The sequence below is a fragment of the Aegilops tauschii genome, chromosome 1, assembly GCF_002575655.3.
Source record: "Aegilops tauschii subsp. strangulata cultivar AL8/78 chromosome 1, Aet v6.0, whole genome shotgun sequence".
Classification (NCBI taxonomy): Eukaryota; Viridiplantae; Streptophyta; class Magnoliopsida; order Poales; family Poaceae; genus Aegilops; species Aegilops tauschii.
In genome coordinates, this window is record NC_053035.3 from 464,194,101 (window position 1) to 464,266,189 (window position 72,089).

The window sequence follows — 72,089 nt, forward strand, 5'->3', positions numbered from 1 at the left end:
GGTTTTCCCTTTATCTTTGAAGGGAAAAGCATTGGCATGGTATAGGCTATGTGATGATATTGGATCATGGAATTGGAATCGCTTGAAATTGGAATTTCACCAAAAAAATTATCATGTGCATCTAGTTCATCGTGATCGGAATTATATATATAATTTTTGGCCTTGTGAAGGAGAAAGTATTGCTCTAGCTTGGGGGAGGCTTAAGTCACTGTTATATTCATGCCCCAATCATGAGCTCTCAAGACTAATTATTATCCAGAACTTTTATGCTCGGCTTTCTCGTAATGATCAAACCATGCTTGATACTTCATGTGCTGGTTCTTTTATGAAGAAGACTATTGCATTCTGGTGGGATCTTTTGGAAAGAATTAAACGCAACTCTGAAGATTGGGAACTCGAGGAAGGTAAAGAGTCAGGTATTGAACTTAAGTATGATTGTGTTAAATCTTTTATGGATACCGATGCTTTTCAGAAGTTTAGCACTAAATATGGACTTGACTCTGAGATAGTAGCCTCCTTTTGTGAATCATTTTCTACTCATGTTGATCTCCCTAAAGATAAGTGGTTTAAATATCACCCAACTATTAAAGAAGAAATTAAAAAACCAGTACCAGTTAAGGAAGAAACCATACTTTATAATGTTGATCCAGTTGTTCCTTCTGCTTATATTGAGAAACCACCTTTCCCTATTAGGATAAAGGAACATGCTAAAGTTTCAACTGTGGTTAACAAAAGCTTTTTTAGAAGACCTAAACCTGATGAACAAATTAAAGTAGAACCTAGCATTGCTATGGTTAAAGATCTCTTAGAGGAAGATATGGATGGGCATGTTATTTACTTCTGTAATGAAGCTGCTAGAATTGTAAACCAGATAGAAAAGATAATCATAGACCTATTGTTGGCATGCCAGTTATCTCAGTTAAAATAGGAGATCATTGTTATCATGGTTTATGTGACATGGGTGCTAGTGTGAGTGCTATTCCTTACACTTTATATCAAGAAATTATGAAAGACATAGCACCTGCTGAGATAGAAGAAATAGATGTTACTATTAAACTTGCTAATAGAGACACCATATCACCAATTGGGATTGTTAGAGATGTTGAAGTCTTGTGTGGGAAAGTCAAATACCCTACTGATTTTCTTGTTCTTGGTTCCCCACAAGATGACTTCTGTCCCATTATTTTTGGTAGACCTTTCTTGAACACAGTGAATGCTAAGATAGATTGTAAGAAACAAACTGTCGGTGTTAGCTTTGGTGGTGAGCCTCATGAGTTTAATTTTTCCAAGTTTAGTAGAAATCTTCATGAAAAGGAATTGCCTAGTAAGGATGAATTAATTGGTCTTGCTTCTATTGTTGTGCCACCTACTGATCCTTTAGAACAGTATCTGCTAGACCATGAAAATGATTTACATATGCATGAAAGAAATGAAATAGATAAGATTTTCTTTGAACAACATCCTCTACTTAAACACAATTTGCCTATTGAAACTCTAGGAGGTACTCCTCCACCTAAAGGTGATCTTGTGTTTGAATTAAAACAATTGCCAGAAACTTTGAAATGTGCTTATCTTGATGAAAAGAAGATATATCCTGTTATTATTAGTGCTAACCTTTAAGAACATGAAGAAGAAAGATTATTGAAAGTTCTAAGGAAGCACCGGGCTGCTATTGGATATACTCTTGATGATCTAAAGGGCATTAGTCCCACTCTATGTCAGCACAAGATTAATATGGAACCTGATGCTAAACCCGTTGTTGATCACCAAAGTCGGTTAAATCCGAAGATGAAAGAGGTGGTAAGTACGGAAATATTAAAACTTCTGGAAGCAGGTATAATTTATCCTATAGCTAATAGTAGATGGGTAAGTCCTGTTCATTGTGTCCCTAAGAAAGGAGGTATTACTGTTGTTCCTAATGATAAGAAAGAGCTTATTCCGCAAAGAATTGTTATAGGCTATAGAATGGTAATTGATTTTAGAAAATTAAATAAAGCAACTAGAAAAGATCATTACCCTTTGCCTTTTATTGATCAAATGCTTGAAAGATTATCTAAGCACACACACTTTTGCTTCCTTGATGGATACTCTGGCTTTTCACAAATACCTGTTTCTCAACCTGATCAAGAAAAGACCACTTTTACTTGTCCTTTTGGAACCTATGCTTATAGATGTATGCCTTTTGGTTTATGTAATGCACCTGCTACCATTCAAAGATGTATGACTGCTATATTCTCTGACTTTTGTGAAAAGATTGTTGAGGTTTGATGTCTACTACGCAACTTTATTCTTGTAGACTCGTGTTGGGCCTCCAAGCGCAGAGTTTTGTAGGACACTAGCAATCTTCCCTCAAGTGGATGACCTAAGGTTTATCAATCCGTGGGAGGTGTAGGATGAAGATGGTCTCTCTCGAACAACCCTGCAACCAAATACAAGAAATCTCTTGTGTCCCCAACACACCCAATACAATGGCAAATTGTATAGGTGCACTAGTTCGGCGAAGAGATGGTGATAAAAGTGTAATATTGATGGTAGAAATATATTTTTATAATCTTAATAAATAAAAATAGCAAGGTAGCAAATAGTAAACAGGCACAAACGGTATTGCAATGCTTAAAAATGAGGCCCAGGGTCCGTACTTTCACTAGTGCAACCTCCCAACAATGCTAACATAGTTGGATCATATGATTATCCCTCAAAGTGCAATAAAGAATCACTCCCGAGTTCCTATTAGCAGAGAACAAAGGATAGGAATTGTTTGTAGGGCACGAAACCACCTCAAAGCCATTCTTTCCGTTCGATCTATTCAAGAGTTCGTACTAAAATAACATAAAGCTATTTTTTCATTCGATCTATCCTAGAGTTCGTACTAGAATAACACCAAAGCAAATTCATATTCATAATACTCAATCCACACAAAGAACTATAAATAGACCCCAAAGTTTCCGTCGAAGAAAAGATAATAAAAACGTGCATCAACCTCTATGCATAGATTACCCCAATATCACCGCGGGAATCCGCGAGTTGAATGCCATAACACATATCAAGTGAATCAATAGGATACCTCATTGTCACCTCAAGTATTCATATTACAAGACATATATCATGTGTTCCCATATCTGAATATTCAATCCGACAAGACAAAACTTTGAAGGGTAAAGATTCAATTCATCATAACAAGAGTATAGAGGGGAGAAACATCATATGATCCGACTATATTAACAAAGCCCATGATATAGATCATGAGAGAGAGAGATCAAACACATAGCTACTGGTACAAACCCTCAGCCCCGAGGGTGGACTACTCCCTCCTCATCGTGGTGGCCGCCGGGATGATGAAGATGGCCACCGGAGATGATTCCCCCCTCCGGCAGGGTGCCGGAACGGGCTCCCGATTTGTTTTCGGTGGCTACAGAGGCTTGCGGCGGCGGAACTTCCGATCTAGGTCTGCCCCGAAGGGTTTTGGAATATTTGGGAATTTATAGTGCAAATAGGGGGTGCGGGAGGCCATCGAGGTGGGCACAACCCACCTGGGCGCTCCAGGGGGCCCTGGCGCGCCCTGGTGAGTTGTGCCCCCCTCGGGGCACCTCCCAGGTGCAGCTCAGGCCCATTGGGTTCCTTCTGATCCAGAAAAATCTCCGTAAAGTTTTGTTGCGTTTGGACTCCGTTTGATATTGATTCCTGCGATGTAAAAAAAGCAAAAAACAGCAACTGGCACTAGGCACTGGGTCAATAGGTTAGTCCCAAAAATATATAAAGTTGCTATAAAATGATTGTAAAACACCCAAGAATGATAAAATAACAGCATGAATACTTCATAAATTATAGATATGTTGGAGACGTATCAGCATCCCCAAGCTTAATTCCTACTCGTCCTCGGATAGGTAAATGATAAAAGAAATAATTTATGAAGTGTGAATGCTAGCAAAGTGCATAAGTTTGATCAATGATAATTTCAATCACTTTTTCTAGCATCATAACAACAATTCTTTCTTATAAAACTTCTCATGTTATAATAGCAACCAGTTCACATGTTAAGGTTCAAACCATGAACTCTCTTGAAACTCAACAACCTATGTTCTCAGTCACCAAGCAATTGCAATTCAACTTATTCAACAGAGTTTAAGTAAGAGCTCCACATACTCAACCATCATATAGTCTTCTATGATTGCTAACACTCACTACATACACATGAGCAAAACGTTTCAACCGGACACATAGAAAGATAGGGGCTTATTGTTTTGTCTCCCAACGTATTCACCTCAAGGGTGATGTCAACGATAATAACTCATGCTACCCATATTCAACTGGACATATGTGCCTAGATCTTTCCTCACCACATGATGCTTGCCAAAAGAGAAAAATAAAAAGGAATAGAGAGAAAAACTTTGACTCTTTGCATAAAAGTAAATACTGAAAAGTAAAAGATAGGCCCTTCACAGAGGGAAGCAGAGGTTACCATGCGCTTATTTGTTTGTATGCTCAACCCCTTAGTGCAAAAGAACGTCAAGTTATGTTGCCCCTTATGATAGCAACCTTTATTATGCAGTCCGTCGCTTTTATTGCTTTTCCATCATAAGTTCGTACAACGCTCAATTTTCTCTTACACTAAATGATCTAACACTTTTAGAAGCAATTTTTATTGCCTTATTGCACCGATGACAACTTACTTGAAGGATCTTGCTCAATCCTTAGGTAGGTATGGTGGACACTTGAAAATAATATTTGGGTTTAATGGTTTTTGGATGCACAAGTAGTATCTCTACTTGGTGCGGAATTTTTGGCTAGCAAAGATGGGGGGCAAGCACCACATGTTGAAGGATCTATGACAATATGACTTCTATGGGAATATGAGCAAACATAAATCATTACGTTGTCTTCCTTGTCCAATGTCCACAATTTTGGCATATAATATTTTGATGGGGGCTCACAATCACAAAAGATTTTCATGATAGTGTATTTGCATGTGAAAGTTCTCTTCCTTATACTAATTATTTGTGAATTGCTTGTATGACCAATATTGTGATTGTCAAGCCTCAAAAGATTTCGCTTTCTAAACCCAATGTGAAGCTACCACTAGGCATGATATGATTTCAACTTCATGACATTCAATTTATTCAACAATTTACTCATAGGATATAAGTGAAGCACAAGAGTGAATGACAAACTACTCCAAAAAGATATAAGTGAAGATCATGTGAGTAGTTAAGTAAATAGGTAGCTATTTGAGGACTCTCTGTTATTCAAAAATATCTAAGTACTTTATTAAAAAAAGCAAAAACAAAATAAAATGACATTCCAAGAATAGCACACATCATGTGAAGAGGCAAAAACTTAGGTTCAACCGATACTAACCGATAATCGTTGAAGAAGAAAGGTGGGATGGCTACCGGGGCATCCTCAAGTTTAGATTCTTGAGACTTCTTGCGATATTAGCTTGGGATGCCTTGGGCATCCCCAAGCTTGAGCTTTTGTGTCTCCTTAATTCCTCTCATATCACGATTTTCCTAAATCTCGAAAACTTCATCCACACAATACTCAACAAGAACTCGTGAGATAAGTTAGTATAAATCAATGCAAAAAACCTTATCCTTCTCTACTGTATCAAATCACTAAAATTATTATTCAACATTGCATACTAAATGCCTCTGCATATTTAATACTTCTATCCTCGAATAGAATCATTAAACAAGCAAACATATGCAAACATAACAGCAATTTGCCAAAACAGTACAGTCTGTAAAGAATGCAAGATTCATCATACTTCCCTAACTCCAAAAATTATGAAAATTTCCCACACTTTAGAAAATTTATCAGAGCTTATTATGCAAAAAGTTTCAACATTTTATCATATTCTGAATTTTCTAGGGAATTTTTCCAACAGCGACAAGCTTTCTGTTTTGAAACAGCAACATGTAGACTTGCAAAATAAGCATGGCAAAGGCTATACTTGACATTTTATTGAAAAGAAAGATGAAAAACATTATTCTAAATAACAGCAAGCAAATCCTAACAAACGAAAATGACACTCCAAGCAAAACAGATATCATGTGACGAATGAAAACATAGCTCCATGTGAGGTTACCGATAATGTTGGAGACGAAAGAGGGGATGCCTTCCGGGGCATCCCCAAGCTTAGTTGCTTGGATGTTCCTTGAATATTACCTTGGGGTGCCTTGGGCATCCCCAAGATTAGGTTCTTGTCACTACTTATTCTCCTCATATCGATATCTCACCCAAAACTTGAAAACTTCAATCACACAAAACTTAACGGAACTTCGTGAGATGCGTTAGTATGATAAAGAGCAAACCATTTCACTTTGGTACTGTCAAAGACAAGATTCATAATTTTTTCCATAAAATTCCTAATGTATCATATCATTTCCACAATTTATATTGAGCAATATAAGCCATAGAAACTAGAAAACAAGCAAACTATGCATTGAAAACAGAATCTGTCAAAAACAGAATAGTCTGTAGTAATCTGTACTCCAACCATACTTCTGCTACTCCAAAAATTCTGACAAATTAGGAAAACGTAGGGAATTTGTATATCTATCACCTGTAAGAAATTCATATCAAAATAGCGTTCCAGTGAATTTTCCAATTTCCTTGACTGAGCGCAAAAGTTTCTAATTTTGCACAGATTCAAGTCAACTATCACCCACACTATCCCAAAGGCTTTACTTGGCACTTTATTGGAAAAAAAGCAATAAACTATGATTAATACAGTAGCTTAATCATGTGAACACACAAAAACATTAAGTAAAAGTGTTGGGTTGTCTCCAACAAGCGCTTTTCTTTAATGCCTTTTAGCTAGGCATGATGATTTCAATGATGCTCGCATAAAAGATATGAATTGAAACATAACAAGAGCATCATGAAACACAAGGCAAGCACATTTAAGCCTAACCCACTTCCTATGCATAGGGATTTTGTGAGCAAATAACTTTTGGGAGCAAGAAACAACTAGCATAGGAAGGCAAAACAAACATAACTTCAAGATTTTCAACACATAGAGAGCAAACTTGATATTATTGCAATTCCTACAAGCATATGTTCCTCCCTCATAATAATTTTCAGTGGCATCATGAATGAATTCAACAATATAACTATCAAATAAAGCATTCTTTTCATGATACATAAGCATAGAAATTTTGTTACTCTCAACATAAGCAAATTTATTCTCATCAATAGTAGCGGGAGCAAACTCAACAAAATAACCATCATGGGAGTGAAAATTAAAATCATGATGACAAGTTTCATGGTTATCATTATTCTTTATAGCATACATGTCATCACCATAATCATCATAGATAGGAACTTTGTTGTCATAATCAATTGAAACCTCTTCCAACATAGTGGAATCATCATTAAATAAAGTCACGACCTCTCCAAATCCAATTTCATCAATATAATCATCATAAATAGGAGGCATGATTTCATCATAATAATTTTTATCATCAAAACTTGGGGGACTAAAAATATCATCTTCATCAAACATAGCATCCCCAAGCTTATGGCTTTGCATATCATTAGCATCATGGATATTCAAAGAATTCATACTAACAACATTCCAATCATGCTCATCATTCAAATATTTTGTGCCAAACATTTTATTGACTTCTTCTTCTAACAAGCGAGCACAATTTTCCGATCCATCATTTTCAAGAAAGATATTATAAAGATGATCAATAATATGATGCAACCTCAATTCCATTTTTTTGTAGTTTTCTTTTATAAACCAAACTAGTGATAAAATAAGAAACTAACAGATTCAGTTGTAAGATCTAAAGATATACCTTCATGCACTCACCTCCCCGACAACGGTGCCAGAAAAGAGCTTGGTGTGTACTACGCAACTTTATTCTTGTAGACTCGTGTTGGGCCTCCAAGCGCAGAGTTTTGTAGGATAGTAGCAATTTTCCCTCAACTGGATGACCTAAGGTTTATCAATCCGTGGAAGGTGTAGGATGAAGATGGTCTCTCTCGAACAACCCTGCAACTAAATACAAGAAATCTCTTGTGTCCCCAACACACCCAATACAATGGCAAATTGTATAGGTGCACTAGTTCGGCGGAGAGATGGTGCTAAAAGTGTAATATTGATGGTAGAAATATATTTTTATAATCTGAATAAATAAAAACAGCAAGGTAGCAAATAGTAAACGGACACAAAAACGGTATTGCAGTGCTTAAAAATGAGGCCCAGGGTCCGTACTTTCACTAGTGCAACCTCTCAACAATGCTAACATAGTTGGATCATATGATTATCCCTCAAAGTGCAATTAAGAATCACTCCCGAGTACCTATTAGCAGAGAACGAAAGATAGGAATTGTTTGTAGGGCACGAAACCACCTCAAAGCTATTCTTTCCGTTCGATCTATTTAAGAGTTCGTACTAAAATAACACAAAGCTATTTTTTCTGTTCGATCTATCCTAGAGTTCCTACTAGAATAACACCAAAGCTAATTCATATTCATAATACTCAATCCACACAAAGAACTATAAAGAGACCCCAAAGTTTCCGTCGGAGAAAAGATAATAAAAACGTGCATCAACCCCTATGCATAGATTACCCCAATATCACCGCGGGAATCCGCGAGTTGAATGCCATAACACATAAATCAATAGGATACCTCATTGTCACCTCAAGTATTCATATTGCAAGACATATATCATGTGTTCCCATATCTGAATATTCAATCCGACAAGACAAAACTTTGAAGGGTAAAGATTCAATTCATCATAACAAGAGTATAGAGGGGAGAAACATCATATGATCCAACTATATTAACAAAGCCCATGATATAGATCACGAGAGAGAGAGATCAAACACATAGCTACTGGTACAAACCCTCAGCCCCGAGGGTGGGCTACTCCCTCCTCATCGTGGTGGCCGCCGGGATGATGAAGATGGCCACCGGAGATGATTCCCCCCTCTGACAGGGTGCCGGAACGGGCTCCCGGTTGGTTTTCGGTGGCTACAGAGTCTTGCGGCGGCGGAACTTCCGATCTAGGTCTGCCCCGAAGGGTTTCGGAATATTTGGGAATTTATAGTGCTAAGAGGGGGTCCGGGAGGCCACCGAGGGCCCCTTGCGCGCCCAGGTGGGTTGTGCCCCCCTCGGGGCACCCCCCAGGTGCAGCTCCGGCCCATTGGGTTCCTTTTGATCCAGAAAAAATCTCTGTAAAGTTTCATTGCGTTTGGACTCCGTTTGATATTGATTTCCCACGATGTAAAAAAACAAGCAAAAAACAGCAACTGGCACTGGGCACTGGGTCAATAGGTTAGTCCCAAAAACTGATATAAAGTTGCTATAAAATGATTGTAAAACACCCAAGAATGATAAAATAACAGCATGAATACTTCATAAATTATAGATACATTGGAGACGTATCAAGGTTTTCATGGACGAATTTTCTGTTTATGGGAAGTCTTTTGATGATTGTTCAAGCAATCTTGATCGAGTTTTGCAGAGATGTGAACAAACAAATCTTGTCTTGAATTGGGAGAAGTGCCACTTTATGGTTAATGAAGGCATTGTCTTGGGTCATAAGATTTCTGAGAAGGGTATTGAAGTGGACCAAGCTAAGGTTGATGCCATTGAGAAAATGACATGTCCTAAGGACATCAAAGGTATTCATAGTTTCCTAGGTCATGCTGGTTTCTATAGGAGATTTATCCAAGACTTCTCTAAAATTTCTAGGCCTCTCAGTAATCTTTTGCAAAATGATATTCCTTTTGTGTTTGATGATGATTGTCTTGAAGCCTTTGAAAAACTCAAGAAAGCCTTAATCTCTGCACCTATTGTTCAACCACCTGATTGGAAATTGCCTTTTGAAATTATGTGTGATGCTAGTGATTATGCTGTTGGTGCTGTTCTAGGACAAAGAGTTGATAAGAAACTGAATGTTATACATTATGCTAGTAAAACTCTAGACAGTGCTCAAAGAAATTATGCTACTACTGAAAAAGAATTCTTAGCAGTGGTGTTTGCTTGTGATAAATTTAGATCTTACATTGTTGGTTCTAAAGTAATTGTTCACACAGACCATGCTGCTATTAAATACCTTATGGAAAAGAAAGATGCTAAACCTAGACTTATTCGTTGGGTTCTCTTGTTACAAGAATTTGATTTACATATCATTGGTAGAAAAGGAGCTGAGAACCCCGTAGCTGATAACTTGTCTAGGCTTGAAAATGTGCTTGATGACCCACTACCTATTGATGATAGTTTTCCTGATGAGCAGTTAGCTGCAATAAATGTTGCTAGTAGTACTCCTTGGTATGCTGACTATGCTAATTGTATTGTTGCTAAATATTTACCACCTAGCTTTACATACCAACAAAGAAAAAATTCTTCTATGATTTAAGACATTACTTTTGGGATGACCCACATCTTTATAAAGAAGGAGTAGATGGTATTATTAGACGTTGTATACCTGAGCATGAACAGGGACAAATCCTACGGAAATGTCACTCCGAGGCTTATGGAGGGCATCATGCTGGAGATAGAACTGCTCACAAGGTACTGCAGTCTGGATTTTATTGGCCTACACTCTTCAAGGATGCCCGTAAGTACGTCTCATCTTGTGATGAATGCCAAAGAAGAGGTAATATCGGTAAGCGTCAGGAAATGCCTATGAATTATTCACGTGTTGTTGAACCATTTGATGTTTGGGGATTTGATTACATGGGACCTTTTCCTTCCTCTAATGGGTATACACATATTTTAGTTGTTGTTGATTATGTTACTAAATGGGTAGAAGCTATTCCAACCAGTAGTGCTGATCACAACACCTCTATTAAAATGCTTAAGGAAGTTATTTTCCCAAGGTTTGGAGTCCCTAGATATTTAATGACTGATGGTGGTTCACACTTTATTCATGGTGTTTTTATTAAAATGCTTGCCAAGTATGATGTTAACCATAGAATTGCATCACCCTATCATCCTCAGTCTAGTGGTCAAGTTGAACTTAGCAATAGAGAAATATAATAAATTTTGCAAAAGACTGTCAATAGGTCCAGAAAGAATTGGTCTAAGAAATTAGATGATGCACTTTGGGCTTATAGAACAGCATAAAAATCCTATGGGTATGTCTCCTTATAAAATGGTTTATGGAAAAGATTGTCATTTGCCTCTTGAGTTAGAACATAAAGATTATTGAGCAGTCAAAGAACTCAATTATGATTTCAAACTTGCTGGTGAAAAGAGGTTATTTGATATTAGCTCATTAGATGAATGGAGAACCCATGCTTATGAAAATGAAAAATTATTCAAAGAAAAAGTTAAGAGATGGCATGACAAAAGAATCCAAAAGCGTGAGTTTAGTTTTTTTGTACAACTCTCGTTTCAGATTCTTTACAGGAAAGCTCCTCTCGAAATGGGAAGGCCCATATGTCATCGAGGAGGTTTACCGGTCTGGAGCCATCAAATAAATAATTCCGAAGGTACTAACCCCGAGGGTTGTCAATGGGCAACGAATAAAGCATTATATCTCAGGTATGCCCATTAATGTTGAAAGTAATATTATCCAAACTTTGCCACCGGAAGAACACATAAAACAGTCCTTCCGGAACACTCCAGAATCGTGAAAATAAGGTGGTACGTGATACGGTAAGTAAACGGACTCCGAAAAATCCGCAAAAAAAAATTTTTGTCAGTTTTCGAATATTTTAAAATTTTGGAACTAAAGAAACTACCAGGAAGCGTCCCCTGGTGGGCACAAGACACCAGGGCGCGCCCAGGTGGGTTGTGCCCACCTGGGACACCTCCCGCACTCCGTTTTTCTCCCGTATACTTGTCCTCCAAGATAAAAAAAATCTATATATACTTCTCGAACCTGTTAATCACCGTATCGCGGAGAAATCCTCTGTTCCCTTTTCTTGCTGTTTTCGGTCAGATTTATCAAGCCAGGCATCATTTCTTCCTCCTCCTCCAACAACATGGAAGAAGATGCTTGGCTGATGAAGATCGAGACAAAGAGGGAGGAGCCAACGGACGCCGTCAAGGGAGACAAGAATAAGGAAGCTACCGTAGATCCATCCCCGGTGGCAGCACAAGCACTGCTGGCCGAGGAGGACGAAGAAGATATCCTTAAGCCCTACCTTACTCACCTTACTCCTGTTGAGATTGAAGCTTTTCGCGTCATTGAAATAGTTCGCATAAAAAATAAGTATCTCACTCGCGAAAATATTTTGCATCAAGAGCATATCACCTATCTCCGGAGCGTCATCCGTCGGTTGGAGAATCTATTGATCCTTAAGGATAGGATTGCTACATCACCACCACCATCTTCTTCACCACCAAAGGAGAATTGAGTATCGGGTATGGGCACTCCCCTTGGCTTACCAAGCTTGGGGGAGGTGCCCCGGTATCGTATCATCCCACTATCCTTTTGCTTTTATTTATCTTTTTGCTTTAGATGGAATAAAAGTTCAGTTCGATCCTTTCTTTTCGAGAGTTTGCTTAGTGATCTATCATTGTAATCGTGTGCAAGTTATATAATAAAGTTTAGTTTGAGTTTTTGCTTTCTTTACTTTCATGTTGCAACTAAAGAAAAGAAATAAGAAAGAAAAAGATAAAGGAAATAAATTTAGAAGATTATATACTAATCCTATGGTAGGTGATGGCACCACATAAGGAAAAGTATAAGTAGAAAATTTTATTAGAGATTGACAAACATAGCATTAGTCAATGATGCAACTCATGAAAAAATTAATAAGGGAAGAGAAGATTCACATATAAATATACTATCCTAGAAATCTTTTGTGATTGTGAGCCCTCATCAAAATATTATATGCCAAAATTGTTGACGTTGGACAAGGAAGACAACTTAATGATTTATGTTTGTTTATATTCACATAGAAGTCATATTGTCATAGATCCTTCAACATGTGGTGCTTACCCCTATCTTTGCTAGCCAAAAATTCCGCACTAAGTAGAGATACTACTTGTGCATCCAAAACCCCTTAAACCCAAATCTTTCTCAAGTGTCCACCATACCTACCTAGGGATTGAGCAAGATCCTCAAGTAAGTTTTCATCGGTGCAAAAAGGCAATAAAAATAGCTTCTAAATATGTGAGATCATTTAGTGTAAGAGAAAATTCAACATTGTACGAACTTGGATGACAAAGAATAAAAGCGACAGACTGCATAATAAAGGTTCTCATCTTAAGGGGCAATACAATGTGACATTCTCTTGCACTAAGGGATTGAACATGCAAACTAATAAGCGCATGGCAACCTCTGCTTCCCTCTGCGAAGGGCCTATCTTTTACTTTCATGTATTTACTTTTATGCAAAGAGTCAAAGTTTACCCTCTATTCCCTTTTATTTTATCTTTTGTCAAGCATCATGTGGTGAGGAAAGATCTAGGCACATATGACCAATTGAATATAGATAGCATGAGTTATTATTGTTGACATCACCCTTGAGGTGAGTATGTTGGGAGGCAAAACTATAAGCCCCTATCTTTCTATGTGTCCGGTTGAAACATTTTGATCATGAGTACAAGGTGAGTGTTAGCAATCATAGAAGACTATATGATGGTTGAGTATGTGGACTTGCCTAAAGGCCCCGACATGCGACTCTTCCTGAAAAGATGATGAATTGTAGTTGCAAAGTTGACTGAGAACATAGTTTGTTGGTTTCTAATAGATTTTTTGCTTTATACTTCGATTATGTGATGAACTGTTACTTACTCATGGGAAGTATATGATAAAAGTTCTATGATAAAAGTCCTATGTTTAATTTTGTTGTTGTTATAATAACCAACATGATGCTTCTATGTCCATATTTTGTTTTTATCGACACCTCTCTCTCAAAGCATGTGGACATGTTTTTCGATTTCGGTTTTCGCTTGAGGACAAGCGAGGTCTAAGCTTGGGGGAGTTGATACGTCCATTTTGCATCATGTTTTCTTACTGTTATTTATGATGTTTTTATCCATAATAATGCTTTTTGGAGTAATTCTAATGCCTTTTCTCTCATAATTTGCAAGGTACACACCAAAAGGGAGAATTCTGCCAGCTGGAAATCTGGACCTAAAAAAACTACGTCAGGCCACCTATTCTGCACAACTCCAAACAAGCTGAAACTTCACGAAGATTTTTTATGGAATATTTAAGAATTATTGGAGCCAACAAGTACCAGAGGGGGGCCACCAGGTGGGCACAACCCACCCGGGCGCGCTAGGCAGCCCAGGCGCGCCCTGGTGGGTTTTAGCCTCCTCGGCCCACCTCTAGTGCCCATCTTCTGGTATATAAGTCATTTTGACCTAGAAAAAATAAGGAGAAGACTTCCGGGACGGAACGCCGCCGTCTCGAGGTGGAACTTAGGCAGGAGCACTTTTGCCCTCCGGCGGAGCGATTCCGCCGGGGGAACTTCCCTCCCGGAGGGGGAAATCATCATCATCGTCATCACCAACAACTCTCCCATCTTGGGGAGGGCAATCTCCATCAACATCTTCCACAGCACCATCTCATCTCAAACCCTAGTTCATCTCGTGTATTAAATCTTGTTACCAGAACTATAGATTGGTGCTTCTGGGTGACTAGTAGTGTTGATTACATCTTGTAGTTGATTACTAGATGGTTTATTTGGTGGAAGATTATATGTTCAGATCCATTATGCTATTTAATACTCCTATGATCATGAGCATGTTTACCATTTGTGAGTAGTTACTTTTGTTCTTGAGGTCACGGGAGAAATCATGTTGCAAGTAATCACGTGAATTTGATATGTGTTCGATATTTTGATAGTATGTATGTTGTGATTCCCTTAGTGGTGTCATGTGAACGTCGACTACATGACACTTCACCATATTTTGGGCCTAAGGGAATGCATTGTGGAGTAGCAATTAGATGGTGGGTTGCGAGAGTGACAGAAACTTAAACCCCAGTTTATGCGTTGTTCCGTAAGGGACCGATTGGATCCTAGAGTTTAATGCTATGGTTAGAATTTATTCTTAATACTTTTCTCATAGTTGCGGATGCTTGCGGGAGGGTTAATCATAAGTTGGAGGTTTGTTCAAGTAAGAACAGCACCTAAGCACTAGTCCACCCACATATCAAATTATCAAAGTAGCGAACACAAATCAAACCAACATGATGAAAGTGACTAGATGAAATTCCCGTGTACCCTCAAGAACACTTTGCTTATCATAAGAGACCGTTTTGGCCTGTCCTTTGCCTCAAAAGGATTGGGCTACCTTGTTGCACTTTTTTTTACTACTATCATTACTTGCTCGTTACAAATTATCTTGCTATCAAACTACTACGCTACTTACAATTTCAGCACTTGCAGACATTACCTTACTGAAAACTACTTGTCATTTCCTTCTGCTCCTCGTTGGGTTCGACACTCTTACTTATCGAAAAGAGCTACAATTGATCCCCTATACTTGTGGGTCATCAATCGATATGTTGTCGTCCTCGGGCATCTCAAGTATAACAAAGTCAGTCAAAATAGTAACATTAGCAACAACAACGGGCACATCCTCACAGATACCGATAGGTATGGCAGTTGATTTGTCAGCCATTTGCAAAGATATTTTAGTAGGTGTGAGTTTATTCAAATCAAGTCTTTTATATAAAGAGAACGGCATAACACTAACACCAGCTCCTAAAGAGAACCATGTTTTCTAGCAACAAAGTCTCTTTTATCATATCTTTAATTTTTAGATTGGGGGTTATCAAGATCAATTGCTGGTTCTATTTCAACATCATTATCTGGTTCTTTTATTTGTTTGAGTGTCTTCATGAACCTCATCATTATCTTTTTCATTATCAGTAGGTGAATGTTCATTACCAGATTGAGTTTCAGCATGAGAAACAGAAAAATCATTATCATTATCAAGAGGTTTTTCCACTTCAGGTTCACTAGAAGCATACAAAGTCCTATCATTTCTCTTTTTCTTCTTCTTTTTAGAAGGACTACGTGCATCAGTGTTAACTCTTTGAGAGTCTTGTTCAATTCTTTTTGGGTGTCCCTCAGGATAAAGTGGTTCCCGAGTCATTTTACCTCCTCTGGTTGCTACTCTAACAGCAAAGTCATGTATGTTGTTATTCATTTCATCAAGCAATTCTCTTTGATATTTGGCAACCTGTTCTAGTTGAGTTTGAACCATAGAGGCATGTTTTCCTACACCTCTAACATCATTGGAGAATCCAAATAACAAGTAACTCAAAAGAGCAATTATATCATAATTGTATTTCAATTGTTTCATAACATTTGCATTGAAGTGATCTTGTTTTCTAATGTAATTCTCAAACTCATAAAAGCACTGGCTAGGGTGCATATTGTGAGGATTATCATTATCATTGAATTTCATTAGAGAATTTACCTCTATCACCTTAGGCATTGGTGGTGTATCAAGCCCATGTATTTCTTCAATAGGAGGTAAATTTTTAACATCCTTAGCTTTAATACCTTTTTTCCTTCATAGATTTCTTTGCCTCTTGCATATCTTCAGGACTGAGATACAAAATACCCCTCTTCTTCGGAGTGGGTTTAAGCTGTGGTTCAGGAGGAGTCCAATCATCATAATTTCTCAATATGTTATTCAATAATTCTTCAGCTTGCCCAATAGTTCGTTCTCTGAAAACACAACCAGCACAACTATCTAGGAAATCCCTAGAAGCATCGATTAGTCCATTATAGAAGATATCAAGTATTTCATTTTTCTTAATAGGATGATCAAGCAAACCATTAAGAAATTGGAGAAGCTTCCCCCAAGCTTGTGGGAGACTCTCTTCTTCAATTTGCACAAAGTTAAATATTTCTGGTAAGGCAGCTTGTTTCTTATGAGCAGGAAAATATTTTTCAGAGAAGTAATAAATCATATCCTGGGGACTAAGCACACAACCAGGAGCAAGAGTATTGTACCAAGCTTTAGCATCACCCTTTAATGAGAATGGAAATAATTTGAGAATATAGTAATAGAGAATTTTCTCATCATGAGCAAAAAGGGTGGCTATGTCATTCAACTTAGTAAGATGTGCCACAACAATTTCAGTTTCATAACCATGAAAAGGATCAGATTCAACCAAAGTAATTAACTCTGGGTCGACAGAGAATTCATAATCCCTATCATCAATAAAGATAGGTGAAGTAGAAAACTTAGGATCACATTTCATTCTAGCATTCAAAGATTTATCTTTATACTTGCATAATAATTTCTCTAGATCATCTCTATCCTTACAAGCAAGAATATCTCTATTTGCCTCCTCACCCATAACATAACCTTCCGGTACCTTTGGCAATTCATATCTAGGAGAGCTAGTTCTAGTAGGTGTTTCAAGATTTTCAGTTTCAAGCTCATCATCAGTTTCAACAATATCATGATGTCTTACTCTAGCAATTTGTTCATCAAGAAATTCACCTAGTGGCACATTATCATCAAGCAAGGTACTAACTTCATCATAAGCATCGTTCATAGCAGAAGTAGCATCATCAATAACTTGCGACATATGAGGATTGATAGCATGTGGTGGTGTTGCAAGTTTACTTATAACAAAAGGTGAGCAGAGCTAGATGGCAGTTCCTTACCTCTCCTCGTCTTAGAGGGAAAATCTTGGTCTTAGCATCCTTCAGATTCTTCATAGTGATAAATTGATAATAATCCCAAGTGACTCAACAAATATAGCTATGTTCCCCGGCAACGGTGCCAGAAAAAGGTCTTGATAACCCACAAGTATAGGGGATCGCAACAGTTTTCGAGGGTAGAGTATTCAACCCAAATTTATAGATTCAACATAAGGGGAGCCAAAGAATATTTGTAAGTATTAGCAGTTGAGTTGTCAATTCAACCACACGTGAAGATTAATTATCTGCAGCAAAGTGATCAGTAGCAAAGTAGTATGATAGTTTTGATAATAGTAGCAGCAGCAATAGTAACGGTAACAGTGATAGCAGTAGTTTTGTAGCAAGTGCAACAGTAATGATAGCGGTAGTAACTTAGCAAGAACAATATGTAGGAAAATCGTAGGCATTGGATTGATGATTTGTTGGATGATATTCATCATGTGACAGTTATAACCTAGGGCGATATGGCACTAGCTCCATTTTATAAATATAATGTAGGCATGTATTCTGTAAATAGTCATACGTGCTTATGGAAAGAACTTGCATGACATCTTTTGTCCTACCCTCCCGTGGCAGTGGGGTCCTATTGGAAACTAAGGGATATTAAGGCCTCCTTTTAATAGAGAACTGGAACAAAGCATTAACACACGGTGAATACATGAACTCCTCAAACTACGGTCATCACCGGGAGTGGTCCCGACTATTGTCACTCCGGGGTTGCCGGATCATAACACGTAGTAGGTGACTATAACTTGCAAGATTGGATCTAGAACATAGATATAATGGTGATAACATAAATGGTTCAGATATGAAATCATGGCACCTGGGCCCAAAGTGACAAGCATTAAGCATGGCAAAGTCATAGCAACATCAATCTCAGAACATAGTCGATCCTAGGGATCAAGCCCTAACAAAACTAACAAGATTACATGATGAATCTCATCCAACTCCTCACCGACCAGCGAGCCTACGAAGGAATTACTCACTCCCGATGGGGAGCATCATGGAATTGGCGATGGAGAAGGGTTGGTGATGACGAAGATCGAAGATCCCCCTCTCCGGAGTCCCAAACGGACTCCAGATCTGGCCTCCCGATGAAGAACAGGAGACGGCGGCGGCTTCGTCTCATGGAACGCGATAATTCTTTCTCCCTGATTGTTTTCTGGAAAAATAGGATTTTATAGCGTCGGTTTCAGGGTCTGCGGGGCCACCATGTGGGGACAACCCACCTGGGGGCGCCTGGAGGGGGCGCGCCCTGGTGGGTTGTGCCCACCCAGGTGCCCCCCTCCGGTGGTTCTTGGCTCCAGAAATTCTCTTTTATTTTATAAAAAATCCTTGCAAAGTTTCGTTCCATTCCGAGAACTTTTATTTCTGCACAAAAAACAACACCATGGTAGTTCTGTTGAAAACAGCGTCAGTCCAGGTTAGTTTCATTCAAATCATGCAAATTAGAGTCCAAAACAAGAGGAAAAGCGTTAGGAAACGTAGATACGACGGAGACGTATCAAGTGACAGAAGCTTAAACCCTGGTTTATGCGCTATTTTGTAAGGGGCTGATTTGGATCCATATGTTTAATGCTATGGTTAGAATTTATCCTAATTCTTCTTTTGTAGTTGTGGATGCTTGCAAGGGGGTTAATCATAAGTGGGAGGCTTGTTCAAGTAAGCACAACAACCAAGCACCGGTCCACCCACATACCATATTATCAAAGTAGCGAACGCGAATCAAACCAACATGATGAAAGTGACTAGATGAAATTCCCATGTGCCCTCAAGAACGTTTTACCTATTATAAGAGACTGTTCCGGCCTGTTCTTTGCCACAAAAGGATTGGGCTACCTTTCTGCACCTATTGTTACTATTGCTACTTGTTATTTTTTACAAATTATGTTGCTATCAAACTACCTGTTACCGACAATTTCAGTGATTGCAGATATTACCTTGCTGAAAACCGCTTGTCATTTCCTTCTGCTCCTCATTGGGTTCGACACTCTTACTTATCGAAAGGACTATGATTGATCCCCTATACTTGTGGGTCATAAATAGCTTCTTAGGTAATTTCTGAAAACAATATATATGATAAATGAGCATGTCATGCGCAATTATAAATCAAAGCATACACTTCAATCCACATATATCATCAGATTCAACACAAAGCATATCTTCACATCACTACAGTATGCATATCATCAAATTACTACACTAGTTAAGCATATCATCAAATTATTACACTAATTAAGCATATCATCAAATTACTACCTACACTAAGCATATCATGATTTGGGGATAGTGGAAACACTTGGCCCTAGATCACATAAGGCACTGAATGTATTCAATCCTATCTCAATCTCTATAGTAGGTTCAAAAGCTTCCTCTTGCGTAGCTGGTAACTTATTGTAGAGTTTTTTCCTTTCATCATCAAGTTCGTGTACCTTGGCTGCAACTTGTTCAACAAAGACATTATATGCTTCGTTATTAGTTACCTCCGATAATGGATACTTCGTGGATATCATCTTTACAAAATATGCAACGGTACAATTGTACTCCGACACATGGATTGTGTCAAGGACTTCAGTTTTCTCTTCGTTGCTTCTCACCATTTTAACTTATTCAACCGGGTTAGGCTCTGGTTTACCTGCAAACTTACCCAAAATTAGTGTTTGGCTCTCCGCTATTTTAGCCACTTGTGCTTCCATATTCTTGGATCTTCCTTCAAGTACCTGCACATAATTTTTTAATTCAACAACCTTACTGGTCAAATGACCAAGTAAGTTATCATGATTCTTCAAGATATTCTTGAAGTTTTCATTATGCTTAGTCTGACTAGCAATAAAGCTTTTAAGAGTATCTTCAAGAGTATTTCTATTGCTACCATTAGCTCCATTAAAAAATTTGGATGCTCCTCCATTACTAGGATAAGGAAGTCTAGGAGCATAGTCATTATTTTTCCAATTAGGATTGTAGGTATTACGAGCGATAAAATTCACATCACTAGTTTCTTCATTAGTGATGGCATTTACGTTTACCTCTTCTTTGCCTTTTATCACGGAGATAAGTTCCTCAAGCTTGGCTGTCAACTCCGCGTTATTTTATTCCATGGCATTCACCCTTTTGGTGGTGGTTCTTTCAACATGCCATTGGGCATGGTTCTCTTGCATATCATCTAGTAGTCTCTTGACATCTTCTATAGGCTTTCCCATTATTGTTCCTCCTGCAGTTGTATCAAGCATAGTTTTTGACATATGATTTAAGCCATTATAAAACATATGAAGCATTAACCATTCCTCCATTCCATGATTGGGAAAGTTTCATATAGCTTCCTTCATTCTATCCCACGCAAGCGCTAGTGGATCAAGTCCGTCTTGCTTGAAACCTGTAATCTGAAAACATAATTGCATAATCTTTGTAGGTGGATAAAACTTAGATAAAAATTTAATGCAATAATCTGCCCAAGAAGTAATACTGCCCTTAGGTAGTGCAAGAAGCCATTCTTTAGCTTTTCCTCTCAAAGAGAAAGGAAATAGACGCCATTTCAGAGCGTCGGGATCATAATCCTTTATGCGTGTCATGTTGCACAATCAGTGAAATCGTGTAAGTGCATACCGGCATCCTGAGAAGCAAAGCCTCGAAGTTGCTCCTGTTGAACCATGGAAATTAAGTTCAATTTAATCTCATACTCAGCAGCTGCTACCTCAGGTTGTGCTATGGGTTCACACATGAAGTTGTTGCTGGGAGTAGCAAAACTCCCAAGATTACGAGCCATAGTAATCTTTTTGTTTTTCAACTGACAAGACTTGCAACAAGAACAAAACTTAAATTAAAAATAGAAAAGTAAAAAAAACTAGAAATCAACTTTAACAAAAACTCTAAACACACAGGCTAGGAATACTAAACTCCTCCTGGGAAACAGCGCCAGGAAAAGGGCTTGATACCTCCTTTTATTGATCCGGTATTGAAACATAAAAGAGTATCCCACACCTATTTCCCCATAGGTGACCTTGGTTTATTGAACCCACGAGAGGAACATTTCCTCAAAGAGATGGTCTCTAGCAAGCTTTTGTCAAAGTGTCAAATCCAGATTTTGACCGGACCAGCAAGCAAATAGTGATTCAAACACTTACAATAAATAGAGGTACGAGTATGAGGTCTTATGCTTACAACCTTATATTTGTGTTGAGATCAAATAGGACATTAATTTGCGCCCTGGAAGTCACCCATTGAGATGTGCTTGTTACAGATCGAAGTGGGGAATGTGTTAAAATAACATCTTGACCGGCGCGAGTCCTGCATCAAGAATCAGTTGTCCTACTGCAGGCCCTATATATCCGTCACGCGGGGTTGCCTCGATAATTAAGATAATAAAATTAGACAAGAGCTTTGGATGTTTAATGACTACACCTCATTTAGCCCCAAGGATATGATCCATGTTACCCTAGTGAACCTTACTATCACTAGCACTCGGTATAACACTTCACGGTGTCCTTGCTCCTAGCCTCACTGGTGCTCGATCTCCATGATCCGGGCTACTTGCAGCGATGAAGATCGTGGACAAGACAAGAGACATCTTCACGGAATAATTTTATTTCACACATACGGGACATTATATCAAAGTCTTCTATTGATCCCCTCAACAAATACCTCGGGTAGTTTACATTGAACTGAAAAAATGTCTTATAGTCTACCAAAATATAAGATGTTTATGTAGTTCATTTTGAACTACAAAAATGTCTTACATTTTGATACGTAGGGAGCACCAAAAATCGATCCATTTTATTTTACCTTTGTTCTCCCCTCTAATCTACGCGTATATAAAATCTACTACAATCTCAGTCTTGAATTAGTTGACTCATATTACCTCTGTCCTAAATTAGCTTTCAAATCTAAGCCAACTAATTTAGGACGGATGGAGAGGCAACAAGTTTGCTAGCAGAGACGAGGGAGACGATTAGGGATTAACACAGAGATCTAAGTAATGTGATCCATTCACATTATGTATAGTAATAAACGGCCTCGTACCAACCGCTACCTTATGTATCCCTCCTTGGAACCAGCTACATTACGTGTCCGTCCTTGGAGCCAGACGGGTTGCTACCAGTAAACTAAGAGCAAGTACAATAGGGTGATATAAGCAGGCTACAAGGATTAAAAAGTATTATATTTTTACTTAGCTGGAGGAGAGAAAAAAGGAGAGAGAAGGGGGGCGGGTTGTAGAATAAGATACAGCTATAGCACGAGACCCAAGTCACTTTGTGAGAATGTATAACAGGCCAACTATTAATAAAGTACTACATATTTAAATTTTACTATTGTACAAGACGGCTATTAGGTTGACTCTAGATGACATGACAACTTCTTATAGCCAACTGTTGGCTATATTATTAAGAGCAAGTATAATAGAGCTGAGTCAGCTGGCTATAAGAAATAAATTAGTATATTCTTGCTTAGTTGGAGGAAAGAAAAAAGGAGAGAGAAGGTAAGCGGGCTCTTGGTGAAGAGCTAGCTCTAGCACGTGCTCCTAGGCACTTTGTAAGAGTGAAAGGTGGGCCATATAATAAAAAAGTAGTACACTCTCTAATCAATTATTGTACATATTGGTTATAAAATGGGTTATAGATGACATGACAATGGCTTATAGCCAGCAGTCTATTAACCATGCTCTAATATATCGCTCCTCCTCCTTCTCTTCCTCCATTACTCCCTTCCTCTTGTTCCATCCATTGGCTGCCAACCAAAAAGAGTGTGGTTTGCGCCACCTCATCGATCCATGGCAGCAGGGCCTCCTCATTCTTCTAATCCATCGCTATATACTAGAAACATTCATTCATCCGCGTGCGGGGTACGCGTGTGACTTAGGACTTGGGCGTGGCCACAGCATCCACGGCGTTCCGAGAGAGGTCGATCGCGAGGATGGACGTAGGCGCGGACGTTGGCCCTAATCGGTATGTTTGCGACGCCGATTAGATCGTCGTTGGCGCCTGGGCTCGCCGAGGAGGAACGACGACAGCCTCAGCGGGAGGGAGTGGTGCTGCCTCCGCCCTCCTCTCCTCGCCCGGTACACAAAAACAAGCTCCCTCTCTCCATCTTGTGCAGCCTGTCCATGACATATATGTTGCTTTGATTGAATCTGGCTCCAAATTCTTGCTTTGATTCTGATCAATTGTTAATAACTTAATATAGCGGCAATCTTTGCACACAAACAACGGATGTCGAAGTACTCCACGGGGATTAAAGTAAAGATGCTATGCAAATTTCCTAGAGCCAAGCTACTTTGCAACGGTGTGAAGGAACTCTCCTACTAATGTGTAACTAATTCTGTAGCTAGTGGAGTAAGCAATAGGGAAATAGAAAAAAAGCATAGGAGGATGCAGATCTAGTAATTGCTTTCAGGTCTGACTTGTAAATGCCAACTCGTGTGTAGTTTGTTTTCTTCGACAGCATACCACTTCTTCCTGTTACAGAATTTTGTGAGCCTCCTCTGCTCCAAACTTTCATTGTCAGAGGTAAAACTGCTATCATCTGAGCTTTCTCTCCGATTAATATCCTCGCTATTAGATGCTTCTACAGATCTATGGTGATGTCTTTTCTTAATCTTCTTATTCTTAGTATTCAACTGATCACTTTCCGAGCTAGCAAAATCAGATCTTTTGTTAAACTTCCTTTGCACCTCTGCTTCATCAGTTGCCTGAAGCCTATTCCTTTTATTTCTGATATGTGGGTTCAAATATTGACTGTCATATGATGATTCTGCTTTCTTTCGATTCGTCCATATCCTACCAAGTTTACTCCTTTTTTTGGTAAATTCATTCATCCTGACTGAAATGCATATTATTCCTCTTCCTTATAGTGTGAACTCTTTGTTCAGACTCTGTACTTTCAATGTCAATTGATTTTTTAACTTATGATTTTTTTTGCAAACATACATGTCGACTTGTACTATACAGAGTTGTACTAAAGCAGCGACCATTAATTTGGATCGAAGGGAATAACATATTTTCAAAATTTCTAGCGAAAACTCCCACGGCTTGTCAAATTTTTGGCCTTGTTTGCAAGAAAATGAAAACTTTAGGGTGTTCACAGCAAAATGTTAGGGTCTTGGCTGCGTGATTGTGTTATTTTTAGGGTTGAAACAGGAAAATGGTAGGTTTTCTTTTACACTATCTTATATTTTGATACCGAGAGAGAGCACTTCTCTTTGTATGTTGCTTACAATTGGATTTGTATGTTGCGACTCCTTTTCCACAACTTTGTTGCCACAAGTGGGGATCTACATACGTAGAACGTTCCATTGCGTCACAAGTTTCAAACGTGATGTTGGTACTGCCCAAAAAACACAATACGATCTCCTCCCAGTATTGCATTTCCTTCGGCTATTCCGTTGCTGAATATGGTCTTCACAAACGCTACCCATTGAGGATAGATGCCATCAGCAAGATAGTCTCCCATTGTTGTAGTCACGGCCGTTGACAGTGTAGTTGCACGACGGCCATTCCCCATTACAAAGCCTCTTGAACATGGGAGATCGTTGAAGCATGTTGATGTCAATGTGAGAACCCGACACTCCAAAGAAAGCATGCCAAATCCATAAGTTATGTGATGTCACTGCTTCTAGTATGATGATGGCCTCTTTGGTGTGACCTTGATACATTTCCCGCAAACCTTTGGTGCAGTTCTTCCATTGCCAATGCATGCAACAATTGGTCAGAGCATTCCTGGAAACCCTCTGGCCTCTCCAATAGCCAACAACTTTTCTGTGTCCTGCACATTTGGTTCTCTCATATACTCTGCTCCAAACACCTGCACCATGACACGTGCAAACTTGATAGTAGTCTTTAGGCATTTGCTCTCCCCCTTGCGGACCATCTCACTGACGACATCGATGGAAGTACTAAGTGCAAGCATTATGGAGGGGCCCACTTGTTGATGATCCAAGGGTCCTCGGTCCGGCCCATTATGGAGGGGCCGGCGTGGTTAGCACCCCGTAGTTCAGGACACCGTTACTCCTAGAGATTAGTACTTGGATGCCTTGGATTGTGATGGAACCAATAAAATTATGAAAACAAGGAGATCGCCTATTTCATGTGAAATGTACAGAAAATGAGTGGCATGGACTTTTATGTCCTAGGGTAAGGAGAGATAGGTGGGTCTCGGTGTCCCGAGTCCTTGGCGATCCTGAGTGATATAAGGTGACTGAGAAATTGGATCTTTTGCCCCACTTTACTTCTCCATTGGATTATTTGCCCCCCCCCCCTGAGAGGCTACCGGGTGGGGCCTGGGGCCACTGTCATTGAGACAATCAAAGGGCAAATCATCCAACCCCTTGTAAAGTGGGGCAAATCATCCAATCCCCCCTTAATTGAGATATGGAGGCCCTTTGCTCACACAGGGAGTATAAAGCAACAAAAAATACAATTGCAACAAGAAAACAAACATTCACCATAGACTGCAGAATTATTGCAACATTTCTTCCACATATACACACTGGCGGAATCATTGCAACTGCCTTCCACGTATACACACTGTTAGGAGGTTAAAACAGCCAATGCACAAGTGCAATAATTCTGCAGTCTATGGTGAATGTTTGTTTTCTTGTTGCAATTGTATTTTTTTGTTGCTTTATACTCCCTGTGTGAGCAAAGGGCCTCCATATCTCAATTAAGGAGGCGAGCCAACCCTCTGGCGACCCTTGCATCACCTCCCCTAGCAGCGACAAGGGAACCCCTACCAGCGCCGCTGTAGGACCCTTCCATTCCGCCCCATCTCCTCACGGCTCCCAGGAAGGTGGTGGCAAGGCGTGTCGTCCCATCCTCGTGCTCTTGCCCCCCACCCGGCGGCAGCGAGTTCTCTAGTGGGGAACCCCACGTCCATTGACGTATACTTCAGGCCGCTCGGATCCGCGCCAGGGGCTGCCGTGTCACCTCCCTCGCAGCGCCTCAGCAGTGGTTCACCAGAAAAGTGGCTTTAGGTTGATCCATATATTTATTTTGTAAGGCCTTGTTGAATAATGCAATAAAGATGGTTGTGTAATATGTTTTTGGAAAAACAAAATACTCCCTCTGTATAAAGATATAAGACTTTTTTTTGACACTGTATGGAACGTTGTCTTTTGCTCTATCTTCGTAGAAACAGCTCCTGTTGATTCCTTCTTCCTCCATTCTCCTTCGATTCCATTTGCACACGTGATTTCTTCCCTTTTTAGCCTATTTCTTATGGAAACACATCAAAGAGAAGGATTTGTGGAATCATTTGCATTCATTAGTCATTAGTACCAATATCGGAGCGAATATTTCTTTTTAAATGAAATATCTTGGTTTAAATAAACGTGAAATGAGTGTAAAAATATCACTCATCAGTAGGCCCATCGCATTTTTCTCTACCTACTAAAACTGATAATTCTTTTTTGGAAAGATGAAACTGGCAATATTGATGAAACGAAGCTGGCGATTTCTCCTTGTCGCGATCTCACAACATTTGTTTCCTTTTTTTGCGGGAAACAATATTTGTTTCCTAATACATTGGACCTATCATATGCATTAAGGAAAGTAATAAATGCCCAGAAATAGCACAAATCAAAAAAAGATTCACATCGACGAGTTAATTGATAATTTCGAAATCATCTCTGTCGAGCGCCGATTAACTAACCAAACAAGTATTATCACGGACAAAATGAAGGAAAGACATAAAATCTTACAACAAACGCATACAAGTCCCTAAGACTTGTATTTTCGGACAAGCAAGGTACATTACAGATCTCCATGAGAATAGGGACAGAGAAAGAAACCATGGCACACCATCCTTCATCCAAATAGCATCTCGGCGTGCGGGCGCAACTTCTTGCACACCACCTGGATGGTATGCATCGACACGCCGGTGACCTTTGCCACATCACTGGCGACTGGCCTATTGTCATCGCCGTGCTCTAGGACCATGCACACAATGCCGGCTGCTATGGACTCGCCGGTGTTTCGCATGCCAAGGTGGTCCTCCTCCAGCCGTCTCGCCGCCACCTTAGCCGCTGCGACTTCCTGACCACTCATATCAAGTTGCTTACCAAAGTGGCACAAATAGCTCGATGCGCGCACCACACCGACTCCCGTTAGCCCGACGCCCTCCTCCCAGAGGTGCTTCCTGATGCGCGCGGTTAGCTTTGCGATTTCCTTTCTTGCCGCCAAGCCTTCAGCCGTTGCCGAAGCTAGCTCATTGATCGACCGCGGTGAGCCCTCGCTACGGCATGTGATGGCGAGGCACGCTGCATATAGAAGATCATTATTTCAGTGGTTGGTCTTGCTGGGAACCGGCGGCCATGCCCTATCCTTCTCCATCTTCCTGAACACCTCCTTGGCACGGTCTTGGATGGCCGGTGCAATCCCAAGGCAACCCGCCATGCGAGAGATGGCGGCATCGGACCCTTCAGCCCCACCTAGGCCCTGCACAGGCCCAAGTCTGAGCGTGAGGTCGACATGCACCATCGGGATGTGCGTCTTGCACCGCTTCTTTCCCATGGTTGAGTGGGCAGAATCGAAGTTGTAGTTGATCGTTGTCGCCGGCGTGACACCGCTGTAGTCCGGGCGATGCTACATGTCTAAGTGGGCGACGCCTGGCCCCGCAAGCGTATTGGTGTCCATTGGGTGGCACCAATTGGACCAAGTATTGTGTGGGTGGAGGCGACTGCCGGCATGCCATTTATATAGGGGAGGTTGGCGGCTTGGCGCAGCACACCCTCATGTTGGTCGTCCATTCTCAATTGTACGGCCTAGATCATAGTTAATAGATCTTTCCTTTATTTTTCTTTACATGTTTAGTTCTTTTGGTTTGCTAAATATACAAAGTCTAGAAGTTTCTGAGCCGCTAGATGTCTCTGCGCAGACATTCCAGGCACGATAGGGGGGATGCGTTGTCGCATATATTATTTCAACCTTGATCAAACGCTTATTCCAATTCATTACTTTTACTTTTCTGTTGCAATCAAATCTACCATATACTTGTTCTTTTAATCCTTGTAACTATTCCCTCCGTTCCATATTATAATAGCATTTTTGACACTACACTAGTGTCTAGTGTAAAAAAACGCTCTTATATTATGAGACGAAGGGAGTAGCAGACTGATAATCCCCAAGTGCAGGGAATCCTCGTAGCAATTCCCAATGGTGGAAGTGATAAGTATGGAGTGTCGAACCCACAAGAAGCTAAAGGTAAGATCAATATTCTCTCAAGTCCTATCTGCCACTGATACGACTATACGTGCACCGAACGTTTGCTTCCAACTAGAAACGAGAAATAAAACTACGTTGTGGGTATGAAGAGGATAACTTTGCATGATATCGGGGAGCTAAAACACAAAAGTAGGTGATGTTATCATAAAGTTAGAATATATTACTAAATATTATAAATAGCGAGCGTGGAATAATGGATCGGTGTGCGGAATTGTCCTAGGCAATTGTTAAAAAGACCGATAGTCGTCATTGCAATTTCATATGAGGGAGAGGCATAAGCTAACATACTTTCTCTTCTTGGGTCATATGCACTTATGATTGGAACTCTAGCAAGCATCCGCAACTACTAAATATCATTAAGGTAAAACCCAACCATAGCATTAAAGCATCAAGTCCCCTTTATCCCATACGCAACAACCCCCTTATTCGGATTTATGCTTCTGTCACTCAAGCAACCTACTATAAGCGAATCATAAACGTATTGCAACACCCTACAGCGGGAATCCCTCACGCTTGCGCGACACGGAGGGCACAATAGGACAACACCAAAATAAAACATGCAACTCATACCAATCTAGATCATCAATCAACCCAAAGACAAAGAATATCTACTCAAAACATCATAGGATGGCAACACATCATTGGATCATAATATGTGGCATAAAGCACCATGTTCAAGTAGGGATTACAGCGGGGTGCGGGAGAGTGGACTGCGTAAAAGAGATGAGGACGGTGATGATGATGGCGATGTTGATGAAGACGATCACCGCAACGATGATTCCCCTCCCGATGGCACTCCGGCGCCACCGAGAGAGAGGAGGAGAGGTTCTCCCACTTGTGCTTCCTCCTCCATGGCCTCCCCCTGGATGGGGAGAGGTTCTCCCTCTGGTCCTTGGCCTTCATGGCGATGATGGCCCCTCCGGGATCCTCCTCCATGGCCTCTGGTGATGATGGCCCTTTCCGGCAGGGTGCCGGAGAGGGCCTAGATTGATTTCTCGTTGCTACAGAGGCTTGCGGCGGCGGAACTTCCTATCTAGGTTAATTTCTGGAGGTTTCTGTATTTATAGGAGAGGATGGCGTCGAGAACAAGTCAGGGGGCCCCACAGGGAGTCCACGAGGCAGGGGGGCGCGCCCCAGGGGGGTGGCCGCGCCCTCCACCCTCGTGGGGCCCACGGGACTCCCCTCCGGTAACTCTTCATTCCAGTATTTTTTATTATTTTCAGAAAAATTCTCTGTTGATTTTCATCGCATTCCGAGAACTTTCATTTCTGCACAAAAACAACACCACGGTAGTTCTGCTGAAAACAGCGTCAGTCCGGGTTAGTTCTAATGAAATCATACCAAAATCATATAAAACTATTGTAAACATGGCATGAATACTTCATAAATTATAGATACGTTGGAGACGTACACAGACTAGTGAGATTGACAACCTCGATAGTTCTGGTGGGGGACAAGGTAGTTTTGTATGTGTGTGTATGTGTTGATCATTGTGTGTGTTACTAAACTCTTGTTGGTTCGATAAACCTTGATCTCACTTGAGGAAAATTGCTGCTTCCTACAAAGCCTTGCACTTGGGAGATCAACACCTTCTTGGTTGAGAGGAAGCACAGAGCCAAGAGACCTTTCCTCTATAAGACATAATCTCCAATGCTAGGACGTGGATACCAATGGAACACATCATATAGGGAAGGTATCATTTTTTTCAAACATCGACTTTAACCTGGACAACCCATTGGTCCACACTTACGTAGAAAAATACCCAAATGTAACCAAACCCTCAAAGAACCACTACCCTAACTTCAGTAAACCACCAGTAGCCCATCTCATTTTTCTCTACCTTCTAAAACTGATAATGCTTTTTGGAAATATGAAACTGGCAATATTGATGAAACATAGCTGGCGATTCTCCTTGTCACGATCTCAGAACATTTGTTTCCTTTTTTGCGGGAAACAATGTTTGTGTCCTAATACATTGGACCTATCATATGCATCAAGGAAAGTAATAAATGCCCAGAAATAGCACGAAACAAAAAAAAAGATTCACATCGATGAGTAAATTTATAATTTACAATTATCTCTATTTAGCTCTGATTAACTAATCAAACAAGTATTATCACTGACAAAATGAAGGAAAGACATAAAACCTTACAACAATCCTGTACAAGTCCCTAAGACTTGTATTTTCGGACAAGCCGGACGGATCTCCATGAGAGTAGGGACAAAGAAAGAAACCATGGCACACCATCCTTCATCCAAAGAGAAGCTCGGCGTGCGGGCGCAACTTCTTGCACACCACCTGGATGGTATGCATCGACACGCCAGTGACCTTCACCACGTCATTGGTGACGAGCCTCTTGTCATTGGCGTGTGATACGTCTCCAACGTATCTACTTTTCCTAACGCTTTTCCTCTTGTTTTGGACTCTAATTTGCATGATTTGAATGAAACTAACCCCAGACTGACGCTGTTTCAGCAGAACTACCATGGTGTTGTTTTTGTGCAGAAATAAAAGTTCTCGGAATGGAACGAAACTTTGCGAGGATTTTTTATATAATAAAAGAGGATTTCTGGAGCCAAGAGCCACCGGAGGGGGGCACCTAGGTGGGCACAACACACCAGGGCGCGTCCAGGTGGGTTGTCCCCACCTGGTGGCCTCGCAGACCCTAAAACCGACGCTATAAAATCCTATTTTTCCAGAAAAATCAGGAAGAAAGAATTATCACGTTCCACGAGACGGAGCCGCCGTCACCTCCTGTTCTTCATCGGGAGGCCAGATCTGGAGTCCGTTTGGGACTCCGGAGAGGGGGGTCTTTGTTCTTCATCATCACCAACCCTTCTCCATCGTCAATTCCATGATGCTCCCCACCGGGAGTGAGTAATTCCTTCGTAGGCTCGCTGGTCGGTGAGGAGTTGGATGAGATTCATCATGTAATCGTGTTAGTTTTGTGAGGGCTTGATCCCTAGTATCCACTATGTTCTAAGATTGATGTTGCTATGACTTTTCCATGCTTAATGCTTGTCACTTTGGGCCCGGGTGCCATGATTTCAGATCTGAACCATTTATGTTATCACCATTATATCCATATTCTAGACCCGATCTTGCAAGTTATAGTCACCTACTACGTGTTATGATCCGGCAACCCCTGAGTGACAATAGTTGGGACCACTCCCGGTGATGACCGTAGGTTGAGGAGTTCATGTATTCATCGTGTGTTAATGCTTTGTTCCGGTTCTCTATTAAAAGGAGGCCTTAATATCCCTTAGTTTCTAATAGGACCCCGCTGCCGCGGGAGGGTGGGACAAAAGATGTCATGTAAGTTCTTTCCATAAGCATGTATGACTATTTACGGAATACATGCCTACATTATATTGATGAACTGGAGCTAGTGCCGTATCGCCCTAGGTTATAACTGTCTCATGATGAATATCATCCAACAAGTCACCGATCCAATGCCTACGAATTTATCTTATATTGTTCTTGCTAAGTTACTACTACTATCGTTACTGTTGCACTTGCTACAAAAATACTGCTATCACTGTTACCGTTACTATTGTTGCTGTCACTACTATCAAAACTATCATACTACTTTGCTACTAATCACTTTGTTGTAGATAATTAATCTCCAGGTGTGGCTGAATTGACAACTCAGCTGCTAATACTTACAAATATTATTCGGCTCCCCTTGTGCCGAATCTATAAATTTGGGTTGAATACTCTACCCTCGAAAACTATTGTGATCCCCTATACTTGTGGGTTATCACCGTGCTCTAGGACCATGCGGACGTGCCGACCACTATGGACTTGCCGGTGTTTCGCATGCCAAGGTCGTCCTCCTCCAGCCATCTCGCCGCCTCCTTGGCCACCGCGACTTCATGACCACTCATATCAAGCTGCCTGCCAAAGTGGCACAGATAGCTCAATGCGCGCACCACACTGACGCCCATCAGCCCGGCACCCTCCTCCCCGAGGTGCTTCCTGATGCACGCGGTTAACTTTGCGATTTCCCTTCTTGTTGCTGAGCCTTCAACCATCGCCGAAGCTAGCTCATTGATCGACCGCGGTGAGCCCTCGCTACGACATGCAATGGCGAGGCGCGCTGCGTAGAGTTGATCATTATTTTGGTGGTTGGTCTTGCCGAGAACTAGTGGCCATGCCCTGGCCTTCGCCATCTTCCTGAACACCTCCTTGGCACAGTCTTGGATGGCTGGTGCAATCCCAAGACAACCCGCCATGCGAGAGATGCAGCATCAGACCCCTCAGCCCCACCTAAGCCCTGCATAGGCCCAAGTATGAGCTGAGGTTGACATGCTCCATCGGGATGTGCGTCGTGCACCGCTTCTTGCCCATGGTTGAGTCGGTGATATCGAAGTTGTAGTTGATCATTGTCGCCGGCGTGACACCGCTGTAGTCCATGCGATGCTACATGTCTAAGTGGGTGACGCCTGGCCCCGCAAGCATACTGGTGTCCATTGGGTGGCACCATGTGGACCAAATAGTGTGTGGGTGGAGGCGACTACCGGCATGCCATTTATATAGGGGAGATCGACGTGGCACACCCTCATGCTGGTCATCCATTCTCAATTGTATGGCCTAGAACATAGATAATAGATATTTCATTTTATTTTCTTTACATGTTTAGTTCTTATGGTTTGCTAAATATACAAAGTCTAGAACTTTCTGAGCCGCTAGATGTCTCTGCGTAGACATTTCAGGCACGTAGGGGGATGCGCTGTCATAAGGGAATGCCCTATCTCAAGTCAGGTATTAAGAGCATCTACAACCGGACTCGACAAATCCGGCTCCCTATACGTCCACGAACGCATTCGGATTGCCTCTCATATTTCGTATCCGGTATTCACATACCTCAAATCCGTACTCGCAAATCAATGCATGTCCATCATACATGTCAATGTTGCACGTAAATAACAAATGTTGGTAGCAAGAATACATAGTTCTTACATATATTTATTTTAAGTGCACAACTCAAACATTAGCTCTTTGGTTTCGATTGTGAGTCCACATATGCTCCACAAAATCACTTGGTAGCTGCGTGTGCACCTGATGATCTCGAAGATTCTGATGCATCCGTAGAAAGTTCATAAGTTGATTTACATCTTGATCTCGGGATTTAAACTTGTTCTCAAGGTGCTTCAAAATCATTGGTTTGGGTAACACCATCACCCTCGTCCCCGACAATCATATTGTGCAAAATAACACAAACATGTCATCAGCTACCATAAAGTTGATTCCCACATCATTGTAGCTCCATGAAATTCCCCAACGATCTTGAAGCACTCTGAACGCCCTCTCCACATCCTTCCTAGTCGCTTCCTGCATTGTTATGAAGTGGCTTTGTTTTTGTCATGTGGTTTGAATATGGTCTTCACAAACGCCGCCCACCGAGGATAGATGTCATCAGCAAGATAGTCTCCAATGTTGTAGTCACGGCCGTTGACAATGTAGTTGCACGGCGGTGTTTCCCCATTACAAAGCCTCTTGAACATGGGAGATTGTTGAAGCACGTTGATGTCAATGTGAGAACCCGACACTCCAAAGAAAGCATGCCAAATCCATAAGTCATGTGATGTCACTGCTTCTAGTATGATGGTGTCCTCTTTGGTGTGACCTTGATACGTTCCCCGCAAACCTTTGGTGCAGTTCTTCCATTGTCAATGCATGCAACAATTGATCAGAGCATTCCTGGAAACCCTCTGGCCTCTCCAATAGCCAACAACCTTTTTGTGTCCTGCACATTTGTTTCTCTCAGATACACTGCTCCAAACACCCGCACCATGGCGCGGGCAAACTTGACAGTAGTCTTCATGCATGTGCTCTCCCCATGCAGACCATCTCACCGACGGCATCGACGGAAGTACTAAGTGCAAGCATCCTCGAAACAGCCGTGCATTTCTACTTAGAGAGAAAGAAAGTTGGTTGCATCAATCCCTTGTGAGGTTGAAGTATTCATCATGTGCCTTCACTCCCTCTACAATGCGCAAAAACAATGGTTTCCTCATGTGAAAACGGCGATGAAGCCATGGATCATCTGGGAAATTTGGGTCTAGAGCAAAGTACTCCTTGTGCAGTAGTTGTGCTCCGGAGACCCTATCCCGATTGATCAATCTTCTCCCTTTCATTGAGCCCTTGAAGTTGAGAATATGCTCCACCTACGGGTACATTTCCTCTTGCATGCTCATGAGCATGATCATGTCCACTTCTTCGTCCAAATCCGACGAATTGAAGAACTCATCTTGAATCATTTTATCAAGCTCCATCAGTCCATACTCCTCATCCAACGAAGAATTATAATTCATTATTTTCCCTACAAATAAATCACAAAAAACAGGTTAGACAATGTATCAAACACATAGAGCGCAAGGGGTAACCCGAGAGTTTCCGGACATACCACGGTGGCGTCCGGGCCGGCGACGATGTCCGCGGTGGCGAGCATGGGAGAGAGGACTATTGTGGCAGTGCTGGTGGCACAGAGGCTCGGAAGGGTTGCAAAGCAAGGGTGGCGGCGGAGCTGCGAGACGTCCACCGCAGAGGTGAAAGAAGAGATGAGAGAGCAAATGGATCTGGTAGGTCGAGGGGTGGATTTGGTGCAATTTGTGGTGCGGTATGCCTGTTGGGTCTGATGTGGCGGACGTGACCAGACATCCTCATATCTGCCCTACATTTGGGCTGGATACGAGGGGTGCCAGTCCCGGTCACTGACTGGGCCGACCGCCCAGGCGTATGGAGGGGGTGGGTTTGAGGCCCCCGGCAGTAGATGCTCTAACTTAGGGAAAAAATTGTTTAGTGACAACTGCAACACGATGACTTTTAAGCAAATGAGTAAATAATTACTGTTTTTGATATTTACTCATATCAGTGTGGGGAATCTTGTATCAACACTCTTATGATAGGTTTATTTTTTGAAAAGACCTTTTAAATTTTGAACACATCTCGAGGTTTCAGGTATGTGATGTTCGAAACTTCCGGGGACGTTGCTTTTTCTTCCAATAGTCATATTTTTAGGCATGCCTATGTAAGACACCCCTATACCTTGGGTGGTAATAGGCTTCGAGACCATTTACTATAATAGAACAATCTTTGCATCTTTGCGCTTTCACTCCCTTTGTTCTACCCATCCTTTGTGAGAAGAGAGAGAGGGAGAGGAGATGAGTTCTTGACTTATTTCTTACAAATATTTAGAAAGAGTTCAAACCAAGTGATTTCTACAAGGTTTTTGTTCTTTTGGAGGGTGTGCCTCTTCTAGAGATTGGAGTCACTTGGAAGCCTTCGAATTATGAAGGAGACAAAAGATTGTGAAGATAAAGCGATTGCGGATACGTCTCAAATGTATCTATAAGTTTTGAATATTCATGCTATATTCAGATCATTTGTATGTGCTCTCTTGGCACAATTTTATATCATACTTATTTGTACTAGCATATTAATCTAGTGCAAGAGGACATACACTATTTCCTATTGTTTTGGGCTTTTTAGGTGAAAATTTTATAGAGCCAGAAAATCAGTTTTTTGTTCTTTCAAAATTTAACTAAGGACTCCAACAGCTAGAAGATGGAGGCCAGGGGAGCCACCAAGTGGCCATGCACCCCCACCACGTGCCCTAGGGGGCACGTGGGCCTACCATGTTGCCCCATGTAGGTCGGTTGATGCTCTCCTTCGGCCGCAAGAAAGATCCTAAAATATCAGAAATTCGCTTAAACTTGCAGCGTCATCGGAGTCACACATCTCTGCTTATTAAAGAGATAGTGTTTCGGCTCAAAACAATACCGAAAATAGAGAGAAATAGAGAGAAGAGAGATTCAATCTTGGAGGGGCTCTCGCACTCCAAGATCCATGAGCACCAAGAAAAAGAGGTGGAAACCTCTCCCCGCCTAGGGGAGAGGCCAAGGAAGAAGAAGAAGGAAGGGGCCTCTCTTCCCTCTCTTTTGGTGGTGTCGGAGTGCCGCCAAGGGAACCATCATCACCACCATCGTCTCCACCGCCTTCATCAACATCTCCATCACCTTCCTCCCTCTGTATTTAGTGGTCCACTCTCCCAAAAACTGTCGCAATCCCTTCTTGAACATTGCGTTTGATGCCATCAACTATTATCCAATGATTTCTTGCATCTCCGTTATTGTTCAGTATATTCATTTTGTCCTATGGTTAATTGGTGATCTATTATGATTTATTTGAGTTGTATGTTGATATGTTGTTGTCCTTTGGTGCCCATCATATGAGCGCGCATATACGTGGATCACACTTAGGGTTAATTGTATGTTGAGAAAACTATTCATAGGGCGGTCAGAGTAACATATATTATCAAGCCTTAACCCACATGTCTCATATACTACCATATGGTATTGTATATACTACTTTATTATTATAAATATGTTCATAAATTATAATAACATATTCCAAAGTGAGTTACATGAAAAAATTGCAAGCTAATCCATGATTTTTATTATATTTGTGAAATTGTACGTAAAAAAGTGCATCCTACCATCCATGGGTAGTTACCCTTCTTATTTTCTATCATCAAACAGCATTGCAGAAAACAATGTGACAGTGAACAACCAAAAAATTTGAGATGATTATACAACAATAAAAAATACAGGTACTATCAGTTTCATGTCAAAAAAAGAAACAAAATTTTGGTTTCTGCTTGCTAGCCTGATTACATGCAATCGTAGTAGTAGTGCTCTTTTTTATAACATGCAAGACATCGTTAAGTACGCATGCAAGCAGCGACAAAGTCCCCATAATGTAAGACGTTTTTTAACACTGTTAAAAAATGTCTTACATTATAGGACGGAGGGAGTATTTAATAAATTAGTTAAAAAGGACATCTGTCGCCCGTCCGGATACAATCCTGATCTTATATGTTATAAGTACTTTGTTTGGTGTAGTGAATCTGCAACTCTTTATGCGCCTATTCAACATGAAGATGTAATGATTTCCCCGCCCTGAATGTCCAATTCATTATAGACTGGCAAATAACATGCGTGACTAACATCACCTCAGCAACCCATGTCAGATTCCTTCAATTGGTTATTAACACGAGGCGATTCTTTCAGTACATTGCCACATGAATTTGTCAGATGACCTCACCTGACAAGAACGCAACACATTACCATGCCAATTTTCTAACTCTAAGTAATTCACATTGTGGGTTTCTGATTTAGTTTTTGGTCCAATTACCGTGAAATTAACTACTATTTCAGTTTTGAACCAGGCCATATTCTGGTTCCAGTTTCAATGAAATTCAACCAGATTTGAGTTTTGCCTAGCCCATATCGAAGTGTCGCCGCCTAGAGACAAAAGTTAGCGAAATTACCCTCTTGTTCATGAGATCGATCATTCACAGTAGTGTAGTTAGCAAACTGGATTATGTCTCAGACCACAGTTGATGAGTTTAACTGGAACAAACGAATCAAGCACGAATGGTTCTTCAGTACTTAGAAACGGAGTCCAACACAAACTTCACATGTCCGAGCTTAAGATAGTTGCCCAAGAAGAACACACACGTTTTGAACTGGACCTGCCAAAGAATGGGCGGGCGGTCAGGCGAAGAGCATCTGGGCGTGCGGGGTGAGGTCCTTGTGCGCCTCCTTGATGGTGCCCTCGGCGACGCCGGTGGCGACGGAGACGTCCTTGACGGCGGAGTTGGGGTTGGTGGCGCCGGCGCGCTGCACGACCATGTAGATGACGGCGGCGGCGATGGACTCGGGGTTGCGGCGCACGTCGAGGCGCTCCTCGAGCCTGCGCACGGCCTCCTGCGCGTCGCGCACCTCCTGGTTGCCCAGCCCGAGCCGCGAGCAGAAGCGGCGCAGGTAGTCGGAGGCGCTGACGACGCCGATGTCCATCACCTGGCCGTCCTCCTCCCCGAGGAGCTTCTTGATGTGCGTCGACATCTTGCCGATGTCCTTCTTGGCGGCCGGGCCGGCGGCCGTGACGGAGGCGAGCTCCTTGTAGGTGCGCGGCATGCCGAGGTTGCGGCAGGCGATGTAGAGGCAGGCGGCGTAGACCGAGTCGCGGTTCCGGCCGCGCGGGACGCCCTTGGCCTCGTCCAGCTTCTTGAACGTCTCCTTGGCGTGGTCCCGGATGGTGGCGACGAGGCCGAGCCGGTCGGCCATGTCGCCGATGCCGCGGAAGCCGTCGACGAGGGTCTTGTCGGAGGCCGCGCCGGCGCCGTCGCCGGACACGGACGTCCGCGGCAGGGCGCCGGCCTCGCCGGAGGACTTGCCGGGCTTCTTGTCGTAGGCGATGACGGTGGAGAGCTTGGCGTTGAGGAAGGGGTCCCCGGAGGCGCCGACGCGGCTGGGGTCGCGGTCCTCGCCGCCGCCGTCGTCGGCGAAGTTGCGCCACTCGAAGCCCTCGTCGATGTAGTGCGCGTCGAGGACGAGCGCGCACTCGGTGCAGATGGTGTCGCCGGTGCCGTGGTCCAGCACCACCTCCGTCGCGCGGCGGCAGTCCGGGCAGTAGACGCGCTCGTCGGCGCCGGTGGGCATCGTGGCGCGAGAAACTCTCGGGACTTGGTTGCGGCGGCGGCGGCGGCGGCTCGGGGAAAGTGCTGGGGAAAAGGGTTTGGGAAGGTGGGGCGGCTGGTATTTAAAGCCTGATAGGTCGGTGCGGCGAGTGGGCGTGCGCGCCACGGACCCGGAAGCGACTTCGACTCGTTTTGTGCACGGACGCGCACGCTTTAAATTCACCGTATGATTTTTCTTATAAAGACTAGGAAATAAGCCCGTGCGTTGCGACGGAAGGAAAATAATATCTCAGCATTCCCTATATCCCCGCACACACTCTTCCACGTCCTCTATGTGAACACAACGCCCGATCTATATTGTTGCTTAGCCTGCTTTCTGCCATCGTTGGCCCGCGAGATCTTGATAGTGGTGGAGTTGGTCGGTGTGGTGCCGACCACCCAACTGATGCCCTTTTCTCCTCCGGGTCCACCTCCGTCTTGAAGTTGTGTTTGCATTCTCATTTGGTTGCTACACGACGACCTTCGAGGCACGGTTGCTTCGACTATTCTCTCCTGCGACGGTGTAACCGGAGGATTACTAATTGCAGCGCATAAATTTTGTTTGATTGGCATAATTAGTGCATAACCAGGCATGAATGTCCCTTCATTATCAGGGTTTATTCTCTTTGACTATTTTTGCGCTCATGTGCCCACATTTTTTATTAATTAGAGCAAAACCAGCATATTCTCTTTTATTAGCACATGCCCACAATTTTTTTAATTATAGGCTATAGCCAACCAGCATATTGTTTTTTATTGACATGTGCAAGTTACCTCCGGCAATAATTTATGGAGTACCACGTTCTGCACATGATTCTCGAGACAACTTCCTTATTGTCACACAACCTTCTTATTTCCAGACAACTTAGGCACATATAAAAACGGGTGTGATTTAGTATAAAATTCCAAGGTGAGACTGTTCCTATCATAGTTGCAAGTTATCTGAGTTTTGACTTTGTCCGTCGACACAATATGGAAGGTTCATAGTTCAATCCCCTCGCGCCCTTAATATTTTGCTTCTTGTCAGTGTGACAGAAAAAAGAAATTCGTGGTAGGCCCAGTTGGGGATAAGCGAAGAAATGGGGAACTATGCGTGGAATGGACGGAACAAAATTTATACGTATTTTTTTGCTTTTCGTTGGGCAGCTGTGTGGGAGCTACTATATGACGCTAGTTGCACCAAATAGTGCGTGGAACGCACAACCAACCCCGTCTGGGCCAGCTACTGGCAGGCACCAAAATGACATGTGTTTGCAGGGCACGACTAATAATCCAGAAAAATGACAGGTTGAACGATCGAAAAGATGACCTTAAAGACTCGACCACGTGCTGCTAGCCATGGCAACAAACACCTACAGCTAACAAATGGCCAACGCGAATATTTAAGAACATATACAACATCAGATTTACTTATTTTTGAATTTTAAAAAAAATATGAATTGCCGAATATTCTTGGAAAATTGGACTTTTTTGAAATTACGAACAATATTTTTAATATTCCATCCAATTTGAAACAAAAGCATGAACAAAATCTGAAACCGCATCATTTTCTGAAGACATGAACCTTTTATGAAAACACAAACGTTTTTTGAAGTTGTGACCGACTTTTAAAAATGGAACATGTTTTGAACATTCCGAACAATTTCATAAAATTCTTTTTTAAATGCGGACATTATTTTGAATTTGTGAACATTTTACTAAAACAAGAATATTTTTTGAATTTGACATATTTTCAAAATGCATTTTTTCGAAAATAGCTTTTTTTAATATGTCCTTAATTTCGAAAAAAAATGGGAACGATAATTTGTTCCAAACATTTTAGGAAACCGGGACACAATATTGTAATTCTGAACATTTTTCAAAAATATGAAAATAAAACAAAATTCTGAACTTTTTACTCCCAGTGCAGCAGATAGTCAAAATAAATAAATGGAAGGAAAAACGAAACGGGCCGGCACGGTTTTCTTCGCCCCGTGCAAAGGTCTAACTATCTGCCGCAGCGGGCGTCAAATAGTGTCTTCGCAGCTTCCTGAGCAGGCAAATAAATGGGTTGGCTATGCTGGCCCACTTCGTGTGCGGCCCAAATACGAAAAATCTGGATTGCTAAAATAAAAAACAAGCGGACGCACAAATATTTAGTACCACCTCGGATAGAACAATAAATTTCGACGGTGAACGGATGAAAAAATTGGAGAAACATACCTTGCTTTATTAGTAGGTACAGATATAGAAACACTTGGGAACCCTAACTGATCGTTGATGCGCATTGGCCGCCTCAGCAATCGTCCGATAAGAGCATGGTTAAGGCTAGTCATAGTGGAAGTAATTTAGGTAGTAACATATATAGCATATAATATGTTACTGTAAGCTTATTGTACTTGCTCCTAGAAGCACATGTTTATTGTATTTACTCTTAGTCTTTTTTTAGTAACGATAAGTCTTTATTTAATCTGGTGCGCAACACGAGACCTGCTGGTCGATGCCTATATGCGTCACAAAACGCGCTGACGACGAGTGAAGGCTGTGGGCCGGCCCAATCTGATGAGCTCCCTTGAATGTTTTTTCTATTGTTTTCCTCCTTTTTGGAAAATTGAGTGCTGGATATTTCTGGTTTTTTCTGCTTTTTTAAGAGATGTTCGGTGTCTGCATTAAAACATTTTCGTGTGTATCCAAAAATGTTTAACATATATTAAAAATAATCATTGTACATTGGAAAATGTTCACAGTATGTTATTTTTACAGTAAACTAAAAAAGATGGTTCATCCTAGCTTTTTTTTATTTCTATTAAAAAATGTGCATCATATGTTAAATAGAATTTTATTGTACATTACCAAATGTTCACTGCATTTAAAGAAATTGTTTACAGTTTCCAAAAGGAAAAAATGCAAAATAATACGAAAGAAAACCAACCAAAAGGAAAAAAGCACTAAAATGCAGAAGAAAAACCAAAACTGGTACCTCTTGCAAATGTGACTCCCACATTCCCTGACAAGTGGCACACTGTGCGCCACTTATCTCAACCTGAGAGTTTTTCTTTTTTTTCGCGTATTCATTTTTTCAAAACAGTATATCTTTAAACCGTGCATCCAAATGCAGAACCGTTTTCACCTCCGGATTTCTCGCGTCGAGATCTCCGAAACTATATCCAAAGTTAATAGATTTTGACGAACCTTCTTCCACAGATAAACGTGAAATCCGGAAATCATAAAAAAAGCAGAAATAAAAAACAAAAAACAAAAACAAAAAACAGCAACAAAAACACAAAAACGGAAGAAAAAATAAGAAACCCGAAAGTTCAGTTATGCTTTTCATTTTTTTTTTGGAAGCACAATTTGTGTTTTTCTCTTTTTAGGAAGCATAGTTGTGCTTATCATAGACGCACATGTTGTGTTTTTCCTTTTTCAGAAAATAATGATTGTGCTTCTCTCGGAAGCAATGCCTCTCCCTTTTGGGGAAGCACATGTTGTGCTTCTTGCGAAAACAGGGAAGCACAGTAGTGCTTCTTGCAAAAGCACATGTCACGGAAAAGCGTTACTTTTCAGAAAAACAATTTTTTTCCCATCAAACCTAGGGAAAACCAAGAAAAAACTAAAGAGCCGAAAAACCCCAGATAAAACTAAAAAACGCGTACATATATAGAAAAACAAATCATGCTCCTGCGGGGGGCGACAGGTGGCGGCGCTGGGGCAAGCCACATGCGCCATGGGAGTTACCCCTGCAGAGGGTGGCATTTCCTAAATGGTGCTTAAGGTGCCTGTTTATTTAATACATGCTAACGTGCACACCCTTGCCTCCGCTTGTGCCGGCCCATCTTACACTTTTTTTCTTTTTCTGTACAAACCTTCCAAATAAGTTCACAACCAGAGTTCACAAACATCTAGTTTCACAAAGCTTTTTTGTGTTTTTTTTTATTTTTTCCTTTTATTTTTTAAAATTCGTTGAACTTTTTCTAAATCGATATTTTTTCTCAAGTTCAATGAACTTTTTTCAAAATTGATAAACTTTTCTTTAAAATTGATGATTTTTTTTCAAATCAATGAACTTCTTTTTCTAATTCGATGATCTTTTGTTCTAATTCGCTGGACTATTTTCAAAATTGATGAACTTTTTTTAATGTTGATGAACATTTTTTTTTCTAATTTGATAATCATTTTTTCCAAACTCGATTAACTTTTCTCAGAATTGGTTTAATTTTTTAGTGTTGATGAACTTTTTTCTAAATGCGATGAACTTTTTAAAATTTTGGTTAACTTTCTTTCAGTTTTGATGAACGTTTTCAAAATTGATGAACTTATTTTCAAATTCTTGAACTTTCTGAAATTTGTGAACTTATTCATAATCCGCAATATTTTTGAATTCATGATTTTTTTTGTTTTTTGCGAAAATTACGATTTTTTAAGAAAAATACTTTTTAAAAAAGTCAATGGTTGACCAGACTGGTCAATCACGACAAAATGCGACCGAGCGAGGAAAACCGGCCAAGAAGGCATCGAGCACTCGCCCTCTACATGGGCGGGCCCGGCCCATAAGGAGGGGCGCACGAGCGCCGGTTCCCCCTAATGGCGCTTAAGGCCCCACATAGGAGCATCCGTAGAGGGTAACCATTAACTTTTTATTTTAGTGCTGGGTACTCCCGCAAGACCGTAGTACATATTTGGCTCAACCGACTCAGCCACGGGCTCGCACCAACAATGCAATGCAAGGCCGAGTTGTATGCGAGGAATTCTCATTCATTCCCAGGCCCGACTAAACGAAAGCTGACGCTTCCTTCCAACGACAAAAAAAGAAAAAAAAACTAACGCTACTGTAATTTGGATGTGAGATTTTCTTCCCACGCATACAAACATAATCAATGAAGGAATAGTATATATCTTCGGTCAGAAACAAATACAAATACACTCGTCTAAAAAACATAGAAATACACAGTACCCCCTACTTAGGTCCTACACGCCATGCCCTAATCTGCATAAGAAGGATAAGAACAAAAAGAGAACGGGGCCAGGCCATGCCATTTGCAGAAGGTCTCACACACATCCGAACAGAGCTGATGCTCCAAGCATCCAACGCTCAGGTCCTCCGGGATCTTCCATTTGGCTCACTCCAGCAGCTGCCAGATCGCCATCGTGGCGCGAGCGACTAGCTACAAATCTGGGCGCTGAACACCCTGCGATACCTCCTGCCACTGCCAGGCAAGACGAGGCCTACTAAGCTCCTGCCAGAAAAGTCGAGGTGAACTTTAACATTAGGAAAATGATCAGCAACAAAAAATTATGCTTACATCTGAGCTGACGCAGCCAAACCGATGCGTACGACCGAGCTGATGCACCAAGTGTCCTAGTCATCCTCTGATGTGGACACCTGCAAAAAAAAAGCTCCTCGCATTAAAATTACCGGCAGAGTTTGCCCCTAGGCCAGCCGCTATCAAGGAAGAGGGGTTTTCATCGGCCGTCACTTTCCCGGCGAAGAAGATCTGGTTTCACAATGTTGAATCAGTTTGGGTCTGCAGGACAAAGACAGCCTTTAATTAAGGGTGCACTCCTACCATCATTCAGGCACTTTCTACTGGTGGTACTGGCACTGAAACGGATCGGTACATAAATTATTTCACCACCATGGCGAGTGCAATGAAAGCTCTGGGGATTTTGTTACTGCGTAATTCTCAAATGTTTACTCAGTCTATGTATTATTTAGACAGCTGCATGCACTTGAGAGTAAAAAACAGAGGAAAACTTGAGAAGCAATAGAAGAAGAGGATAGTGAACAAAGAAAAAGATAGACAGGTTCCTTCAAACAGCTTTTGTGTTTGAAGTTGAAATCTAATGTTAAAAATCCAGCAAAAACAAAAAATCACGGTGAGTTACTGACTCAAATGGGAAAAGGCCATCTGTGAAGGAGTGCACTTCGAAGGGTGAGCGAATAGGATATGTAGCTCTTGTGGCCAGTTTCGTTATCCTACTCGTTTCTAGGTTGGCATCGCACCTTGTTGACACATTTATCTGTGTCATTTTCCTTTTTTTACCCAACTGTCAACCACATCTAACTTTATGGTTGCTCCTGTGAATGGACCTACCTGTGAACTAACAAGACAATGACACTATAAAAGCAGAAGTTCACTCAGCCGCTAGAGCAATAGACACACGGCGCTAGTCAGTTACCTGGTAGGCATAGCATGGGAGAAACAAATAATGCAAGAGCTGATGGTGTAGTCAAGGGTGGAGAAGAGGAAGAGAAAGGCAGGAAGAAGATGACCAAGGGTGGTAAGGCGTCGTTCCATGACCTGTTCAAGAACGCGGACGCCGCTGATGTGGTGCTGATGCTGGTTGGCACGGTCGCCGCGCTTGCGAGCGGCATGTCACAGGTGGTCATGTCGATCATCTTCGGGCGGATGGTAGATGCCTTTGGAGGTGCCACCCGGGACACCATCCTTCCCCGAGTCGACAAGGTACCCTTTTGCTTCTGTATGAATCTGCAAGCATGCAACGCCACTGAAACTTGTTACATATTTGCTGATAAGAACTTGCTTACAGGACACAGATATGAAATTACACATTAACCTGATAAGAGATTCTTGATTTTTCATGCCCTCAATTTACAAATACACGCATCATGTTCTTTTATTTGAATATTCAGAAGAATATGGATCTTGTAATATGGCTGTCATATTTCTTTCAGGTGGTTCTAGAGTTTGTCTACTTAGCAATTGGAACATGGCCTGCTTGTTTTCTCCGTAAGTATGACCTACACATATGATCTTTATGGTATCTTCACGTGGCCTTTCCCATTATTTATGTATTTCCCAGAAACAAGTAGATCCTATTGAATGCTACTATTCATCAAGCCACCAACCACCCAAGCTATGATACTCAATTACCATAAGAGTCAGAGGTTTTTCAATAACAAAATTTGTTGCAGAGACACTTCAGTACCATGACATATTATTTATGTACTCCAAATATGTATGATGTTGTACGTTGTCATACTTGATCACGTGTAAATATAGCATATGAGTATGTCTTTGATAGTTCAATTCGGTATAATTTGAGTATGCTAATACCTATGAATATAATATGCTCAAAATCAAGTGTTTTGAGCATCATAATACCTAGGAATACCACAGGCGCATACTCAATATCAGATCGCCCATTGATGCTTCTACTGCATCATGAGTTTCATTTAATATCCACTGAAATCATTCTTTCAATAATAATGCATATGCTTACCAGAGATATCATGCTGGACCGTGACTGGGGAGAGGCAGGCAGCTCGCTTTCGATCTTTGTATCTCAAGTCGGTTTTGAGACAAGACATGGCATTCTTTGATACAGAAATGAAAGGTGGACAGGTAGTGTTCGGTACATCTGCTGACACAATACTAATTCAAGATGCGATTGGCGAGAAGGTACAAAGAATGCAGCTTCTTCTTTTCCTTTACCTGCTACAAAAGAAGAATATGTTGCTTAGTTACTACCCCAGTGATGCTTTAACTTCTATTAGAATATATCTATTGTTTTTGGTGTTTGGTGGATGATCACCGAAAGCCAATAAACATGACAATAATTATACTTGTAGTAAGACCTTGATATAATTCAGCATTAACAGTTTGCATTAAGTCATAATCTTATTTAGTTCTTGTTTTACATTTTTCCCATTCCTTTTCCCTAGGTAGGGAAGTTTCTACAGCTTCTTACCACTTTCATTGGTGGGTTCACGGTGGCATTTATCAAAGGCTGGCTCCTAACCCTTGTAATGCTTTCTACTATACCACCACTAATCGTTGCAGCTGCAATCGTCTCAAAGATGCTTTCCAAAGTATCTAGCGAGGGCCTAGCATCATACATCGATGCAGGAAATATTGTAGAACAGACAATTGGATCCATAAGAACGGTAGGCCATTTGTTGATGACGTAATCATGAACGACAAGTCCTTAGCTAACCAGTATTCATACTGTAACAGGTGGTTTCATTCAATGGTGAAAAGAAAGCCATGGACCAGTACAACAATCTCATAAAGAAGGCATACAAGGGTACGATCAAGGAAGGGGCTATTCAGGGCTTTGGCCTGGGTTTCCTTTCTTTGGTCTATTTCTCCAGCTTTGGACTAATTGTATGGTATGGCAGTAAGTTAACCCTTGACAGAGGATATAGTGGAGCAGATGTCATGAACATATTGTTTGCTATCCTTGTAGGAGCAAGGTTAGTAATGACACAAAAATATCTGCACCCCAGCTACTAACCAAGTTCCACTAATATAGATCAACATGCTATAGTGCTTCACAACAAATTGCTAAATACTTCCATAAATCAAACCTTAAGATGAAATATGTGTTCTAACTTGCAAATTTTCAATTGTTTGGGTTAGAGCATTGGGTGATGCAACCCCCTGCATTGCTTCCTTTGACGAAGGAAAAGTTGCCGCATACAGATTGTTTACAACAATCAACAGGAAACCAGAGATTGACTATGATGATACTACTGGTGTTGTGTTAGAAGACATCAAAGGTGATGTAGAGCTGAGGGATGTGTCTTTCAGTTACCCAAGCAGGCCAGAGCAACTAATATTTGATGGATTTTCAATGCATGTATCAAGCGGCACAACAATGGCCATAGTTGGGGAGAGTGGGAGTGGCAAAACAACAGTCATTAATTTAGTTGAGAGATTTTATGATCCACAGGCTGGCGAAGTGTTGATCGATGGAATGAACATCAAGAGTTTTAAGCTAGAATGGATGAGAGGGAAGATTGGCCTTGTTAACCAGGAACCAGTACTCTTCATGACATCTATAAAGGAGAACATAGCCTACGGAAAAGAGGATGCAACATTGGAGGAGATCAAGAAAGCAGCAGAGCTTGCCAACGCGGCAAGATTCATTGAGAATTTGCCTAATGTACTTACATAAACACAATCTGTTCAACAATAGCCCGGGCCCACGTATATAAACATAAACCTAATGATGCATATGTTTTCAGGGTTATGATACAGCAGTTGGACAACGTGGTGCCCAGCTTTCAGGGGGGCAGAAGCAAAGGATTGCGGTTGCGAGAGCCATCCTAAAAAATCCGAAAATCCTTTTGCTCGATGAAGCGACTAGTGCATTGGATTTAGAGTCTGAGAGGGTTGTCCAAGAAGCACTAAGCAACATCATGGTTGGGAGAACCACGATTGTCGTGGCACATCGTTTGAGCACTGTTAGAAATGCCCACTGCATATCAGTTGTTTCTGGAGGAAAAATAGTCGAACAAGGTTAGTATCTCCCCTGCTCGATCTTTACTTTGGTTCTGTACCGAAACAGATGAACTAATTTGAAATGATCCACTCAGGACATCATGATAAATTGGTAAAGGATCCTGACGGAGCATACTCTCAACTTATTCGGCTACAAGAGACACACCAAGAAACTTGCGAGCAGTTAAATGCTGGATTATCAAGCCCATTATCTAAAAGAAATCAAGCACAATCAATCAGTACAAGTTCAGCTGGGAGCAGCCATCATTCTGTAATTCCCCCTGTCAACTTGCCTGGCCCTACTGCATTACTTGATTATGATGGTGCAGATGGTGAGAAAGCAAGCGAGAACACAGATGTCAAGGTTTCCAAGAAGGCCCCAATGGGACGCTTAATTAGCCTAAACAGACCAGAGACGGCATTTCTTCTATTTGGTTCTCTTGCGGCAGCAATTGATGGAACTGTCTACCCAATGATGGGTTTGGTAATGGCTAGTGCTGCTAAAACATTCTATGAATTACCAGCAGACAAGCGACAGGAAGATTCTATCTTTTGGGGATTGCTGTGTATTGGGCTGGGTGCAATGGGTATGATATCAAAGCTAGCAAATAGCCTTCTATTTGCAATAGCTGGTGGGAAACTTATAGAACGCATTCGTGCTTTCACATTTAAAAACATAGTGTACCAAGATGCTGCTTGGTTTGATCATCCTGCAAATTCTAGGTGAGATATCTTAATTTATTCTCAAAATGGAACAATGAAGATACTAACAATCCCTTTCATCTCTTATTAGTGGAGCACTTGGTGGAAGGTTATGTGTTGATGCCCTTAATGTGAGACGCCTTGTAGGGGGTAACTTGGCCTTAATAATCCAATGTACTGCAACACTTATTTGTGGAATAGTAATAGCTATGATTGCAGACTGGAAGCTTTCATTGGTCATCTTAATTGTAGTTCCTTTAATGGGTCTCCAGGCTTATGCTCAAGTGAAGTTCCTACAAGGGTTTAGTCAAAATGCTAAGGTGAGCCATGAATTAGCACTATTCTATGAAAAAGTTCTTTAGTCTTATTTTTGCCTCTTTTTTCCATTTCTAAAGTACAAAATCTTGAAAGGTAGGCTCGATACACACCTCATGCTGACAAAAGGAGGATAACTTAGAACAGCTGATTAACAGTTGTCTCTGCTACTATGATGTCAACAGTGCTTTCTTTCTTATGAACATTGCTATATTGGTGACACTTGTAATATATTTTCCCCATCATTTCTGAATATGTGATAACAGACCATGTATGAAGAAGCAAGTCAAGTGGCAACTGATGCAGTTGGTAACATGAGAACAGTGGCCTCTTTTTGTGCCGAGAAGAGAGTGGTGACAAAATACAATCAGAAATGCCAAGCTTCTAAAAACCAAGGAATTCGAACAGGAATAGTTGGAGGCATTGGTTTTGGTTTCTCATATACGATGCTATATGTCACGTCTGCTCTTTGTTACTATGTTGGTGCAAAGTTTATTAGTCAAGGCAACTCCGATTTTGGCGGCGTCTTCAAGGTAACCACTAGGAATCATTTCAATACAACAAAACATTCTATCCAGATATCCTACTATGATATTTACTTCAAATTATTATAATGCAGGCTTACTTTGCTCTGGTTTTGGCCATGATTGGAGCATCACAAACTAGTGCTATGGCTTCTGATTCAGCCAAGGCAAATGATTCTGCAACTTCCATATTCAAAATCTTAGACAGAAAATCCCAAATCGATTCCAGCAGCGAAGAGGGTTCTACCATGGAGCTTGTCAAGGGTGACATTGATTTTATGCATATCAGCTTCAAATACCCATCCCGTCCAGATGTTCAAATATTCAGCGACTTCACCTTGAACATTCCCTCTAGAAAGGTCTTATTCGAAACCAGGAGTTATTTTTTTCATTTTCTCACTGTTATTCTGAGAGGGTTCAATTTACTATTTTCTGTAAAAAAAATCCCAGGAATTTACTTAGAAACATGTTTGTTGCAGACTGTTGCGCTTGTTGGTCAAAGTGGCAGCGGCAAATCTACAGTAATCGCTTTACTAGAGCGTTTCTATGATCCAGATTCTGGTGCGATCTTATTGGATGGAGTAGAAATCAAAAACCTAAAGCTCAGTTGGTTGAGGGACCAGATGGGACTGGTAAGCCAAGAACCAGTCCTTTTCAACGATACAATACGAGCCAACATAGCGTATGGAAAGCATGAAGAGGTGACCGAGGAAGAGATTGCTGGGGCTGCTAAAGCAGCCAATGCCCATGAGTTCATATCGAGCATGCCACAGGGGTACAGCACGTCAGTTGGAGAGAGAGGGACCCAACTGTCCGGCGGGCAGAAACAGCGCATAGCTATTGCAAGGGCTATTCTGAAGGACCCACGGATACTGCTTCTGGATGAGGCAACAAGTGCGTTAGATGCAGAGTCAGAGAGCGTCGTTCAAGACGCACTGGACCGCGTGATGCTTGGGAGGACAACTGTCACCGTGGCACACCGCCTCTCGACGATCCAGGGGGCTGATATAATTGCAGTTCTGAAGGACGGCGCAATCGTGGAGAAAGGAACGCATGAGACCCTGATGGGCATCGCGGGCGGGGCATATGCTTCGCTTCTAGAACTTCGCCCCAATGCAACATAATACAGTGATTTGGGCAATGGCATCGATTTGAGCTACTGAATTGTACTAGCAGTACAGTTGGCTTAGACAATTTAGTCTGTTAGATATACTACTGCTGGAAATGCAGGCGTCTTATCGAAATATATAAGAAATGTTCCATGGGTGAAGATTTGCGGCAGCCAAAAGGGGAACGCGACATTTCCAAGGCCTGGCGTTCTGTATAAATCTAGCATACAGTGTACCTAAGGTCGTATGTTTGCTACTCTCCAGATCAGTGCTTGCATCAAACCGAATAATCCATGGGATACCATGGGAGAAATTTATTGGGGGGCTGAACTGCTGAAGCCAAGGGTATTCGCAGGATATGGTGGTGGGTACCTTGTGAGGAGGCTACTGGTGGCCGTCTCAGGGGATCCTCGTCGACGCTGAGACAGCAACAGGCGCAGCCATCACCGAACGAATCTGCTCTGCCGGCGAGCCAGACTGCGTGCGGCGCTTGGCTCCGGCTCGTCCCGCCGTTCGCTGCGCCACCCCGTGCAGCGCCGGCGACCTCCTCGCCGGCGAACGCGAACCGGAGGGCCGAGGCCTCCGCCGCTGCGAGGGAGCATGCGCCGAGCAGGGGACAGGCGGACGCCGGCGGCAGGGGAGGGATATTCGGCTCGCGAGAGAGGATGGGCTGGACTAGGTGGGGAAAGGACGAGGTCGGCCTATCTAGACCACAGCTGCGACCGAATTAAGGAGTAATCCTTGGAGAGCCCTGCAAGAGTCATTTTCGGCTTTTAGACGACTTTTTGTTTCGATTTTTTCGGCTTTTTGGATTTCTCTGGTTTTCTTTAGGTTTTGAACAAGAAAAAATGCAAAAGAAATTTGTGAGAGGCGCATATTTACTTTTCATAGAGGCATCGATTTGCTTCCGCGAGAGGCAGCTGTGCCTCTCGAAAAAAGAAGAAAAATGTGTTTTTTTTTCTACCTTGAGAGGCACAGATTTACTTCTGTAGGCACAGATTTGCTTTTGCGAGAGGCCTCTCGAAAAAGGGAAAATGCATGTTTTTTTTTCTTTTCGCAAGAGGCACATATTTATTTCTCGTGAAGGCACAAATGAAAAAAATGTGTCCTCTTTTTTTTCTTTCGCGAGAGGCACAGTTCTGCCTCTGTGCCTCTCGAAAAAGGAAAAAAACGTGTTTTCTTTTCCCATCAACCTACTAGCAATAGGGGAGAAAACTTAGCATGTGGCAACAAAAGCGTCGATTCGAGGCGTCGGCTTTTTCTTCCGCAAGAGGTACGGTTGTGCCTCTCGGAAAAGTGAAAACACGTTTTTTTTGTGAGAGGCACATATTTACTTCCCTGTGGAGGCACATATTTACTTCCCTGTGGAGGCACATATTTGCTTCTACGCATAGTTGTGCCTCTCAGAAAAGAAAAAATGTGTTTTCTTTTTCATGAGAGAATTTACTTCTCATGAAGGTACACATTTGCTTTCATGAAAGGCACAGTTGTGCCATTCAGAAATGGAAAAAAAGAAAAAAAAAATCTACTTTCAGCTTGATTTTTTCTATGGAAAAAGGTTCGACAAAATCTATCAACACAGAATTTAGTTTCAAAGATCTCGACGTGAAGAATCCAACGTTAAAAATGGTTCGATATTTAAACGCACGGGTTTAAGAGATAAAATGTTTTGAATAAACGGATCCTCAAGAAAAGGAAAAACTCTTATGTTGCGACATGTGACACACATGCAGTGCATCACTTGTCGTAATATGTGAAGGTGAGAATGAGCTTTGCAAAGAGTACTTCTTAATTAGTGATTTCGCAAATACAGTACTATCGGTACACAGCGCCCACAGCACTCGCGATCGTTCCATAGTAGGTCGGCCCGTGTAGCTTTTTTTCTCCGACCGGTTTGGAAAAGGTTCCGCGGTTTTCTAGGGCAGTTTTCTCTAGGTTTTTCAGGATGGGTTTTGCTTGGTTTTTTTTCCCTTTTTTGTTTTTTCTTTTTCTTTTCTTTTCCATCTATTTTTTTCATATTAATTTTCTTGAGTTTTTTATTTTTTCAGTTCATGAACTTTTTTCTAAACCGTGAACTTTTTTTCAATTCGTGCTTTTTTAAAATTTCCAACCATTTCTTAAATTTATGAACATTTTTATTTTTGCAAAGTTTTTCCAAATTCATGACATTTTTCAAATCCGTTAACTTTTTTCAAACCGCTACAGTTCCTCGAGCGGCTACGGTGACTCAAACCCCCTCCGCTACAGTACCCTGTGCCACTATAGTGTCCCGGTCCGCTACAGTGTTGCACAAATGGACCGGACCAATGAAGATGCTCTGTGTGCCAAGAAGCAATCAGGCATGACATGCACCGATTAGGAGCTCTTGATTTATTTAGACCAAACAGTGGCAGACCAGGAATTGAACTTAGCTGAGATGAACAATTTAGGTCTACAAAATTTTAGGTACATATTCAGGCAACGCACCGTGGCCAGGCAACGTGTCTCCCTTCTAGTCGTCCTGGAGGGCACCATGGTGTATCCTTTATCTAGCTCTAATGATGCTCACCCGCCAAATCGTGGCAACCAAATTGCTTCCTAGAGCTCAACATAATGGGAAACTTTAATTTCATCAGCGGACTTGAGAGAAATAGACCAAGTGGAGTTCATAGCAACATGTTATTATTTAATAGCATCACACAACAACATGATCTAGAGAATTTTTCTAAGGGCAGGGCCTCTACATGGAGCAACATGCAAAATTTACCACTGCTCAAAAAGCATGATTGGATATCTACTAATGCTACATTAGCCACCACATGTCCTAGCGCTTTGGCTAATCCACTATCCAAAATCAATTCTGATAATATTCCTACTATCATTCAGATTGATAATCATATGCCTAAATTTCAAATATCTAGGTTTGAAGAATTCTAGCCTATATTTGAAGGATTTATGGATATCATTGAGACTAACTGGAATTATGGTATCTTACATAGTGATCATGCAAACACTAAAAAAGCATAATATTGTAAATCAAAATTTCAGAAGTAATCATATTGCTAAGATCACACATGATGATGATGATGATAGAATATTATTAGATCATGAGTAAAACTCAGTTGTTCTATGACAGTCTTTCAAAGATAGACTTGGGATTTCTTTGCAACCCAACAAGCTTTTTGACATTGCACCTAGCAAACAACAAGGATCTAGTCATTTGGAGATTCCGACTACTGAGGAAAATGGTGAGGAGATTAAATGCATGCCAAATGACAAGTCACTAGGTCCTGATGATTTCAATGGTTTATTCATAAAGAAATGATGGCATGTTGTAAAGAGCGGTTGTATAAATTTTGCAAGGACTTTCAGGATGAAACTCTGAACATGTGACCTATTAATACTGCATATATTTCTGTCATTCCTATAATGAATACTTCAGAGACCCCTGCTTACTACATGTTATTCCATGGTAAGCATGCCAATTAAAGTACTCACTAAACTATTGATAAATAGGGTTTATAAATATATCACTCCTATAATCAACAGAAATCAATGTGGATTCATCAAGAATAGAAATATACAAGACTGCCTTTCATGTGCATATGAATACCTAAAGAATACTATAAATCTAATAAAGATACTATTATCTTTAAGATACAATTTGAAAAAGAATTTCATAAAGTGGAGCACGTTGCTATCATATGTATGTTACAACATCTGGGTTTTGGTCAGAAGAGGATTAGATCGGCATTTCCTATACCCCCATCATCATCTATGTGATTCCTAATAAGAAAATCACATGTGATAGAGGGGTTAGACAGGGAGACCCAATCTCTCCATTGCTATTTGTTTTGGCTGTTGAACTACTTTGGATTGTGATTAATGAGGCATGGCACAATGATGGAACAAAACTACCTATTGATGATCTTTTGGTCTGGGATATCCTATTGTCCAATATGCCGATCCCCTGCTATTGGACAAGCTCAAGGACATCTTGCATAGATTCTCTAAATCTACTGGTCTTATGGTTAATTACAACAGATCCCCTCTTGTTCTTATCAACTCTCTTAGGATAGGGCTGCAAAACGAGCTCGACACCTGGGTTGCAAAATGAGAGTATGCCATTCACCTATTTAGGATTTCCTATGGGCATCTACAAGCGTATAGTTGATGATCTATAACCATAGTTACCAAATTGGAGAAGAGGTACTCTAGCATTACTTCTAGCTATGACTTGTTGGCAAATTAGTGCATTGGAAAGCAGTTATATCTGCTCTGCCTATATATGCAATGTTCTCTATCAAAGCGTCATTTACTATCACTAGCCATTTTGAAAAATATGGAGGATCTTTATTATGGTATGGCAAGAATATCAACAAACAAGGAAAATGGATGGTTAAATGGGATAATGTTTTCTTACCCAAGGTTGCTAGTGGATTAGGTGTATTGGATCTAAGGTGGCAGAACAGAGCTTTTCTGATGAAAAAAGTTTTCAAACTTTCCGACCATCATAATACTCCCTAGGTGTAAATCGAATGGAAGGCTTTACTATAACAATGGCTTTGTCCCAACGACCTCGTCTAATGTGGGGTCATTCTGGTTGAAGGACTAGTTCAACCTTTTAAACAAGTTCAAACAATTAATTGCATGCGAAACTCGTAGTGGTGACGCGTCATTGTTATGGAATGATCATTGACATGATGATCTCTTCAAGATAATTTCTCACAGCTTCATTATTTTGCCAAGAATGAAGATATTATTTTTATTTGTGTAAAAATTATAGCATATGACAATATATGTGATATGTTCCACTTGCCTCCTCTACTATTGCTCTTTATCAATGTGAGGCTGATGACCCACAAGTATAGGGGATCTATCGTAGTCCTTTCGATAAGTAAGAGTGTCGAACCCAACGAGGCGCGGAAGGAAATGACAAGCGGTTTTCAGTAAGGTATTCTCTGCAAGCACTGAAATTATCGGTAACAGATAGTTTTGTGATAAGGTAATTTATAACGGGTAACAAGTAACAAAAGTAAACTAGGTGCAGCAAGGTGGCCCAATCCTTTTTGTAGCAAAGGACAAGCCTGGACAAACTCTTATATAAAGGAAAACGCACCCGAGGACACATGGGAATTATCGTCAAGCTAGTTTTTATCACGCTCATATGATTCGCGTTCGTTACTTTGATAATTTGATATGTGGGTGGACCGGTGCTTGGGTACTGCCCTTCCTTGGACAAGCATCCCACTTATGATTAACCCCTCTTGCAAGCATCTGCAACTACAAAAGAAGTATTAAGGTAAACCTAACCATAGCATGAAACATGTGGATCCAGATCAGCCCCTTACGAAGCAACGCATAAACTAGGGTTTAAGCTTTTGTCACTCTAGCAACCCATCATCTACTTATTACTTCCCAATGCCTTCCCCTAGGCCCAAATAATGGCGAAGTGTTATGTAGTCGACGTTCACATAACACCACTAGAGGAGAGACAACATACATCTCATCAAAATATTGAACGAATACCAAATTCACATGACTACTTATAGCAAGACTTCTCCCATGTCCTCAGAAACAAACGTAACTACTCACAAATCATATTCATGTTCATAATCAAAGGGGTATTAATATGCATAAAGGATCTGAACATATGATCTCCACCAAATAAACCAACTAGCATCAACTAGAAGGAGTAATCAACACTACTAGCAACCCACAGGTACCAATCTGAGGTTTTGAGACAAAGATCGAATACAAGAGATGAACTAGGGTTTGAGATGAGATGGTGCTGGTGAAGATGTTGATGGAGATTGACCCCCTCCCGATGAGAGGATCGATGGTGACGACGATGGTGATGATTTCCCCCTCCCGGAGGGATGTTTCCCCGGCAGAACAGCTCCGCCGGAGCCCTAGATTGGTTTCGCCAGGTTCCGCCTCGAGACGGCGGCGCTTTGTCCCGAAAGCTTCCTTCTGATTTTTTCTAGGGCGAAAGACTTCATATAGCAAAAGATGGGCACCGGAGGCCTGCCAGGGGGCCCATGAGGCAGGGGGCGCGCCCAGGGGGTAGGGCGTGCCCCCACCCTCGTGGATGGTGGGTGGCCCCCCTCTGGTTGATTCTTTCGCTAGTATTTTTTATTAATTCCAAAAACTGCCTCCGTGAAGTTTCAGGACTTTTGGAGCTGTGCATAATAGGTCTCTAATATTTGCTCCTTTTCCAGCCCAGAATTCCAACTGCCGGCATTCTCCCTCTTCATGTAAACCTTGTAAAATAAGAGAGAATGGGCATAAGTATTGTGACATAACGTGTAATAACAGCCCATAATGCAATAAATATCGATATAAAAGCATGATGCAAAATGGACGTATCAACTCCCCCAAGCTTAGACCTCGCTTGTCCTCAAGCGAAAGCCGATAACGAAAAATATGTCCACATGTTTAGAGATAGAGGTGTCGATAAAATAAAATACGGGCATGAGGGCATCATGATCATTCTTAGAATAGCAACATATATACAAATTTTCATATGGTTTCTTATGCTAAAGTAACAATATATTCACAATGTCAAGTATGAATCAGAAACTTCATTGAAAACTAACAAACTATGAGCTCGGTCATTGAAGCAATTGCAATTTATCATAACATCGGAAAGAGTCAATATAAGAGCTTTTCAGCAAGTCCACATACCCAACTATCATTTAGTCTTTCACAATTGCTAACACTCAAGCAATACTTATGGGTATGGAGTTTTAATCGGACACAGAGAAAGATAGGGGCTTATAGTGTTGCCTCCCAAACTTTTACCTCGAGGGTAATGTCAACAATAATAGTTCATGATAACTTACATCCAATTAGATAGATATATATATATATATATATATATATATATATATATATATATATATATATATATCAGGATCTTTCCAACACAATGTGCTTGCCAAAGGATAAAATGTAAAAAGGAAAGGTGAAGATCACCATGACTCTTGCATAAGACGAAACATAGAAGATAGGCCCTTCGCAGAGGGAAGCAGAGGTTGTCATGTGCTTTTATGGTTGGATGCACAAAATCTTAATGCGAAAGAACGTCACTTTATATTGCCACTTGTGATAGGGACCTTTATTATGCAGTCTGTCGCTTTTATTGCTTCCATATCACAAGATCGTATAAAGCTTATTTTCTCCACACTAATAAATCATACATACTTAGAGAGCAGTTTTTATTGCATGCAACAATGACAACTTACTTGAAGGATCTTACTCAATCCATAGGTAGATATGGTGGACTCTCATGGCAAAACTGGGTTTAAGGATATTCGAAAGCACAAGTAGTATCTCTACTTGGTGCAAAGAATTTGGCTAGCATGAGGGGGAAAGGCAAGCTCAACATGTTGGATGATCCATGACAATATACTTTATTTCGGATATAAGAAAACATAACCCATTACGTTGTCTTCCTTGTCCAACATCAACCTTTTAGCATGTCATATTTTAATGAGTGCTCACAATCATAAAAGATGTCCAAGATAGTATATTTATATGTGAGAACCTATCTTTCTTTATTACTTCCTATTAATTGCAACGATGACCAAAACTATGTTTGTCAACTCTCAACAACTTTTATTCATCATACTCTTTAAATGTGAAGTCTTTACTCTCCATAAGATCAATATGATCTCTTTAATTCTTTTTATTCTTTCTTTTTCTATTATTCCCTCAAGATCATAGCAAGATAATCAAGCCCTTGACTCAAAACTAATCTTTATTATATATAGCTCACGGACTCGATTACATAGAAGGATCATAAAGCATAACTCAAAACTGGATCATACTAAAACTTTATTCTACTAGATCAAGATATTACCAAAAGGATCGAACTAAGAAAAGCGGTAAAGATAGAAGTGTGATGGTGATACGATACCGGGGCACCTCCCCCAAGCTTGGCAGTTGCCAAGGGGAGTGCCCATACCCATGTGATTATGTCTCTTTCCTCGGATGTGGTGATGAATATGGTGGTGATGATGGAGTGTCGCACATCGAGCATAGGAGATCCTCCAATTTGCGGATAATGCCCTTGAGTGCGGTGATATGCTCCTTCAACAAGATATTTTCACGTGTGAGATACTTGTTTTGTATGCGAGCTAACTCAATCATCTTGAAGGTTTCAATATCAGTTGGGGTAAGAATATTGTGATGAGGTTGAAGGATGTCTTCTTCTCCTGCTGCCGGAGCTTGATCCTCCATGGCCTTCTTGATCCTATAATCCTTGTTGATCTCCCCGGGTTCTTCTCTCTTCAGCTCTATCTTCATTAGCCAAGCATCGTTGCCCTCATTGTTGGAGAAGGGGGACGACATGATGCCTGGCCTTGACAATTCTGACAGAAAACAGCTTGAAACAAAAACAGAGGATATTTGCATGATACGAGGGTCAAAACCTTCGGGAGATTATATAATGAATTTTTACCGACCAAAAGAAGTATCGTGCAAGAAAATGGAGTCCAGAGAGCACACTGAAGGAAATATGCCCTAGAGGCAATAATAAAGTTGTTATTTATATTTCCTTATATCATGATAAATGTTTATTATTCATGCTAGAATTGTATTAACCGGAAACTTAGTACACGTGTGAATACACAGACAAACAGAGAGTCACTAGTATGCCTCTACTTGACTAGCTTGTTGAATCAAAGATGGTTAAGTTCCCTAGCCATAGACATGAGTTGTCATTTGATTAACGGGATCACATCATTAGAGAATGATGTGATTGACTTTACCCATTCCGTTAGCTTAGCACTTGATCGTTAGTATGTTGCTATTGCTTTCTTCATGACTTATACATGTTCCTATGACTATGAGATTATGCAATTCCCGAATACCGGAGGAACACTTTGTGTGCTACCAAACGTCACAACGTAACTGGGTGATTATAAAGGTGCTCTACAGGTGTCTCCGATGGTGTTTGTTGAGTTGGCATAGATCGAGATTAGGATTTGTCACTCCGATTGCCGGAGAGGTATCTCTGGGCCCTCTCGGTAATGCACATCACTATAAGCCTTGCAAGAAATGTGACTAATGAGTTAGTTGCGGGATGATGCATTACGGAACGAGTAAAGAGACTTGCCGGTAACGAGATTGAACTAGGTATGACGATACCGACGATCGAATCTCGGGCAAGTAACATACCGATGACAAAGGGAACAACGTATGTTGTTATGCGGTTTGACCGATAAAGATCTTCATAGAATATGTAGGAACCAATATGAGCATCCAGGTTCCGCTATTGGTTATTGACCGGAGATGACACTACAAAAAAAATACACTTCCGTGATGATACATGTTTGTCACAGTAGGTCACGTTTTCTGTCATGCATGTACATCCATGACAAATTTATGACAGAATCAAGATAGTCATACATGTGCTGTCGTAGAAGTGTTCCATGACATTACCAAAATTATCATCACGGAAGTGTCCACTTCCATGATGATAAATCGCGCGTCACAGAAGTGCTTTCGTCAAGGGTGACCGACACGTGGCATCCACCGTAACGAAACACCATTAAGCTATCGGGTCCGGTTTTGGATCCGATAACTCGTTAACAGCCCCGACCAATGGGGATTTTCCACGTGTAAAATCATCATTGGCTGGAGGAAACACGTGTCGGCTCACCGTTGGGAGAAATGTCATCCACTCATTGGACAGGAGGCGCCTATGATAGGTCGACACGTGGTATGGCCCAATAGTGGCCCATTCCGGTGAAAAGGCCGGCCCGTTTGACTTGGTCAAAATGTGGCGGGCCGGCCCACGGCAAGCTTGTTAACGGCCTGTTCGCATATAGCCCATTTACAGCCCGCTAACCCAGGGCCCGTTTACGGCCTATCCAAATTAGGCCCAGTAGCGTCATCTGGGCCGTCCAATATAATTCCAGCCCGTTTTAACTTCCGGCCCATGTATGGCCCATGACGTCTTTTGGCCCATATGAGGCCCTTAGTAAACCTCGGCCCATTAACGGCCCGTGGTAAAACTGGCCTGTAATGAACAGTGTATCACTTTATACCCATTAACGGCCCATTATTCCGTTGGGCCGTCTCCAGTGTTGGGGAACGTAGCAGAAATTCAAAATTTTCTACGCATCACCAAGATCAATCTATGGAGTTTACTAGCAACGAAGGGAAGGGGAGTGCATCTACATACCCTTGTAGATCGCGATGCGGAAGCGTTGCAAGAACGCGGATGAGGGAGTCGTACTCGTAGCGATTCAGATCGCGGTTGATTCCGATCTAAGCACCGAAAGTACGGTGCCTCCGCGTTCAACACACGTGCAGCCCGGTGACGTCTCCCACGCCTTGATCCAGCAAGGAGAGAGGGAGAGGTTGGGGAAGACTCCATCCAGCAGCAACACGACGGCATGGTGGTGGTGGAGGAGCGTGGCAATCCCGCAGGGCTTCGCCAAGCACCGCGGGAGAGGAGGAGGAGGAAGAGGGATAGGGCTGCGCCAAAAGGAGACGTTCTCATGTGTGTATGGCAGCCCAAACCTCAAGTATATATAGGGGGGAAGGGGGCTGCGCCCCCTTTAGGGTTTCCACCCCCAAGAGGAGGCGGCCAGCCCTAGATCCCATCAAGGGGGGCGGCCAAGGGCAAGAGAGGGGGAGGCGCCCCACTAGATGGGCCCTAAGGCCCATCTGGACCTAGGGTTTGCCCCCTCCCACTCTCTCATGCGCCTTGGGCCTTGGTGGGGGGGCGCACCAGCCCACCTGGGGCTGGTCCCCTCCCACACTTGGCCCACGCAGCCTTCTGGGGCTGGTGGCCCCACTTGGTGGACCCCCGGGACCCTCCCGGTGGTCCCGGTACATTACCGATTTCACCCGAAACTTTTCCGGTGACCAAAACAGGACTTCCCATATATAAATCTTTACCTCCGGACCATTCCGGAACTCCTCGTGACGTCCGGGATCTCATCCGGGACTCCGAACAACATTCGGTAACCACGTACATACTTTCCCTATAACCCTAGCGTCATCGAACCTTAAGCGTGTAGACCCTACGGGTTCGGGAACCATGCAGACATGACCGAGACGTTCTCCGGTCAATAACCAACAGCGGGATCTGGATACCCATGTTGGCTCCCACATGTTCCACGATGATCTCATCGGATGAACCACGATGTCACGGATTCAATCAATCCCGTATACAATTCCCTTTGTCCATCGGTATGTTACTTGCCCGAGATTCGATCGTCGGTATCCCTATACCTTGTTCAATCTCGTTACCGGCAAGTCTCTTTACTCGTTCCGTAACTCACATCATCCCGTGATCAACTCCTTGGTCACACTGTGCACATTATGATGATGTCCTATCGAGTGGGCCCAGAGATACCTCTCCGTTTACACGGAGTGACAAATCCCAGTCTCGATTCGTGCCAACCCAACAGACACTTTCGGAGATACCCGTAGTGCACCTTTATAGCCACCCAGTTACGTTGTGACGTTTGGTACACCCAAAGCATTCCTACGGTATCCGGGAGTTGCACAATCTCATGGTCTAAGGAAGTGATACTTGACATTAGAAAAGCTCTGAGCAAACGAACTACACGATCTTGTGCTAGGCTTAGGATTGGGTCTTGTCCATCACATCATTCTCCTAATGATGTGATCCCGTTATCAACGACATCCAATGTCCATGGTCAGGAAACCGTAACCATCTATTGATCAACGAGCTAGTCAACTAGAGGCTTACTAGGGACATGGTGTTGTCTATGTATCCACACATGTATCTGAGTTTCCTATCAATACAATTCTAGCATGGATAATAAACGATTATCATGAACAAGGAAATATAATAATAACCTATTTATTGCCTCTAGGGCATATTTCCAACATCCAGCCCATGTTATCTTTCGGCCTTCTCAGGGCCCATTTATTCTTGGGCTCATTTCCAGCATTCGTTTACTTTCGGCCCATTACTGTCATTTTCTGCTTGTGGGCCAAATACAGCCCGTGTTTACAGTCGGCCCGTTAATACGTTGGGCCGTTTTCATAGCGTCATCAAATACGGCCTATTAACGACGGCCCGTTATGGTCGGCCCATGAACGGACGATTTCAACTCTAGCCCATTTACGGCCATAATGTGGTCTGTTATTGGCCCATGTTTGGCCAACCGATCATACAGCCCGTAGAAGGCCCATTGATGATACGGCCCGTAGAAGGCCCATTGTGTCTACGCCCAGTAGAAGGCCCATTGTTTCTACGGCCCTTAGAAGGCCCATTGTTTCTACCGCCCTTAGAAGGCCCATTGTTTCTACGGCCCAAAGGAGGCCCATGTTAACTACAGTAAATATGTAGCCCATTGTTAATGTGGCCTAGTTTAAAAAATAGGTTATTCTGGCCACTAGCAAACCGCGGAAAAAGAACTGCACTGAAATAAATAAACAAGACAACGGAAATAAATAAGCAAGCAACTTACGCTAGGCTATCACGGCTATTACACATATTACATCCACTGGGCATCAAAGTTCGCCACAAGTGCAAATATAGGGAACAAAGCAGCATATAAACGCCGCAGCAAAACAAGTCCAGAACTGAAACCACTTCAGAAGAGCTCAAGAAACAATATCCTGGGTACCCATAATGCTGGCAAGATGCTTAGCAAGCTTATTAACTTTCTCTTGTTTGGCGCTTAAATCCTCCAGCACTTGCTGTTGCACCAGAAAGTATGCATCTGAATTCTGCGGGGACTTTCTCAGTCCTTCGGCTTCCTGTCGCATAACATTTGATCGATGTCTTTCAACTTGAAGTTGAGACTCAAGAAGTCGAACTGATTCAGGCAGCGAGTTCGAAGAGCTGGTGCCAGCAGTAGTAGCCAGTAACTCGAACACTACATCAAGACAGGACTTTGGGGTTGTCTCAGTGTCTTCAATATAGTTTTTATCAGCTTTCTTGGAGAACAACAGGGATGTCTCACTATCTTGAACCTGATCTGCATTACTTCCTTTACCATTGCATAATGGGGTACTCTTCTCCAATATTTTATCCGCGTTCTAAAGGAGAAACAAACAAACACATCACAGGTTTACAATGTAGTATATGAAACTCATTTTGGTAAACCAGTTCAGTAGTAAGGTGGACAGGATAACAGCATGAAACAAACATATATCTATGTAGTATGGTCACTGTATGGTCTATATCATTCTAGTTTATGTTGCCAAATCAAGATAGATACAGTTCGAATCATATCTATTTAAGACAAAGCAGCATAGACAGAATATAAGTGTGGGAAACTACACAGCAATAACAACACTTGTAATGTGCATGGCATGAGAACATAACTGTTTATTCAATTGAAACTGAAATCAACATAGAGCAAGTTACAACAGCAAACACGTTAAAGAAACAGGTTTAAAACATACCTGTTGCGCCATTGGAGTTTCAATTGCATCCTTCAAATTTGAAATTAGTTGGTATGAGTAAATACAGTGATGCAAGAGCAAAGTAGTATGAACCATAGCTACGGCTTGACCTGAGAACAATTCTTCTTCTGCTTTAAGCGTTGACTTGGGGTTCGGAGTGGTGGTACTCATGCTTTGGGCACTGCAGTTGCCTTACTAACTGCTCGTGTTTGGGTGCTCTGTGGTGGAGACGGTGATGTGTCAATGGGAACTGGGTTACTATCTGCTGGGGTTGGGGTTAGAAGGGGTGTAGCTGGTTCTCTGTCCAACTGGGTAAGGGTACAATCTGCGTGAGTCTGGGTTATGTGTGGTGGGGCTGGTTCTTGGGCAAGTACAACCGTGGTTCTATCTCCGTCGATAGGTAGCACGATCTTTTCTGAAGACCGTGTTTTTACTCCCACAGATACCGCCATCACCCCCTCCAATTGAAATGGCTAATAAACAAGAAAAGTAATTGAATGTACAGACATTGTAAGATAGACAGGTGCAATGGATAGTAGGGAAGAAAACAGGGCATGAAATAATTCACATTTATGTTGTCTAACCAAACAGAATAGCAGGACATAATTTCAAATATATGATGACTAATTAAACAGGATAGCATGACACAATTTCACATGTATGATGGCTAACTAAACAGGATAGAATGACATACTTCAAAATATGATGACTATGTAAACAGGATGACATGATATAACTATACGATGTGTCTATTAAAGTGGTTGGCATGCCATAAATCAAAAACATGCCGTCGATGGAAACATGATGGCATGATATAATTCACGGATAGAATGACATAATTCAAAATATGATGACTATGTGAACAGGATGAGATGATATAAATATATTATGTCTTTAGAAAATGGGTTGGCATGCCATAATTCAGATACATGCTGTCTATGTAAACATCATGGCATGATATAATTCAAATATATGATTTATATACTAAGGAAGTGAGCAGAGGGCAATCACATATATGATGTGTCAACTAAGGAGATGGCATTCAATATCGTGTATATGATGTAAAAACTAAGCATTGCAATACAACATATGCATGATATGACTAATATAACCTTGCCAAGTTTGAGCATACACCTCAGGGGGATACTAGGACTGGTCATCTGCCTCTGAATCCTCCTCTGAAGAGCTATCTGTAACCAGCAAGATATCTGCTTCACCAGGTAGCATTGTCTGCTCTGAAGACCTTATTTTCACTCCAGATTTCTCCATCACCAATTCAAATGGCTGATGCACAGGAAGAGCAGTTGAATATACAAACATTGTCGACAAAAGCAGTGAGAAATACAAAAAAAGGACGGCATGATATAATTCACATATATGACGCTTGTCTAAACAGCATGGCATTGCATAATTCACATATATAATGCCTTGCAACAAGATAGCATTGCATAATTCACATATATAATGTCTTGCAAAAAGATGGCATTGCATAATTCACATATATGGTAATTAAACACTAAACAGGTGGCATTCACACAAATCATGTCTAAACTAAGCAAATGACATAGCAATGCAAGATACCATACGCACGATATGAGCAACATAACCGTGCCAAGTTAGAGCATGCACCTCGAGGGGGGGATAGGACTGGTCATCTGTCTCTGAATCCTCCTCTGAGGAGCTATCCGTAACCAGCGAGATATGCGCTTCGTCAGATAGCATAGTCTGCTCTGAAGACCTTGTTTTCACTCCAGAATTTTCCATCACCGTGTCAAATGGCTGATGCACACGAAGAGTAGTTGAATGTACTAACATTGTTGACAAATGTAATACGTAACGAAAAAAAGGATGGCCTGATATAATTCACATATAAGATGACTGGCTAAGTAGGGTGGCATTGTAAAATTCACATATATGATGCCTGGCTAAACAAGATGGCATTGCATCATTCACATAAACGATGAATAAACTAAACAGATGGCATTCACACAAAGCATGTCCAAACTAAGCAGTTGACATATTTGATGTATAAAGTAAGCAATGCAAGGCACCATATGCATGATATAACCAGCATCAGCATGCCAAGTTAGAGCGAAGACCTCATGGGGTAAATAGGAGTGGTCTTCTGCTTCTGAATCCCCCTCAGAATACTTATCTTCCTCTTGATTACGATCCGAAATGGGTGGAGGGGGGGCTGCCTTTGCGCCCACCATGGAGCGACGTCTGCATGAAATTTTATTGCCACGCAAGGCTCGTCTCTTTTTCTCTACATGTTCAGTTCCATTGTGTACAATAACTGACATGCATAGGAATAAAACATAGTGAGATTATGTAAGGAGTGCATGCACAAATCCAGAGTGATGGTAGCAAACTGTGGATAGACCCAAAACCAATGATAGTAGGCAGATAATAGCTTTAGTTAAAAAATACAGATAATGGCTCCTTTAATGTTTGTTTGCACCCAACATGAAACTCATAGTAGACACCCGAGATTAACCAGATAGTAGACAGATAGTACTGATTGCTGCCCCAATATGTACCCCACAACCATTTAAAAACTCAAGTTTCAGCATAAGTTTGGACCTGAGTCGGAATCTAATAGGTGAACACGATGATAAAGTAGCATGTCATCATATTAAGCGATGCATAACGTAAGCAGATACGGAAGAGTGCGACCTCTCTTGCGGACCCGTGTAGTCCTCAAGGTCATCTGCTCAGTTGATGATGGTAATGCAGTTGTCGTGGCTGCCGGCGGTGGGGAAGAAGATCTGAGGCGGCGAAAGACAGTCTGGAGAGCGCATCCCTGCTGTGGTGAACCCTTCCGTCATTGGAGCAGCTGAGCTGGGGTGGAACACAGCACCGCAGGAGCAGGACAAACCACACAAGGTTTTCTTTGACACATATCTGTAACAGAAGTAATTGTGTAAGGGCTTGTTTGAATTTGAGGATTCTGACAATGCAGGGATAGGAAATAGACAGGAATAGGATAGGAATGCACGTGCAAAACAGAGAATTTAAAAACACAGGATTTCTGCCAATCTGGGTGTTTGGTTCACAAGAATTGGAAGATCACAGGATGCAAAGAAGCATGTTGAGATTAAGTCAAACCACAAGAAGTGTACAACCTCTTTGGCAAAGCCATGTTGGTCTCAGCGTGATTGGGTTGGCCGGTGAGGATGCTCCGGCTGACTTGGCTGTCGGAGGAGGGGAAGAAGATCTTAGGCGTTTGGAGATGGAGCCCGAGGTACTGCTCCGCTGTGATGGAGGGTTTCGTCGTTGGAGCAGCTCTAGTGAGTTGTAGGACGCCGAGGCTGAAGTAGCACAAGAGAGACAACGTTAACCTGAGTGGAATTCTAATAGCATCTCCAATAGATGACGTAAAATACATAACCACAAAGTGCTAGATGTATACATCAGCCGCTCATCTCTGAACTTAACTGTCGAAACTGAATTTAACTGTCGAAACTGAACTTAACTGTCGAAACTGAATTTTGCTGTCGAAACTGAATTTTACTGTCGAAACTGAATTTTACTGTCGAAACTGAACGCACTAGAGGTGAGGCTACACGTCAGTCGACTGACTTTTTCATCTCTGGTCAGTCGATTTTGCAGCCGTTGGATACGAAACAAGGGCATGCAGTTCATCTTCAACCTCCACCCCCCTGAGCCACCAGCCACCACCGGCCAAACAGCCGCCCCCCGCCGCCCGCGGCCGGCGGTGCGCCGCCCCGCCCGCCCCGAAAACACTCCCACCACCGGTCCGCCGCCGCCCCGGCCATCCCTCTAGGCCCCCCGTGCCGAGCTTTTTCTTCGGCGATCCCCACACCACTGCCCCACCACCGCCGGCGACCACTGCCCCCACCCTGAACCCTAAGATAGATAGTGGGGTACTTCTCCGGCGAGCCCCCTCCCCGTTGTGGCTGGTTCTTCCTTAACTCCGGCGAGCCCCCCCACCCCCTGAAAATCAACTGACCCAAAAGTCGATTCAGTCGACTAAAGTGTAGCTAAATCGGAGCAGCATCGCAAGAAAGAGCGAGAGCAGCAGCGCGAGCAAGAGCAAGAGCAAGAGCAGACCAGGCAGGGGACCGAGAGCAAGAGCAGAGCAGCAGCGCGAGCGAGAGCTAAAGCAGGAGCAGCTCCTACTGATGTGGACGTCGCCGCCGAGGGAGCGACGTCATGGAGGAAGTGGCCGGCGATGCCGCGGTGCATGGAGCCGCGCCGTGTCGGCTCGGGACCGAGCGCCGGCAGCACCGTGAGATCGAAACAAGAAGAAAAATGCGGCGATTAGTGTACAACCTCTTTGGTGGCGCCGATTAGGCCGCAGCTTCATCCGAGTAATGGTGATGCTGATGCTCTTCCGGTGGTGCAGCTGAAGACGGCGGTGTGGGAATGGAGGTGGCGCGAAAGACGAGGGGAACATCGGGGCAGCTCGTTGGAGGTGGAGGACGGGGTGGCTGAACCGGCGGGATGACCAGATCGACGATGGATCCTCATCCGGTACGGTGGATGAGGGACGTCGAGGTGTTGTTGTGGACGACGTCGTCGAGGAAGAGGCTCCGGCTAGGTGGCGGACGGAGGAGGGTGTGGGGCTTCGCGGGTTTTCCTGGCCTCGGTGTACGAATGGGTGGGCGGATGGGATGGGAGTGGGGAACCATGGCTTAGGGACGCGCTTGTCCGAAATGTGGGGTAAGTTATGAAAGTACCCCCACCGATTTGAGGCGGTTCTTTCGGTTCAGGGGTATCACGGGCATTTCGCGTGTCGGGATTTCACAGGAGGTGGGTGTTTTCGCGCGCGTTGTAATTTTGGAATAGCAAGGCGCGGGTTGAGATGGAGGGAGTTGTCGGAGCACAACGAGACAAAGATATAGCTTAAATATTTCGGGCTAAGAAGGCGCGGGTTGAAATTTCCGGACAAGCCTAACGTGTACTGTACCAAATCAATTTGCACTACAAATGTCATTCAAAACTTTGAATTCATGTTATGTTCAATTAAAATATTTCGCTACGTGTATAATGCATGCAACCTAGTACTCAAATGAACGTTTTAGTGCATTCCAAACGTATATACTACAACTTCAATATTTGAATAAGATCTACAATAATGATTGTTGTGAAGTCAAAGCGTTTGAATTCGTTTCTCTGTTTTAATAAGATCTACAATCGTCATTATTGTCAAGTTAAACCATCGTTTGTGTATTATCTTCATAGCACACCACATGATTAGCCTCGAGTTACATATGAACTATGTGTACTATATGAACTCGAACTCGATTTTTTGAATCCACTTTATGTTGATTTCAAATCATAGTATATTTCAAGCTCTAGCTAGATCTTCACAAACTAAACCATGTCTCATATGTATAATGTGTTTATCACATTATGTATGGTGCCCCGCCCCCTACACCTACAAGTATTTAGATGTGAGTTGCAAACACCACACATTACCACAAATTCAAATAAAATGTGAGAATGTTCGATATATAGTATTGTTTAGATTGTTCGATATTTAGTTGTAAGCTGCAAACGCCACACATTATCACAAATTCAAATAAAATGTGAGATTGTTCGATGTATAGTATGGTTTAGATTGTTCGACATTTAGCTGTGAGTTGCAAACGCCATGCATTATCACATTATGGTATAACATGTGCAAAACCACAACACGCGTATCACCGCTATATTCATGCATGCATATGTTTAAAACGCTATGATCTCCTATTCAAATATATGAATCCACTTTCATATCAAATTATGATCTTTGTTAGTCTCTTACACCCACACAATCCTCTAACCTTTGTAGCTACCACTAACTTCCTCTCGTGCATGCACACGCCCTCCTCGCCCTCCCCCTCCCTCAGCATTCTATCCATCGCGCACATTCATTTTTTTCTTCTTTAGGTCGTTCTCCCACAGTCTACACAACTCCTTTCCGACACACACCGATCGATAAACCTCTCCAGCGATGTCTGCCTACAACATACACATGCACCTTCAATCTCCTCCTTTATGTGTCCTTGCCTCGTGTCTCTCATAAGGTCCCACTCACGTGTAAACTCTCGCCCCTCTTTTCATCGATCTCACAACCGCACACTCCTCCTCCTATCTAGCTAGTAGCTGGGCCTCTCGCACCACCTCCTAGCTCCATTCTCTCTGTCTATCCGTCTCGCCGGGCTTATTTGCCTCTAACAAATGGACGTACACCGACCGATCTCCCGCTATACATATAGCCAGCTAGGTCCTTATAACTCGTTTTTCCCCACGCGTCGATCGATCTACCTCATTAGTTATGTCTCTCCCTTCCTCCGACAAACAACAATTGATCTACTGATCTAGTTAGGTTTGCTTACCAAACACATGGTTCCCCTTCATCATCCATGGATGTGTCCAACAGATCTATCACGCACAGGCACACACAGAAACACATCCCCACTCTTATTGATAATATTGCAGTTCCACCCTCAGTTTGTCTAGTAGGCCTCTCCCACCATCTTCGAGAAGCAACTCCATCACCCATCCAGCACTCTACCCCTCTCCCTCTCTCTCTCTCTGTCCCATCCTATTTCCCGTCCTTCAGTTATGTATGGATGTCGACCGATCTCCCTCAAGACATAGCTGGGTCTCTCCTTCTCAACACATATATGAGTCCTTCTACCTCTATAGTTAGGCCTCTGCCTACCCCTCCCCCACCCCCTCGCACACACACACACACACACCGATACATCGAGCGCTCTAGTCATGTCTCCCCGCCACACACAAACTTGACCTGTGCCCTCTGACGTTCCAGTAGCTAGGTCAGTCACACTATATCTTTGACTTGCACACACACACAATTTCGATGGCTCTCTTCATCGATCTCGCACCCACCCACTTGATCCTCTCTTCGACTCTATCGATATCTATGACCCCTCCCTCTCTTCTCGTGGATCGCCCGACCCTCTATATATGATATGGATAAGCCTCCATTTCACACACATTGCATGCAAAATTTTGTTTGAGATGTCATCAACACATATTCCCACAAATACATTCACAAAATCAACCTCCCCCCCAAAACAAAAAACACTCATGAACGCACAAGCCATTTGTCTAGGTTTGTATCTCTCGCACACACCCACGTAGGTGGGGGACATGCACGAAGAGAAGAGGTGCACGCACGGTGCACGTACTCCCGTATCTTTCCCAACCACACCCGCGTGGGTACACGGTGGAGCTCATTTCTGTACGAAAAGGCAGCCCACGTGGTAACTTGACACGTGTACTGGTTGTCCACTAGATGGAGGGAGGATCGTCTACCACGGGTGAACAAACAAATTGCGACTTGACGCGTTATGTTAAAAAAGAGGCAAACCATGTGGGGCCTACCTTAGAGGCAAGGCTCTATACACTAGAGTACTTTTGATGTGTCCCGTCAACTCGCAGAACGAGGAGAAGCTTGCTTAGTATGCCGTCTCCCCCGCCCACGGGCGCGGTGGCTCACAGGATGAGGTGAAGCTTGCTTACTACGCC

The 72,089-nt window shown here is 42.1% G+C and overlaps 3 protein-coding genes, 1 long non-coding RNA gene and 1 pseudogene across 4 annotated transcripts; 1 reads left to right on the plus strand and 4 right to left on the minus strand.

Moving 5' to 3' along the window:
* Nucleotides 1-27,384: 27,384 nt before the first annotated feature.
* On the minus strand, nucleotides 27,385-28,089 carry LOC141020725 (transcription initiation factor IIB-like). Its single transcript, XM_073495677.1, has 2 exons — nucleotides 28,008-28,089; nucleotides 27,385-27,836 (listed from the first exon to the last, which is right to left on the minus strand). Exons 1-2 carry the CDS (start codon nucleotides 28,087-28,089, stop codon nucleotides 27,385-27,387), a joined length of 534 nt encoding a protein of 177 aa, XP_073351778.1.
* A 2,962-nt stretch (nucleotides 28,090-31,051) lies between these two features.
* Nucleotides 31,052-33,151, minus strand: LOC109781470 (transcription initiation factor IIB-1-like; annotated as a pseudogene).
* A 4,971-nt stretch (nucleotides 33,152-38,122) lies between these two features.
* On the minus strand, nucleotides 38,123-39,351 carry LOC109781471 (transcription initiation factor IIB-like). The gene has a single exon (XM_020340076.4). It carries the CDS (start codon nucleotides 39,307-39,309, stop codon nucleotides 38,362-38,364), a length of 948 nt encoding a protein of 315 aa, XP_020195665.1. The 5' UTR covers nucleotides 39,310-39,351; the 3' UTR covers nucleotides 38,123-38,361.
* A 4,799-nt stretch (nucleotides 39,352-44,150) lies between these two features.
* Nucleotides 44,151-44,856, minus strand: LOC109781484 (uncharacterized). Its single transcript, XR_006664472.2, has 2 exons — nucleotides 44,606-44,856; nucleotides 44,151-44,539 (listed from the first exon to the last, which is right to left on the minus strand). It is a non-coding gene; the product is annotated as an uncharacterized lncRNA (long non-coding RNA).
* LOC109781483 (ABC transporter B family member 5) lies at nucleotides 44,828-51,386 on the plus strand. Its single transcript, XM_020340085.4, has 12 exons — nucleotides 44,828-45,769; nucleotides 46,000-46,054; nucleotides 46,551-46,726; nucleotides 46,990-47,211; nucleotides 47,282-47,520; nucleotides 47,687-48,212; nucleotides 48,295-48,568; nucleotides 48,646-49,273; nucleotides 49,344-49,572; nucleotides 49,834-50,100; nucleotides 50,187-50,450; nucleotides 50,571-51,386. The coding sequence occupies exons 1-12, from the start codon at nucleotides 45,497-45,499 to the stop codon at nucleotides 51,213-51,215; spliced, it is 3,798 nt and encodes a 1,265-aa protein (XP_020195674.1). The 5' UTR covers nucleotides 44,828-45,496; the 3' UTR covers nucleotides 51,216-51,386.
* Nucleotides 51,387-72,089: the final 20,703 nt, after the last annotated feature.

What these genes read in the sequence shown, in the direction of transcription:
- LOC141020725 (XM_073495677.1), bottom strand. Translation starts at nt 28,089, where the DNA reads ATGGGAAAGAAGCGGTGCAAGACGCACATCCCGATGGTGCATGTCGAC. An exon ending in TGGGCCTGTGCAGGGCCTAG is followed by an intron (nt 27,837 to 28,007) that starts GTGGGGCTGAAG and finishes TTCTATATGCAG; the next exon opens with CGTGCCTCGCCATCACATGC.
- LOC109781471 (XM_020340076.4), bottom strand. Translation starts at nt 39,309, where the DNA reads ATGCCCACCGGCGCCGACGAGCGCGTCTACTGCCCGGACTGCCGCCGC.
- LOC109781483 (XM_020340085.4), top strand. Translation starts at nt 45,497, where the DNA reads ATGGGAGAAACAAATAATGCAAGAGCTGATGGTGTAGTCAAGGGTGGA. An exon ending in CAATTGGATCCATAAGAACG is followed by an intron (nt 47,212 to 47,281) that starts GTAGGCCATTTG and finishes ATACTGTAACAG; the next exon opens with GTGGTTTCATTCAATGGTGA. An exon ending in ATTTTGGCGGCGTCTTCAAG is followed by an intron (nt 50,101 to 50,186) that starts GTAACCACTAGG and finishes ATTATAATGCAG; the next exon opens with GCTTACTTTGCTCTGGTTTT.